The following is a 72,089-nucleotide window of genomic DNA, read 5'->3' as shown; positions in this document are numbered from 1 at the left end:
CACTAGAGGAGCCATTGCCAACATGACCGAGTTTGATGTTATCACAGCTCGAAACTTCTCCCTAGCTGGTGTCCATATAGATAGAAATACCGGGACCATGTCTTGGCGGAGGGGGGCACAGCACCAGCCCGATCCAGACGCACAGGTGGACGAGTTCATGCTCGCACTATTTCCAGAGGAAGCCGCACCGGCTCCACCACCACCACCAGCTAGAGCACGAGGTCACGCTTCCCGCACTATTTCCGACCGTATGACCGGATTAGAGGGAGCTATGGCGAGTCTCCAGCGGGAGAACTCTGCATTTCATCGGGACATACGACGAGAGATTGCCGAGCTACGAGCTGGCGGGGATTCCCGACACACTGAGCTGATGGCGCTTCTCCGATCCTTGGGATCTGGACCACCCCCTTCGTCATCTCAGTAGATCTAGTCATGACTCACTTCTGTAGCTACACTACCTGTAAACTATTTTGAATTTATCTAGTGATATTTCTGTTCGACTTACATTGATAATGTGCTCAATAGACTAGGATCCTTCAAAAATACTTTCAAAATTAATTTCACCAACTTATAGGCTAACCTTGCTTGTTTTCAAACTTTCCATTTTTAGACTTTTGAAAACAGTTTTAGCCTTAGACTAGTTTTACATCCTTAGAAAGCATGTACCCATAGGTTTAGTTCTTGAGCATCTCACCAACACCTTAGGTTTACCTTGCTTGTGGTTGATAAACATAGAAAGGGGTGAGATGCATAGGCCAACTGTCTGGACTAAAGATGCTTATTTCAGTGCATCAGTATAAGTTTGGACGTTAAATACAATTCAAATATTAATCAGATTAAAGTTCATCAGTCAAGTCAAACACTGACTGATTATAATTAACTTAATCTGACTAACCAAGCGAAAGCTACTATCTTCTGATAGTTAGTTAGTATCTAATTGGTTAGACAGCTGGTTAGAGTTAAATATCAAATTCTTGGGGAGAAATAAAACTACTTTAGTTTTCCAAATTGAATTTTAAACTTAATTTTGAAAATCAAAGTTTAAAAACATTTGTTTAAAATTGTGAAATTTTTTTAACTCACAAACTTTTTATCCTTTTTACCTAGTCTTTGAAAACTGAACTTTTCAAGTATTTTAAACCATGGTTTTGAATCAAATACTTTTAAACTTTGAAAATTTGATTTTGGAAAACAAATTTTACAAAAACATTCTAAAAATATGATCTTACTTTTACTAAACTCCTTTGAAAACTAAAAGTAAAGATTTAAACTTAATTTAACTTTACTTTGAAAATTGTCCTGCGTCTAGTTCTTAAAATTTGATTTTACTTAATTTTGACAATTTGATTTGACGGTTAAATTTTACAAAATTTAGTTTACAAACTAAGCTTCTCAAAATCATTTTCCTTGATTTTGAAAATTGAATCTTTTACAAACTTAGTGTTGAAAAATAAATTTCAATTAGTTTTGAAAAATAGATTTTTCAAACTTAGTTTTGGAATTTTGGTTTTGAAAACTTATGTTTAAAAAGCGTTTCAAAGTTGAAACTTGTTTTGAAAATTTAATCTTGAAATTTAGACCTTATACACTTATGTTTGAAAATTAAACTATCTAAACTTAGCAATTTTTTCTAAAAGCTAAAAGCTAATGCTTTAAACAAGTTTTCAAAACTTTATACTCCCCCAAGTCAACTTGATCTTTTCTTGGATTTAAAAACTCAGTTATTCTTCAAGGTGTTATTGTTTTCAGTAACTCTCACTATGATTGTTTACCCTTGTTTTTTGATGAATGCCAAAGGGGGAGGAAGGGTTAGGTGGTTAAGTTAGCTAAACCAATTTGAAAACACAAACTAACTTTAAAACCACACAAATGCATGTTGTTTCGTACATATGCTTTCACTAACTTAACCAGGTTGTCATTCCATCAAAAAGGGGGAGATTGTTGGTGCGGGTAGCACTAACGGTCTAACCCAGGTTTTGATGAATGACAAATAGGTTAAGTTAGTTGTGTTGTTGTCTGACACTTTTATCAAGTGTGCAGGAAAAAGTCCAGCTAGGTCGACGGGCTGACCGGATAGCTGGCGAGAAGTCCAAGAGGGTCGACGGGCTGACCGGACGCTTGGCAAGAAGTCCAGCTAGGTCGACGGGCTGACCGGATAGCTGGCGAGAAGTCCAAGCGGGTCGACGGGCTGACCGGACGCTTGGCAAGAAGTCCAGACGGGTCGACGGGCTGACCGGACGTCTGGCAGGTAAGTGAGGTAAGTCACTGGAGGGTAGTGACTGTGAGGACGCATTCCCGGGAAGGGGGCATTAGGCGTCGATCCGGCTTAGATCCATTTCGGATGTCTAAGTCAAGATCGTGACTAGATTCCGGTCTCGAAAAGACGGAATCTAAGTCATACTCTCTTTATCTATCTATTGAACTTTAACTGTGCTAACCATTTGTTTTACAGGATGTATATTTGCCTCGGACTAACCTTGTTTTGCAGGAAAAAGGAGTCTTTCTGGAACAAGGTGGTCCGGGCGCCCGGAGGGGATCCGGGCGCCCGGAAGGCGAATTTTATCCAGACAACTCGTCGCTACGTGGAGCATCTTGATTTGAGCAGTTACGTCACACTCCAGGCGCCCGGAACAGCATATAAAAGAAGCCCCAGACAGGAGCTTCAGAATCAACTTTGACTGAGAACTCTTCTGCTGATCTTGCTGCTCGACGCTCAAGTGCGACGTCAACAACGCTCCGACAAAAGTGCTCTTCCGGTTTTTTGTTTAATCTTCTCTTTGTCGGTATTGCTTTATTATTACTAGCATCTCCTGTACTTTTTCTGTAATCATATTTCGACTTGCTAGTGATTGCCCAACGAAAGTACTCACGGAGTACGGGCCTTCGAGTAGGAGTCGTCACAGGCTCCGAACGAAGTAAAAAACACCTGTGTCTATTTTATTTTTCCGCTGCGTTTATACTCGTCTTTTTCGAATCGATATTCACCCCCCCTCTATCGAATCTAACGGTCCTACAAAGTGTACGCTTGACACTCTCGAGATCCGGCAACCCTTTTTGGACGAGCGAGATAAGCGAAGGGCTTCGCAACAAGGGTAACACTTCTTATTCATGTAGATCTAAGGTAGATCTAGGTTAGAAACATGTACATGATTTATTTTTATATATCTTCGCAAGGATCCGTGTCAAGATTTCGAGGTTTCCGCAACGCAAAAAGCAGTTTTTGCGGCTCGAAAGTCACAACATTTTGTACTTCTCTAAACTAGTCATCAGATAAAGAGAAATGACTCTCCAACATTGTTCATTGGGCATTTTTCTTCTCATGAAGTGAGTTTAGAGATGCACGGAAATCTGAAAAATCAAATCTAGAGGGACTCGTACCATAGGCAAAAGAATGCCTAGCGGGCTCCGGATGTCCGGAGGGCTGCGGGTATCCAGATGGCGAGGGCTCAAGATGTGGCTCTGTGTCTCCAGATATAGAAGGGGCATTCTTGGGGTATAAATCAGTAATTACCCAATTAGCAGGGTTGCGAATAGAAGTTCGTTTGGGACAAGGAAGAGGTAAAGGAAAACTATTCGTCCTAGGAAATGCAAAACCATTCTCATCCGGACAAATTATTTTCATAGCAATACATGCATCAATATCTATCATGTCATTGCCATGGATAACTTCCAACCCATCTAACTCAAGCTCCAAACTAATATCCATTTGAGTAATCAAACCTCCAAAAATAATTGATCACGAGGATGCCCTCCTGGCTCTCACTAAGGTTTGCAAAAAAATGAAAATCAGAATCGAAATCAACTTTATGTAACATAGCCCACAAAGCGTAAAGCTCAACTTTCTTGATGACTCCATCACTTTCCCCTCTACCAAAAATAGTTTTACTCATAACACGATGTAAGTATCTAAAGACAGGGTTTTGCATGTGAGAAGTTTTAGCTCTAGAGGGCTCATAAGGTTGTTCTAATCCAGTGATCGAACTCCAAAATTGATTCCAAATAAACTTGGAATCAAACCTGCGAGAGCCACCGGTAGACAATCCAAAACAAGTGTTAAAGTTACTAAATGTCCACTGAAACTCTTGATTCATAAGCGTAAAAGTTATCTTGCCAACATAGTCATCCTCATTGGCAAAGTGAACATCTAATGAACTTGAGAACTCCAAAATAGTGCAAGGATATGTAGGTAGATGTGTGTACAAAATGTCATTCCAATCTAGGAACCCAATCATCCAATCTATATAATCTATAATCCCTAGCACATACAAAATGGTTGGGTCCATATAATGTGTGCACACAATCTTTCTATTGACAAGAATCTCAAATCTAGATATATGATCTGAATTTCTAAAAATGATATTAAATTCATTGTCATTACCCTCATCGCATGTCATCCTCTTTCCTTTCCCTTTTGTTGGTTGTTTCCCTTTTTCCCTTTTTGGCTCCTTCCCTCCGCTTGATCCACCACTTCCCTTGCGAAGTCTCTTCAAAATATTGGATATGTTGTCATGATTAAGTGGGGAAAGGTGTTGTTTTTGGTTGGAGAAGTCAGATCTTAAAGAAATAGATCTTGAGAAATAAGATCTTTGGCTAAGGAGTTGGAGATCTTGGATATAGAAGAAGTGAAAAGTCTAGATCTTGAAGAAGTTTGTGGAGAAGAGTTTGAGATCTAGATCTGAGAAGGTTTAGGAGAAAAGTTGAAGAAGAAGGGAGTTTGGGGGAAAAGGATGTTTTGAGAGGGTGGGGGTGTGTGGCCGACACGGCCTTGGTATGGCCGTATATAATAGACACGGCTAAGGCAATTACTCCACACGGGTCGTGTGGATCTACACGGCCACATCCATCCCCTCCTTGGATAAATTTGCACGGTCGTGTCTGGGACACGGCCGCATCCTTTTCTTTATTGGGTTAGTTTGCACGGTCGTGCAGATATGCACGGCCTCAGCCTTCTTCTTTTCAGTTCAGCTCACACGGTCGTGTATGGGACACGACCGAGAGTCTTTCCTCCTCTGGAATCACCACACAGCCGTGTCTGGTGCACGACCGGGCAGTCTCTCTTCTCGGGAGACCTCACACGACCATATCTTGTAGACACAGCCCTAACATCCCCCTTCTCTGTATGGTTTACCTAGTCGTGTATGATACACGTCCAAGCTCTATTTTGCTACCAAAAAGTAATATTGCTCCTTCCTTCTCCAACACTTACATGCCCATGAAAAGGTCATGGCCAGCTCATGGAAGAAAAATTTCAACCTGAAATCAAGGCAAAAAACAAATTTACAGGTACTAATGAAGAATGAAAACTGAAACTGAAAATACTAAAAGAACCCTTGGGTTGCCTCCCAAGAAGCGCTTGTTTAGGGTCTTTAGCTCGACCAATATGATCATTCCTCTCTTTTTCTTGCCCGTGGAGGGCGGATGTATTTCTCATTGTCGTTGGGAGGCCTTCTCCCAACATCTTCCACCAAAGTATACTCCTCATTTGGTGGCCTCCCATGAGGATGGAAATTCCATTCCTCAAGTTTGTAAATGTTTGCCCTACTACAAACATTTTAAAGAGAAGAGACATGGTTAGAGGCATTAGATAAATCATATTCCAACCTTTCCTTACCAATTACCAAAGAAAGTTTATGGCTTTTAACGTCAATAATAGCTCCTGCTGTAGCAAGGAATGACCTTCCCAATATGATAGGAATTTTTGGATCCTCCTCCATGTCAAGTACTACAAAATCAGTGGGAATTATACTCCCACCTACCTCTACTAGCACGTCTTCAATGATACCCATAGGGTACCTGCAGGAATGGTCAACTAGTTGCAATGCTATAGTAGTAAGTTTAAATTTTTTGAGACCTAATTTATTACAAATAGAATAAGGAATGAGGCTAACACTTGCCCCTAAATCACAAAAAGCTTTCTCAATAAATTCAGCTCATATGTTGCAAGGAATATAGAAGCTTCATGGATCCTTCATCTTTGGGGAAATGTTCCTTTCAAAAAGAGCACTACATTCCTCCGTAAGTTCTATGGTCTCTATGTCTCCTCTTCTTCTTGTTAGCTATAGCCCTAGAGCCAATCATTTGATGATTGTATTTTAGACTTATTGTATCATATTCTATATAAATGAAGGCATTTGGATTTTGGTTATTATACTTACTTGTATTGGTACCAAATAAACTAAGTATAATAATGTCCTTGAGTAGATGGTTCTCATCTATATCAATCGGTTAGTTGAACCGATAGTGAGATGATATAGGGAATGCTACTCTTAATCATTCCTAGTCGAGTATTAACATTCAGGGACAATGTTAATGCAATAAGACTAGCATGTAGGTCAACTCGATGGCTTGATCTCACAAGTCATGGATATAGAGATATCAAGTTGACACATGGTTATGCATTAGAGAATGTATACTGAATGATCCGCCATGAGAAAGTATCATTGATCGTTATATGAGCGTCATATACTTTCTCATGTGACTATTAGTATGACTACTAGTCCTTAGACCTGAAGTCACCATGGATCCCTACATAAGGAGTTATGTACTTTGGTTTCGTCAAACGTCACCCGTAACTGGGTGGACTATAAAGGCGATTACTGGGTATATAACAAATTATGCAGAGGGATGTGAGTGATGTAGATGGGATCTATCCCTCCTATATGACGGGAGAGACATCGGTATTCTTGATAGAGTGAGACCACGAAGTGCATGGCCATGCCCAAATCAGTCAATATAGGATATTGAGCTCATTTGATTTAGTGAGTCTACTTGGAGTTCAAGATTTAGATTGGTCAAAGGATGACACAGTCTATGCCTCACATTGACCAATCTAGATGTCTAGGATAGAAGGACACTTGTCATATATTGTGAGTAGTCACAATTAGTAGTCACAAGGTGATGTTGGATCTCAACATTCTTGTAACTTGGGTAGTAATGATGTGTTGCTAGATACCGCTCATTACTTATGCTCCTAAATGGGTTTAGGGGCATTGCCAACGTTACTGTAGGACCGTTAGATTCGATAGAGGGGGGGGGTGAATATCGATTCGAAAAAGACGAGTATAAACGTAGCGAAAAAATAAAATAGACACAGGTGTTTTTTTACTTCGTTCGGAGCCTGTGACGACTCCTACTCGAAGGCCCGTACTCCGTGAGTACTTTCGTTGGGCAATCACTATCAATTCGAATGATGATTACAAATAAGTACAAGAATTGACAGAAATAAAATACCGACAAGAGAAGAAGAGTTAGACTTTAAGAAAGCGCTTTGTCGGAACGTTGTTGACGTCGCACTTGAGCGTCGAGCAGCAAGATCAGCAGAAGAGTTCTCAGTCAAAGTTGATTCTGAAGCTCCTGTCTGGGGCTTCTTTTATATGCTGTTCCGGGCGCCTGGAGTGACGTAACTGCACAAACCATGATGCTCCACGTGGCGACGACTCGGCTGGATGAAATTTGCCTTCCGGGCGCTCGGATCCCTTCCGTGCACCACAAGGTTAGTCCGAGGTAAATATGTATCCTGTAAAACAAATGGTTAGCACAGTTAAAGTTCAACAGATAGATAAAGAGAGTATGACTTAGATTCCGTCTTTCCGAGACCGGAATCTAGTCACGATCTCGAATTAGACATCCGAAATGGATCTAAGCCGGATCGACGCCTAATGTCCCCTTCCCGGGAACGCGTCCTCACAGTCACTCCCCTCCAGTGACTTACCTCACTTACCTGCCAGACGTCCGGTCAGCCCGTCGACCCGTCTGGACTTCTCGCCAAGCGTCCGGTCAGCACGTCGACCCGCTTGGACTTCTCGCCAGCTATTCGATCAGCCCGTCGACCTAGCTGGACTTCTTGCCAAGCGTCCGGTCAGCCCGTCGACCCGCTTGGACTTCTCGCCAGCTATCCGGTCAGCCCGTCGACCTAGCTGGACTTTTCCTGCACACTTGATAAAAGTGTCAGACAACAACACAACTAACTTAACCTATTTGTCATTCATCAAAACCTGGGTTAGACCGTTAGTGCTACCCGCACCAACAATCTCCCCCTTTTTGATGGAATGACAACCTGGTTAAGTTAGTGAAAGCATATGTACGAAACAACATGCATTTGTGTGGTTTTAAAGTTAGTTTGTGTTTTCAAATTGGTTTAGCTAACTTAACCACCTAACCCTTCCTCCCCCTTTGGCATTCATCAAAGAAAACAAGGGTAAACAATCATAGTGAGAGTTACTGAAAACAATAACACCTTGAAAAATAACTGAGTTTTTAAATCCAAGAAAAGATCAAGTTGACTTGGGGGAGTGTAAAGTTTTGAAAACTTGTTTAAAGCATTAGCTAGGTAGATAGCACCTAATGGAAGAAATGGTTAAGTTGATGACATAGATGTTGTCTTTTCTAAAACCTTTTAGGCTTATGGTAGGATTATCTAGGTGTTTGATTGAGCATTCTGTAGATAGAAACTTGACCTTATACCTAGTATCACACAATTGACTTATACTTAGAAGATTATATTTAAAGTTTTCAACAAGTAAGACATTTGTAATTATAAAATCTAATTTTAATTCAATATTACCTATACCAATTACCTTGAGCTTGCCGTTGTTTCCAAAGGCAACTGTTCCTAGGTTTTTGTAAGTGAGTTGAGTGAACTTGGTGTGATCTCCAGTCATATGTTTGGAGCAACTACTGTCCAAAATCCACTTGGTTTCCTACAGTAAGTAGGATTTAAGGTTAGTTTTTTTTTGAGCATGCATTAATTTAAGTTTAAAATTAATTTAAGTTTAAAATTAATTTAAGTTTAAAATTAAAGATTCGAGATTAATTTTTAAGTTTAAAATTAATTCAAGTTTAAAATTAATTTTTGAAAATAATTTTTAAGTTTAAAATTAAAATTTTGAAAATAATTTTTAAGTTTTAAAAAATAATTTTAAGTTTAAAATTAAATTTTTGAAAATAATTTTTAAGTTTAAAATTAAAATTTTGAAAATAATTTTTAAGTTTAAAATTAAAATTTTGAAAATAATTTTAAGTTTAAAATTAAATTTTTGAAAATAATTTTTAAGTTTAAAATTAAAATTTTGAAAATAATTTTTAAGTTTAAAATTAAAATTTTGAAAATAATTTTAAGTTTAAAATTAAATTTTTGAAAATAATTTTTAAGTTTAAAATTAAAATTTTGAAAATAATTTTTAAGTTTTAAGATTAAAATTTTGAAAATAATTTTTAAGTTTAAAATTAAATTTTTGAAAATAATTTTTAAGTTTAAAATTAAAATTTTGAAAATAATTTTTAAGTTTAAAATTAAAATTTTGAAAATAATTTTTAAGTTTAAAATTAAATTTTTGAAAATAATTTTTAAGTTTAAAATTAAAAATTTGAAAATAACTTTTAAGTTTAAAATTAAAATTTTTTAAAATAATTTTCAAGTTTAAAATTAAAATTTTAAAAATAATTTTTAAGTTTTAAGATTAAAATTTTGAAAATAATTTTTAAGTTTAAAATTAAAATTTTGAAAATAATTTTTAAGTTTAAAATTAAATTTTTTAAAATAATTTTTAAGTTTAAAATTAATTTAAGTTTAAAAATAATTTTAAGTTTAAAATTAAATTTTGAAAATAATTTTTAAGTTTAAAATTAAAATTTTTAAAAATAATTTTTAAGTTTAAAATTAAATTTTTGAAAATAATTTTTAAGTTTAAAATTAGTTTAAGTTTAAAAATAATTTTAAGTTTAAAATTAAATTTTGAAAATAATTTTTAAGTTTAAAATTAAAATTTTTGAAAATAATTTTTAAGCCTTATTCATCTCACCCGATCTAAATTATCAATCAGGGAATCCTATGATTTTGTGAGATGAAATTAGATTTTTAATTATGGAGTTTTGGTTTAACGTGTGTTAGATTCAGATTTAGTTTTGGTTTCCACAAATAGGCATTCTTCGGATAAACTTCTAAGCTTGGTGAGTCACATGGACATCATTAGAAGTAACCAACCTTTCGAAGTTTTCTGAATAGTCCTATCCACGGAACTTAGTACTAAATCTTCGTCTAACTGGTTAGGATTCGTTTAAGGGTAGCTTCGGTCAGTTCCACTTGGCCAAATGCACCAGATCGAAGCCATATCTTTCTAGACATGCGATGCCCAAGCTTCCCTAACGTACTATCATCCAAAAACTTCACCAGTACCATGAGTCAAGTTAAACTTGGTCTCTCTTTAACTAATCCTAATTACCCTGCCGGGTTAGTTTGTTTTGGGTTACCCTGTCCGGTAGGTTAGTTTTGGAGGTGCCAGCTATTCTGGAGCCTCCCCCTGAATTATTGGCCATTAATTTAGATTTTAGGTTTGTGTCGATTCTTTTTATAGTTATAATCGACTTGGTGATAATCTAAATTTTGTTGAGTTTTGAATTTTGATTTTAAATTAGATATATATTTTAGTTTTTGATCTGATTTATTCAAGTTTACATAATGTATTTTATCTTTAGGTATATAGAATTGATTAAGTCCTACTTGCGTGGTTAAGCACGCTTTCGGGACCCAAGCTTGTTTAGTTGCTTTGTGTTGGGTTAATAATGATTTAAAGGTTTTGTTTGAGTTTGACTTATATCCAAGTCCGGTTTTATTATAGCATGCCTTTTGGTTATTTAGAATTAAATCTAAATTTTTAGATCTTGTTGTGAATTTTTCCAACATTTCTTTTAACTTATTAATTTCATTTTTTAATGATAAATTCTCCTCCTCAAGTGTTCGATCTTGAGTTGGATTCGAATTTTTTGATTGTTCCTTGAGGTTTTGATTTTCCTCAAGAAGCGATTTATTTTCATTTTCCAATTTAACTAATTTTTTATTTAAACACGAGATAATTCTAAAGAATTTACGATTTAAGTTTAGGTATACCTCTTCGGAACCTTCGGAAACGAGTACGGACTCGTGGCTCGATTCGGGTTCGGACCCGTCTTCCGATTCCTCTGATTCATCTTCCGTTTCAGCTTCACGAGCCATCAGCGCGAGGTGACTTTGGTGCTTTTGCTCTTCACCCTCAGATTCGTCTGAAGAGGAGTCATCCCATGTTGCTTTGAGGGCTTTCTTCTTTGTTGACTATGGTTTGTCAAGTTTCAATCTTGGGCATTCGTTCTTGTAGTGCCCCTTTTTGTTACATCCGAAACATGTAACATTTCTTAAATCGGCTGGCGAACTGATCTTCTGAAGATCCTTTTTGCTGAAGCTTTTCTTTCTCCTGGTGAACATTTTCCTTACCAGGTTCACCAGGTGTTCTTCGTCTTCAGAGTCTTGATCAGAATCTTCTTCGGATTCGGGCTTGTTCTTCTTTTCTTTAGAGGAAACTGCAAATAAAGCTACACCTTTCTCGACCCCGGCGTTAGTTTGCTCATGAAGTTCTAATTCACAAAAGAGTTCATCCAATTTTAATTTAGATAAATTTTTTGAAATTTTGTAGGCATCTACGATTGATGCCCACAAATTGTTTCGTGGAAAAGCATTTAACGCGTACCTGATTAAATCTCGGTTCTCCATTTGGTGGCCTATTGCGTGGAGACCGTTTAGGATATCTTTGACCCTCGCGTGGAGCTAACTTGCCGTTTCTCCTTCCTGCATTTTTATATTAAAAATTTTATTTAACAGCAAATCTCTTTTTGTTACCTTCGCGTCGCTTGTCCCTTCGTGCAACTCGATCAGTTTATCCCAAAGCTCCTTAGCGTTTTGATGCGGTCTGACCCGGTTCAGTTCTTCCCGTGTTAGTCCGCAATGTAGAGTGTTGATGGCTTTGTTTTCAATTGATGCCTTTTTCTTTATATCATTTGTCCAGTCTTCAGGGTCTACTATGTTCCCGGAGTTGTCTACTGGAATTTTGTAAGCCCTTGTGACGCTCATCCATTGGTCGTAGTCTGTCTTCATGTAGACCTCCATTCTCCTCTTCCAGTACGAAAAGTCATCCCCGTTGAATAGGGTAGGACGTACTGTGCTGAAGCCTTCTTGTTGAGACATCTTAACCTGCACACACTAAATTAACTGAAAAAAATCCCAAGACTTCATCTTGGATTAGCAGTGCGGGAGAAATAGAAACTCTAAGTTGGTGTTGCACCAATTTAGATTTTAAATGCAATGAGAAAAAAAATCTTCCAAAAAAAATAAAAAAAATGATTTCACCCCTTGTCTGATTGGTGGTTGCACCAAATCAGAGCGGTACCTGCTCTGATACCACTTGTAGGACCGTTAGATTCGATAGAGGGGGGGGGGGTGAATATCGATTCGAAAAAGACGAGTATAAACGCAGCGGAAAAATAAAATAGACACAGGTATTTTTTTACTTCGTTCGGAGCCTGTGACGACTCCTACTCGAAGGCCCGTACTCCGTGAGTACTTTCGTTGGGCAATCACTATCAATTCGAATGATGATTACAAATAAGTACAAGAATTGACAGAAATAAAATACCGACAAGAGAAGAAGAGTTAGACTTTAAGAAAGCGCTTTGTCGGAACGTTGTTGACGTCGTACTTGAGCGTCGAGCAGCAAGATCAGCAGAAGAGTTCTCAGTCAATGTTGATTCTGAAGCTCCTGTCTGGGGCTTCTTTTATATGCTGTTCCGGGCGCCTGGAACGTGACGTAGCTGCACAAACCATGATGCTCCACGTGGCGACGACTCGGCTGGATGAAATTTGCCTTCCGAGCGCCCGGACCTCCGGGCGCCCGGATCCCCTCCGGGCGCCCGGACCACCTTGTTTCAGAAAGCTCCTTTTTCCTGCAAAACAAGGTTAGTCCGAGGCAAATATGTATCCTGTAAAACAAATGGTTAGCACAGTTAAAGTTCAACAGATAGATAAAGAGAGTATGACTTAGATTCCGTCTTTCCGAGACCGGAATCTAGTCACGATCTCGACTTAGACATCCGAAATGGATCTAAGCCGGATCGACGCCTAATGTCCCCTTCCCGGGAACGCGTCCTCACAGTCACTCCCCTCCAGTGACTTACCTCACTTACCTGCCAGACGTCCGGTCAGCCCGTCGACCCGTCTGGACTTCTCGCCAAGCGTCCGGTCAGCTCGTCGACCCGCTTGGACTTCTCGCCAGCTATCCGGTCAGCCCGTCGACCTAGCTGGACTTCTTGCCAAGCGTCCGGTCAGCCCGTCGACCCGCTTGGACTTCTCGCCAGCTATCCGGTGAGCCCGTCGACCTAGCTGGACTTTTCCTGCACACTTGATAAAAGTGTCAGACAACAACACAACTAACTTAACCTATTTGTCATTCATCAAAACCTGGGTTAGACCGTTAGTGCTACCCGCACCAACAGTTACAAGAACCTATAGGGTCACACACTAAGGGCAATTAGATGGAGACTAGGTTCATTTGATGAACCTAAATGATTAGGTTCATATGATGAACCAAATTGGATTAAGAGTAATCCAAAGAAGGTTAATTGAATTGGACTCAAGTTGGTTCATGTGTTAAGTGAGTCTAATTTGGACTTAGACTCATTTAATTAATTTAATTCATTGAATAGAGATTCATTAAATTAAAATTGGCTTGGACCAATGGTTAGATTAGATCAACCAAGGGATAGAAGTGGTCAAGTTTGACTTGACTTAAGTAGGAAGATGAATAGTCAAGTTTTGACTTGACTTTGACTTGACCAATGCCACATCATCATGGCTTCTTCATTTGGTCAAGTTTGACTTGACCAAATGCCACCTCATGGGAGTTACCAAGAGTTGTGACTCTTGATATTCCGTGGGGGTTACAAGTCTTAATGTGGTCGGCCACTTTTAGTGTGGATGAAAGTTTTATTTTCATTCAAGACTAATTGATTTCATCTTCTTCCTCTTGCTCACAATTCTTCTCTCCCTCTCCTCCTTCTTGCCGAGACTTGCTTGAGTTCTAGCATACTCTAAAGGTTTCTTCTCCATCTCTTGCTTGTGTGGATACACATAGAGAAGTGTCTACTTTGACACTTTCGAGATCCGGCGAACCGAGGACAAGCGGGATTGAGAAGGGCTTCGCTACAAAGGTATAAAGAGGTTTATCCTTATGTAGATCTACTATAGATCAACGTTTAAACTCGTACTCGTATTTTTTGAATGTTTTCTTCGCACGAGATCCAGTGACTAGGGGGTTTCGGGGTTTCCGCGACGCGAAAAAGCAGTTTTCGCGGCCCGAAAAACCCAACACTTCTTTTATTTGACATGATGTCCTTCAAGAATTTGGTAAACTTGGGCATTTGTAAAATTGGATCAATGAGAGGAACTTCAACACATATCTCTTTTACTTTCTCCAAGAATTTGCCAAACTCTTCATCCTTCTTAAGCATAACAAGTCTTTGAGGAAAAGGGACTAGTTGACTTTGTGAGCAATGTGGAAGAGTCTTTTCAACCTTAGCGGTACTCTCTGTAACACCCATAGGATCTCTAGAAATTTTACATGAATTTAAGAATGATTAAATAGGTTTCATGTGGATTCTTCTTTAAAATAATAAAATAAAAAAAACCAAAAAGAGGCATAACCAAGGATTGAACCTTGGACCTCTTAGTAAGTGGTTCCATGTTATAACCAATAGCCCTAGCAGGGGTGTGCTGATATGAAAAGAGGGAAATTATGGTTAAAGGTAAGGAAAGTGAAGGTTCTCTTCACTAAGAAGGAGAAGTCCAAGTTTCCTTCTTCCTCTTACAATGAAAAGAGAGTTTTACTTTCTCCCTTCATTTAGGATGAGTAAAAGAAAAGGGAAGGAAAAAAATTCATTTTTTCTTCTTCCTTTGATTTGGAATAAAAGGAGAAAAGGAAAGAGAAAATTTCATTTTCTTCTCTTCCTCCTCCCTCCTCCTGTCCACCGAAACCAAGCTCCTTCTTTCTCACCATTGCCGAACCAAGCAAAAAGGTTTTCTCTCTAGGAAAAGCTTCACAACCAAGGTTACTTCTCTTAGAGAATTAAGCGAGAGAAGTAAGTATTCCCCCTCTCCTGCAGTACAAGTAGCCTCCTACATTTTCTATGCTTAAAATGTTTTGAAAAGAGACTCACTTGCTATGCTATGTAGGTTGAATAATTAGAGTTAGAAATACCACCTTGAGGTTTCGGCCAAGGTTGAATAATTAGAGTTAGAACCTCACTTATGGTTACCAAAGGACTCACTTGCTATGCTATGTAGGTTGCAAAAGTTTCATTCTTTAAATTGATTAAAGGAAAAATTAAACATGCCTTCATGTTTCGGCCAAGATAAGAAGAATGAGATTAAGAAGCTACCTAGGGTTCCTAAGGTCTTACATGTTATGATTAATGATTATGAGGACTTAGGCAGTTGATTTCATCTCTCCATGTTGTTTGAAAATCTATGATGTATGTTTGTATGTTTCGGCCAAGCATGATTTAGGGCTTGTAAGAAGTATCAAAACCATAATCATGCATGATGTTGGCTCTTATGATATGATATGAATTTCTATGTCACCATGTTAATTGATATGTGCACTTCATGTTATCATGTTATGTTTTTATGAGATGCTATATAATGTGCACTTCATGCTATCATGTTATGTTTTTATGATATGCTATATGTTATGTGCACTTGGTGCCATCATGCTATGTTTATGCAAGGCTTAAGTAAGATGAAAAGCCTAAGAGATGCTTCCCTTAAGTTGGGATCAAGAGCACTCTTCATGATATGACAAGAAAATGAAATGTTATGATATGACAAGAACATGATATGTTATGATATGACATGCTATTTTACTTTGTATGGCTTGTACCAAGGGTGGGCTCCACAAGCACCCCTAGGTCGATGGTCTCTGAAACAGGCCTAATAAAAGGGATGGGCTCCTAAGCGCCCCTAGGTCGATGGTCTATGAAACGGGCCTAGTTCCTAGTAGGTTCAAGATTTGCTACCTTGGATCTATTTAGGATGCGCGCATTTATGTATGTATGTGGTACAAGCCGGGCCCTCATGTTGAGATTATGTTTAAGTATGTATATGATATATGTTTTCGAACGGACATCTTGCATATACTCATTTCATGAAACATGTTTTCAAAAGAACATCTTGCATCTACAAGTTCATGTTATATGGTTTCCTTTATGCTTACTTAAGATGCTCTTGAAAATATGACTATGATGCTTATATGATCATGTTACTACTTTAAGTTTATGCTCTCACATGCTATGATGTGATCTTATGCTCTCACATGATATGATATGACTTTATGTTATGCTCTCACATGATATGATATGACTTTATGTTTATGCTCTCACATGATATGATATGACTTTATGTTTATGCTCTCACATGATATGATATGAATTTATGTTTATGCTCTCACATGATATGATATGACTTTATGTTTATGCTCTCACATGATATGATATAACTTTATGTTTATGCTCTCACATGATATGATATGAATTTATACTTATGCTCTCACATGTTATGTTGTGATTTACCAAATGAACATGTTACCAATTTATGTTCATGCATGATTCATGGTTTTCGTGAGTAGGAAAGGGACTTACTAAGCCTATGGGCTTATAGTCTTTATGTTTCCTTGTACTGCAGATAAAGGAAATGAATGGCTAAACTAAGAGAAGCAGCAGGAAGGGCAAGAGTGTGTGTGGCAGTGGCACGGTGGAAGAAAACTGCTTATTGCTTTTATGTTCTAAGTTTGCATATGAACCATGTGTTGTCTTTATGCTTTGATAGTACTTGAACTAGTATGGATAGTTATGCACTTATGTTCTCCTTGTTTCATGCTAGTATGCTTATGACATCATGAATCATGTTCCAAGTAGTTGATATTAATTAAGTTGTATGAATGAATTAGTATGTCTACATGTTCAATATGATAAGCATGATGATTAATGTAGAAAAAAAACAAATAAATTACTGTTTCCGCTGCCATGATTTTATATGTATGCATGCACGTATGTATGTAAGTAAGTAACCTCGTCCTTCCTTATGTAGTGGGAGGGCGGGGGTTATAGGTTGGTATCATAGCAGGTCTGCCTTTCCACTACACACACACACCAAGCCTACATCCTGCCGCTCCAAGTAAGAATTTCTATGCCTACTCTATTTTTTTTATGTATGATAAGGAATGCTTTAATTTAAGTATGCATGTCTACTCCATATTTTTTTATTATGATAAGTTACAGTTTTAGTTTAAGTATGCATGATGGTAGATTAGGAATAATAATAACTTATGCTAGCCTTGTTGTCATTTCATGAAGATAAGCATGGCTAGAAGACGCAATACTAGAGCTGATGAGATAGTACCTCCACCTGATCTGATGCATGTAGTCACTGAACTTCAGCGTCAGGTCACAGAACAACAGCAAATAATAAATACTCTGATGAATCAGCAAGGGAACCCTGCTACCCCACCAGGGAATCAGAATGCGATGCCAGTCATACCTGCGGCTGCACCAGTGCCACCGGCACCCGTACCACCGGTAGGCCCAGCCCTAGTGGTTCGTCAGGAGGCGTACCTGATTCAGTGGCAGAGGCTGAAGTCGGAAGCTTTCTTCGGTAACTGTGAGCCATGGGGCGCACAAGCCTAGTTCAAGACTGTGGAGAGCATAGTGGAGCTATTGGACTGGCTTGAACACGAGAAACTCAGATGTGCATCATTCTGCCTTACGGGCGATGCCAAAATGTGGTGGGACCGAGTTAAAGCAAAGAGACAAGTAAACCAAATGAGATGAACGAACTTCGAGACTGAATTCTTTGAGGAATTCTTCCACATGCGTGTGACAAACAAGCACTACGACGAATTCACCGAGTTTCGATAGGGTGACCACTCCGTTAATGAAGCTGTGAAGAAATTCCACCGTCTAGCGCGCCTATGCCCAGAGTTGGTCAGCACAGAAAGAGAAAGGGTCAGACTTATGCTGAAGATGCTCAGACCCGAGATAGATCTGAATGTGGTCGGCGGAGTTAATAGACCGCAGACTGCCGAAGAGCTAATCAGCAGTGCCCTGATCACCGAACACTACTTGAAGGCGCTGAACGAGGGCAAAAGTCAACCCCAGCCGGGAGGACAGACACTACAACAAAAACCCACATAGACATCGGTTTTCCACCGGTGTCTATTACATTTTCGACCGATGTCTATGAAGGCGATGTAAAAGGTCTGCCATTTTAGACATCGGGTTAAAACCGGTGTAGTATCACTTAACGACACCGGGTGTAAAACCGATGTAATATTATATGTTAATAACACCAGTTTTGGCAGCGGTATACGACCGATGTAATATTAGTTAATGACATCGATTTTACAGCAGTGGAAAACTGATGTAATATCAGTATTGTTTAACGACATAGATTCGATTTCCGAAACAGTGAAAAATCGATATTATACAGACAAGTCAATATCCATGTAACCAACACATAAATATTATACACATCAAGTCCGTATCCACCAATTGACTAGTTGAGGTACTAATTAGCCTACTACTTAAGTAAGAAACCCTTTTATTCAATTGTTCGGCATCCATCTCTTTGCTTGATTTCTTCTACCTCATGGAGGCCACCTTCTTTATCCTTTCCTTTACGTCAACTGCAGATGCATCTGCCACTTCAGCTTCAATCTCTCCTTTCTCCTGATTCTGATCATGCTCCTCCTGTTCCTTTGATGATTTCTTCTTTCTTGGATTTCTTCTGCTTTAAGATTATGTTCTCGGAAGGAGCACCAACACTTTCTTTCTTCTCCCCTTCACTACTTTGCTCCAATTGCTTCTTGTTTGCATAACAAGGATAAACAAATTCAACACACATTAAATAGTTGCTTCATATGTATGAAGCAACTCAAGTGAATTAAAATTTACTATCTATCAAAAATAAACTAATTAAAATTTACAATGCCCATTTCATTAAAATATACAAGCTATAACAATATCATACCACATATATACAAAACTTCGTTAAATATACTGTGGAAGGCAGCAACAAAACCACACATCTGTGTACGCCATGAAGTTCTCTTGTGGGGATTGAAACTTTAGCAAACTAAATTATCATTCACCTGGATAAAGAAAAAAAAATGAAAGAGAAAGAATGAACTCATATTTTGGTGATCTGTTCGGTAACAGAAAAAGGTATATGAGCCACAATACACGCCTTAGCAAAAGGCATTTTTTGAATCAACTTATCTGAGAAAATAGGGATTTTAAAAAGAAATAGTTTTGGCGAGAATGAATGGTAGAAAATAAAACAACCATACCTTGTGAGGAGGTACTAGGGCTATCAGTTAGTGGCTTAAAATCCTCAAGCTCCATGAAGTTCATCCAAGGCTTGACCCAGACTTTAGCCTCATATTGTTTTTTGGATCCACAATCATTAGCCTCCAGAGTCAGGTAGTACATTTTACCAGCTACAACTTGCTCTTTGGCCTTCAATAACTGTGTAAACTTGAGAAGAGCATTCTGTTGGTGCGGGAAGCATCCGACGATCGAACCTTAGTTTTGATAATGGCAAGGGATTCAAAGTTAAGTTGGTGTGTGATCTAACATGTTTGAATGAATGTTTCAGGAAAGTCCTAGCTGCAGTTAGGCAGGGGAAAAACCCTAAGGGGTGGTAACCTTAGGTCCTAGGGGACGGTAACCCTAGGTGGAGGAAAACCCTAAGGGGCGTAACCTTAGGTCCTAGGGGGCGGTAACCCTAGGTCCTAGGGGGTGGTAACCCTAGGCAGAAAGTCCAGTCGGTCTGGAGGATCGGACTGGCATCAGATAATCTCTCCTGAGGGGAGTAGGTGAGGGCGCGTTCCCCGTAGAGGGAACAGTAGGCGTCGGGTCGACCTAGGGTTTCCGGTTGGGAATCCGAAGTCAGACTCGGACAGTCCGAAGACTGTCAATTCTTCTTTACTATGTTTTATCTTATTTTAACAATGTCTTGCAGGGTATTTTGCTCGGACTAACCTTGTGTTGCAGGTGAGGAACCTACTGGAAAAAGGGGTCCGGGCGCCCGGAGGTCCGGGCGCCCGGGACCAAGTTTTATCCCTGCCGCGACTTCGCCACATGGAGCATCCTGGTTGGTTGGCCACGTCACACTCCAGGCGCCTGGAAGGGATCCAGGCGCCCGGAAGGTCATATAAAAAGTGGGTCGAGGGTGCAGCCAAAGAACAACAACACATTCTAAGCTTTCTTCTATGAAGTGCTACCAACGAGACGACCTTGAAGTTCTTCTGCGCGACGTCGATAACCCGAAACTCAGACTCTTCGATCTTTTGTTGTCTGTATTAGTTTACTAATTGCATTAATTGTAATTCAAATTGTAATCTTTTCGATATATAGTTGTTGCCCATCGAAAGCGGTCAAGGACCGTGGGCCTTCGAGTAGGAGTCGCCATAGGCTCCAAACGAAGTAAAACACCTGCGTCTCTGTGTGTTTGATTTAACTTTCCGCTGTGCTTCTATTTTGTATTTTAAATTGTTAAAATAGCCACGAGCGCTATTCACCCCCCCCCCTCTAGCGCTTTCGATCCATCAATTGGTATCAGAGCGGGGTCATTTTGAATCGGTGCAACCACCATTCAAAATACTTTTTCGTGGTATTTTGTTATTTTCGGAGTCAATTAGAATTTAGCCTCATAGCTATATTCTAATTTTTTTTCCCTCGAATCGGTTTTTCTCGGAATTGGTGCAACACCACCCGAGTTCGTGATCATTTTTTTTTCTACCGCACTACTAAGCCAGGACCAAGCCCTGGGACATTCCTTTTTGGTTCTTTTTCACTTTAGGTAAAACTAAAATGGCCCTTCAAGAAGGCTACAGTACTGCCCGCCCTCCGCTATTCACCGGAGACGACTTCGGGTACTGGAAAGGTCGGATGGAGGCATATCTCCAGACTCACTTTGAAGTCTGGATGATTGTCAAAACCGGATTCGAACTACCATCTGACACCGCCGGTAAACCACTACCGTACGAAGACTGGGATATATCTTTTATCAAGAAAGTGGAAGCTAATGGCAAGGCAACCTGCACCCTCCAGTGTGGCCTATCAAAAGAAGAACTCAACCGTGTCGGCCCCTTCAACAGCGCCAAAGAATTGTGGGAGAAGCTAATTGAACTTCACGAAGGGACATCCGACACCAAAGTAAGTAAGAGAGACTTAATTTTTAATAAATTATTTAACATCAAATTGCAGGAAGGTGAAACAGCTGCATAACTCCATGCCCGGATTCAAGATCTGCTCAATGGTCTACATGCAATTGGACAGAAGGTAGACAACCGGGACATCATAAGGTATTCTCTAAACGCCTTTCCAAGGAACACCTTGTGGGCATCCATGGTAGATGCCTACAAGGTCTCCAAGGACTTATCTACCATTAAATTAGATGAACTGTTTGCAGAATTCGAACTTCACCAACAGACTAATGCACGCCCGACCGAGAAAGGGTTGGCTTTGGTTGTAGGAACAGGGAGATCGCGCGAATCAAGAATCAAGCGGAAAATCGAACCTGAGTCAGAAGAAGAACCAGATTTGGAAGACGACGATGAACTCACAACCGAGATAGTCAACTTAGTTAAGAAGCTCTGCAAAAAGAAGGGCTTCAACAAAAAGAAGCCCAACCAAACTCGAAGGGTAAATTCGAAGTGACCTGCTACGGGTGCAATCAGAAGGGTCACATCAAGGCAAATTGCCCAAACCAGAAGGATCCAAAGAAACCCAAAAGAAAGAAGGCATTGAAGGCAACATGGGACGAGTCCTCTTCCGAGGAATCCGACGACGAAGAACAAGAACAGACGAACTTTCTTGCCTTGCGGCCCGGGACTTCACCAACGGATCCGGAAGTGAGGACGAATCGGAAGCCGAGTCCGAGAGAAGCCACGGATCCGCATCCGTTTCCGAAGGGCTGAAACCCACTGTAAGTAAAAGTCGTTTATATAGTTTAATTAATTATTTAATGCATAAAGTATCTAAGTTCAAGATTCGAATCAAAGCGCTTCTAAAGGAGGTAACACTCCTTAAAGAAACGCCAAACAACGAATCCTTAACTGATCAAGTTCAGACTGGAACCTCAACTCAAGTTCAAAAACTTGAGGAAGAGAATTCCAATCTGAAAAGTCAGGTAAAGGATTTGAAAACTACCCTAGAACGATTTTCCTTAGGATCCAAGAATCTTGACTTGATTCTTGGAACACAAAGGGCAATCTACAATCGAACTGGACTAGGATATAAAAAGAAATATAAATCTTACCTATTCTTAATAAACAAACCAAATAGAAAAGTGGTCCAAGCATGGGTTGCCAAGTCCAACCTGATCAATCAAGTTGGACTTGGACATTATTGGGTCCCTAAGGATCAAATACATTACCTCAATAGACCTTATCGAGGCTATGATCCAGGGGGAGCTAAAACAATTAAAATCCAAAATTAATTATTAACTAAAAATCCAAAATTATTTATTAACTAAAAATTCGAAATTAATCTAAACTCAAAAATTCGAAATTAATCTAAACCTAAAAAATCGAAATTAATCTAAACTAAAAAATTCGAAATTAATCTAAACTCAAAAATTCAAAATTAATCCAAACTCAAAAATTCGAAATTAATCTAAACCTAAAAATTCAAAATTAATCTAAACTCAAAAATTCAAAATTAATCCAAACTCAAAAATTCGAAATTAATCTAAACCTAAAAATTCGAAATTAATCTAAACCTAAAAATTCGAAATTAATCTAAACTCAAAAATTCGAAATTAATCTAAACTCAAAACTAAAAATTCAAAATTAATCTAAACTCAAAAAATCGAAATTAATCTAAACTCAAAAAAAAAATCGAAATTAATCTAAAAACTCAAATTCAAAGTTCGAAATTAATCTAAAAACTCAAATTCAAAGGTCGAAATTAATCTAAAAACTCAAAACAAAAAATTCGAAATTAATCAAAAAACTCAAAATTCAAAGTTCAAAATTAATCTAAAAGTCAAATTCAAAATTCAAAATTAAAATTCAAAATTCAAAATTCAAAATATATCAATAATTCAAATTCAAAATTCGTAATTAAAACTTAAATTTTAAAATTCGAAAATCAAAGAAGGAGGGTCCAGAATAGCTGGCAACTCCGAAATCTATTTACCCGACAGGGTAACCGAACTTAATCTACCCGAAATGGGTAAACAAGAGTAGATTCCCGGATGGGTAAATAAGGATAGATTAAAAAGGGTTAAATTTTAACTTGAAGCACAGTACTGGTGAAGTTTTTGGATGATAGTACGTTTGGAAAACTTGGGCATCGCATGTCTAAGAAGATATGGCTTCGACCTGGTGCATTTGGCCAAGTGGAACTAACCGAAGCTACCCTTAAATGGATCCTAACTAGTTAGACCAAGGTTTAGTATTAAGCTCAATGGGTAGGACTATTTGGGAAACCTCGAAGGCATGGTTACTTTAATGAGCTCCTTGTGATTCACCATAGCCCAGAAGTTTATCCAAAGAACGCTTACTTGTTGAACCCAAAGCTAAACCCGAATCTAACGTAAAGTTAAACAAAACCCTAAAAATTGAACTAATTCATCTCACAAAATAATAGGATCCCCTGATTGAAAACATACATCGGGTGAGATGACTAAGCAAATTAAAATTTAAATATTCCTCCAAATTACTTAACTTAAACATCTTCAAATCAAATTAACTTAAACAATTTCATAATTGAATTAATTTAAAATAATTCTCAATTAAACATGTTTAAAATCAAATTTACTTAAACATCTTTAAGTAAAGAGAACCCGGGCGCCCCGCCTCACACGACCCCGGGCGCCCGGAACACGTCCGGGCGCCCGGACTCCCTTATATATAAGGGGCAGGAGGCGCCCCCTACCCTTGCACCCAAGTCTTCCTTAAAGCTTCTAAGCTTACCTGCGAAGACTTTCAAAATTTAAATTTTCCGCGGTTGATACGGAGTCGTGACTCAACCGAGGTCGTCAGTTCTAAAATTTCTTACAATGGCTCCTCGGTAAAATGTCTATCCCCTCCTAAACTTTATTTCTTATAATTCTTGTTTATTTCTTAGTATAATATTAGTATGAAATTTAGGAAGCATACTAAATCTGGTGCTGGGCCCTCTACACCTAGCATTGACCCTAGGTTTCCCACCGACGAACTTAGGATTAAGTTTATGTCAACAAATTACATGCCCATTAGAACCAAATGTATAGATAGATCGTTCTTTCTACGCTCTTGTATTCCAGTCTCCGAGGCTATAAACCACTAAAGGCTGCGAAACCTAGTTGCGTGCACCAGCCTAGTAAACATAAGTTTATGTGCCAAATTTTACAACAACCTAGTGAAAGTAGACGACTACTCCTATACCACTAGGGCAGCTGGCACGGATATCACATTATCTCCCACCACCATTCGTGAGTTTCTAGGGTTACGAGAGTCACCCTGCACCTTTTTATGCTATCCTCCTATGGAGCTACCTTTTGGAGATCCCTACTCACATATTACCCTCGATACGATCTATTCGTATTTCTTTGAGGACCAGCGTGATCCCACTGAGACCCAGTTTAGGTCACTTAACCTTAGAATTCAGGACTACGCCCTTTATAGAGTTCTAGTACTTTGTATTCTACCGCTGACCACTCACGACATTGTGGTGATGCGTTCATTTCACTCCTTCCTCCTCTATGCCCTGTGTCATAGGTTAGATATAGACATCAGCCTACACCTCTTTTCCACCATTATTAACGCAGCTGGATACGTGACCAGCAGACGAGTACATATGCCTTATTGTCATATTCTGACTGCTTACATGTCCTCCTTACACATTGATGTCACCAGAGGTGACATCCGCTACATGACCGAGTTTGACATCATAGGAGCTAGGAACTTTTCCCTAGCAAATATCCATATAGACGATGAGGGTACCATGTCCTGGCATAGGGGGGCATAGCACCAGCAGGCGGAGGAGGCAGAGCATGATGAGTTCATGTTGGCACTATTTCCTGAGGAGGCTGCTCCTGCCCCACCACCACCTCGAGCACCACACCCAGCTCCCCGCACTCTAGCTGATCGAGTTTCCGGACTAGAGAGGGCGATGTCGAGTCTCCAGCACGAGAGCTCCGAGTTTCATCAGGCCATGCGGCGGGAGGTCTCCGATCTTCGACGAGAGGTCCGACAGGAGGTCTCCGACTTACGATGAGACGTACGGCAGGAGCTCTCCGACCTGCGCCGAGATCTACGAGAGGACGATCGGGCTCGTCACACTGAGCTCCTGACACTACTCCGGTCGCGGGGTTCCGGACCACCTCCCTCATCATCTCAGTAGCTCCGACTGTAGCTCTATTATGACTCTAGTACAGCATGTAGCAGCATGTAGCAGCTCTATTATGACTCTTTTATCTATGTCAACTTTTTACTTCAGACTTGATTGATTATAGCCTAATCTAATAGTTTAGTTTTTAATAACATTTTTAAAACTTCTAGGCAAAACCTTATTTTTTTTTCAAAATCCCTACTTTACTAGACTTTCAAAAGTTGGATTTAGCCTAGGATTTCCCCCTAGAAATCATGTTCCCCCAGGACTCAGCCAGAGCATCTCACAAACACCTAGGTTTACCTTGATTGTGTTTGTAAAACATAGAACGGTGTGAGATGCATAGGGTACAGCCTGGACTCGAGAATGCTTATTTCTGTGCATCAATATGAGTCTGGGTGTTAAATACGTGATTAAAAGTAATCAAATCAAGTCTTCCAGCCTTAGTCAAATCTAACTGGATCAATTGACTTGACTTGACTAACCAAGTGAACACTGTTGCCATCTAGGCAATCAGCAAGTAGCTAAACGGTTAGACAGTTGGTGAAGGAAATAATAAGTTTAAGCATGTCTGTACTTAAGGGATCTGATACCTGATCAAAACAAATCTTTACTCATGCTTGGACTTTAGGGCTCTGATACCTTACCAACACAAAATGGCAAGCTATTAAATAAAGTTATCGCTTCTCCTTTGCCTTAAGTATTCTTGAAATTCATTTCAAAGCAACTTTTTCAAAAACTCTCTCCAAATTTTCAAGTGTCCTCTATTCTGAAAATCATTTTTAGTTATTTAAGCTGAAACCTTTTCGAAAATTCGCCAAGTTAAAAAAAAATTTTGCTTTGAAAATTGTTTTTTCTTCCTTGGAAATTTTCTTTAAAAACCTTAATATTTTTTCCAGAATATTTCTGAAGCTGAAAATTTAGTACAAAAAAAAAAAATTTAAGTTGATATTTTTGTTTGAAAATTTCTGAAGTTGAAAATGTTGGTTAAAATCTCTAAAGTCAAAATTCTTTTGTTTGAAAATTTTTTTTCTGTGAAAATTTTGAAAACTCCTAAAACACACTAAGAGTTCCTCTTTGAAAATCTCTTCAAGCAAAATCAAATTTTGAAAAATATTGCTATTCTAAGTGTTGCTTTTCACTTGCTCCTAGCCTTGGTTAAAATTTTTTCTACTAAATTCGGTCTTGAAAAATTAGGTTTTTACAAAACTAGCTCATTTTTGATATATGGCAAAGGGGGAGAGTAGAGAAATTCAAAGAAAAAATAAAAATAGAAATTCAAATTCAAAGAAAGAGTAGAGAAATTCAAAGAAAATATGTTAAAGGGAGCTTGTATTAAGGGGGTGCTATGTTTATGCTTATCTTGCTTGGATTAAGGGGGAGCTATGTTTATATTTATCTTGCTATCACGCATATCCTGGTTCTCGTGCTTATACATAACCGCATATTTTTTTTACTTAACATTGAATTTCGGTTATCATTATCAAAAAGGGGGAGATTGTTGGTGCGGGAAGCATCCGACGATCGAACCTTAGTTTTGATAATGGCAAAGGATTCAAAGTTAAGTTGGTGTGTGATCTAACATGTTTGAATGAGTGTTTCAGGAAAGTCCTAGCTGCGGTTAGGCAGGGGAAAACCCCTAAGGGGTGGTAACCTTAGGTCCTAGGGGGCGGTAACCCTAGGTGGAGGAAAACCCTAAGGGGCGGTAACCTTAGGTCCTAGGGGGCGGTAACCCTAGGTGGAGAAAAACCCTAGGGGGCGGTAACCCTAGGTCCTAGGGGGTGGTAACCCTAGGCGGAAAGTCCAATCGGTTTAGAGGATCGGACTGGCATCAGGTAATCTCTCCTGAGGGGAGTAGGTGAGGACGCGTTCCCCGTAGAGGGAACAGTAGGCGTCGGGTCGACCTACGGTTTCCGGTTGGGAATCCGAAGTCAGACTCGGACAGTCCGAAGACAGACTCGGACAGACCGAAGACTGTCAATTCTTCTTTACTATGTTTTATCTTATTTTAACAATGTCTTGCAGGGTATTTTGCTCGGACTAACCTTGTGTTGCAGGTGAGGAACCTGTTGGAAAAAGGGGTCCGGGCGCCCGAGACCAAGTTTTATCCCTGCCGCGACTTCGCCACGTGGAGCATCCTGGTTGGTTGGCCACGTCACACTCCAGGCGCCCGGAAGGTCATATAAAAAGAGGGTCGAGGGTGCAGCCAAAGAACAACAACACATTCTAAGCTTTCTTCTGTGAAGTGCTGCCAACGAGACGACCTTGAAGTGCTTCTGCGCGACGTCGACAACCCGAAACTCAGACTCTTCGATCTTTTGTTGTCGGTATTAGTTTACTAATTGCATTAATTGTAATTCAAATTATAATCTTTCCGATATATAGTTGTTTCCCATCGAATGCGGTCAAGGACCGCGGGCCTTCGAGTAGGAGTTGCCATAGGCTCCGAACGAAATAAAACACCTGCGTCTCTGTGTGTTTGATTTAACTTTCCGCTGTGTTTCTATTATGTGTTTTAAATCATTAAAATAGCCACGAGCGCTATTCACCCCACCCCCCCCTCTAGCGCTTTCGATCCATCACATTCTACACAAAATGATATCAATTAGTGGAAAATGTTGAAGAAATAAAATTAGATAAGAAAAGGAAAAAAATGGTTGATTCCAGAAGTCGGCCAATAAAATCAGCAACATCAAATTGCCACATAATTACCCTAGGCTCCTCTTTGTTTCAAATGGTTATAACCTGTTGGAAATCCTTGTCAAAACTATATCATAATCAATACTATCCTTTAGACCTAATTACACTAGGTTCCTCTTGGTTTCATAATTCCTATAACCTGCCTGGAAATCCTTGTCAAAACTATACCATAACCAATTCTATCCCTACAATGATGCTAGTATTTCAGGGGGTGATAATGCAACATGGAATTCAGAGGGGCTTGCAGTAAAACCACGGGTCAATCATAAGCAGATAGTGCCAAATGATTAAGTTTGATCTATATCCCACAAGCTCACTATTGTACATTCTTATCCTGAGAGTAGAAAATTGGAAGATTGTCGTATGCTAGGCTAGTTCATAAAGAACTCAAAACTTCATACATGAACATCAAAGTAAATATCGAAATCTGCATCATAAAGTATTACTATAGACATAGTCAGATAGAAGGAAGAGTACTTGACAATCTGAACTGAATTAAGAATTGAACAATTAGCGAAGGACTCAGGACTTTTTCAAAATTGAGGTAATCAGCCGTTGACACAAGTTTTGAAGGAAACAAAAAACATGTACATGATCTTGAAAACTACCTAAAGTTAGCTGACCTAGCATCAGTGTTAAAGTAAATAGTCATATAAATAAATCATAAATAAAGTTACCAAACTAAAAATTCTCATTGTCAACCCAAATCCTATCACAATCTCCACGAATACAGGGTGGTTCATTGTCATCAGTTTCGTCAATATCCATTGATGACATCCATTTTGTGAAGCATTGGTAATGAATTGAAGGATCTCCCAACTTAGCATCATGTATTCAAAATACTCTCTATTTGTCCTCGACTGCAATGACAATTCTAAGAAATGAAATTAGCGAAAATTGTAAAATGCTGAAAGACCACATACATACACAATAACTTGACTTAGACAAAATATATAATTGTAAGAGAAAATTTAACAACATTCAGACCTTTGGAAGGCAATCTTCATAATAAAGTGCAAACAGGGCTGGAAATATTTTCTTCTTGGCTAGGTCACCAGAGGCTCCAAACACAGTGATGCTAACAGTGGACTCCCGTTCACTTGCGTCAAGACAAGCTTCTCGATTGTATTTCTCAGAATATAAACCAAGGCAGCTACCATTCTCAATATCTTTCTGCAATGGAGCCTTGCTTATAGAGGATGTAGGTGACGTACCAGCTGCAATGAAATCGCCCAAATCTAGCCATGTCAACATTAACGATCAAAAAAGAGAAAAAGAGCCTCCACAGTAAAAATCTGCAAAGTGAGCCAGAGAAAAAGAAGAATGATGCTTCCAGGGGATCGACCGCCAACTCGATAAAGATAATTTTCACTGCTTTTCTTGCTTCGAAGGACCCAGGGCGCCAGATAATAAATAAATAAGACCCATGGAATAAATAACAGATGCACAAGTAAACTAAAGAAATAACCGACCAATTCACAGACAAAACCGAATCATCTAAACCACACAACTAAAAATCGGAGCCAATTTAATATCGTGTAAGGAAGTTTCAATCGATATGCAACACTATTTAAAATAGGACTCAAAAACAACCATTGGAAGTGATGGAAAAACAAAATTTCGGAACCAAACCCTAGATCAATTTCGCAACCAATGAAACAAATCACTCTCAAACAGAAACTAAGGAAATACCTTTCGAAGAAGCTCAAGACAAAGTAAAATGGAGGAACCTGACCTTCCTTTTTACAAACAATGCTTAGATGCCAATACCGCAGGCCAACTCCTCGCGCATAGATGCTTCTCGGCGACGATTTGAGGTGGATCGACGATACAGTAGCATGGTTTAGCAGAATCATGCGAGGGGCCTCGATCTAAGAAGGTGAAGAGGGAGATGGGGTTGAGAGATGGCTGGACGGTCAGCGGCGAGGAGGAAAGTGGTGGTGGAGTCGTGACGGTATACTGTGTTTGGAGGGAAGAATGAAATGTTGTAAATTTTGGCTAAGTATTGGTGGAAAAATTAAAATATTTTATTTTGGTTCATTAACACTGGGTTTTAAAAACCGCTGTTAAAATTGGTGTCTATTAACAAAAAAAAAGGCGCTCATAGACATCGCCTAAAAAACTAATATCTATGAGCTAAAATTTGCACTCATAGACACCGATTTTTGGAAAAACTGGTGTAAAATACTCAAAGACATCGGTTTTTGCTTAAAATCATTGTTGTTCCACTGATGTCTATCAAGGTTTTTGTTGTAGTGAGAAATCTCAAAACACCAAAGCCAACTGAAAAGGAAACAACAGTGGCAAGAGAAAGCAATGGAACGACTCTAAGGGTGGTCTAGGAAGCAAGCAACTTACGTTCCCTCAGTGTACCACATGTGGGAAGAAGCATCCGAGAAAATGTCGTATGGGCACAAATAAGTGCTACAACTGTGGATTGGAAGGACATATGGCCAAAAACTGTCCGACCCAGAGTCAGACACCTCCTCAGCAGTATGTCCAGAACAGAGGTGCTACCCCACAGCTACACATGATGCAAGCTGCGATAGAAGGTCCTCAGATAAGCCAAGGGAGATTGGAGGCTCCGCCAGTTACGACGAATGCCAGAATTTTCTCCCTCACCAAGGAAGATGTGGCGAATGCTTCTACCATTGTCACAGGTCAGATATTTATTTTCAGTCAGCATGCTACTGTATTGTTTGATACTAGGGCAACGCACTTGTTCGTCTCTACCCTGTTCACGAGAAAGATAGACATGCCACCTCAAGCTTTAGATTGCGAATTCTTAACGACCCTACGTTCGGGAGAAGTAATGCCATCTACTCATATATTGTGAGCCGCGCCCATCAGAATCGCAGATAGAGAACTCTACTGTGATCTGATAGTGTTTGACATGCAGGATTATGATATTATATTAGGCATGGATTTCCTGAGCAAGTACGGTGCTTTGATAGAGTGTCGTAAGAGAAAAGTGGTCTTCCGGCCAGAAGCAGAACCGACATTCGAATTTATCGGACAGACAAGGAAAGAAATTAAGAAATTCTTATCAGCCTTAAAGGCACGGAAGATGTTAGACAGCGGATGCACTGGGTTTCTGGCACATGTGGTTGATACAAGCCAAGCGGAGGACCAGAAGCTGGAAGATGTCAGAATTGTATGTAACTACCCAGGAGTATTCCCCAATGAACTACCAGGGTTGGCCCCCGATAGAGAAATTGAATTTGAGATCAAAGTGATTCCTGGTACTAAACCAATCTCTAAAGCACCATACCGTATGGAGCCAGCTGAATTGAAGGAACTTCAGGAACAGCTACGGGAGTTACTTGACAAGGGACTTATCCGCCCTAGTCACTCCCCATGGGGAGCTCCGGCACTGTTTGTGAAAAAGAAAGATGGGTCTATGCGAATGTGCATAGACTACCGAGCGCTAAACAAAGCGACGATCAAGAACCGGTACCCTCTACCACGGATTGATGACCTGTTTGACCAATTGAAGGGTGCCACCCTCTTCTCTAAGATCGACCTGAGGTTTGGTTATCATCAAGTAAAAGTGAAACAGGATGATATACCGAAGACGACTTCCTGAATAAGATATGGACATTTTGAGTTCGTAGTAATGCCTTTCGGAGTGACGAATGCTCTTGCTTTGTTTATGGATCTGATGAATCGGGTATTCTCAGCATTTCTCGACAAATTTGTGATCGTCTTCATCAACGATATCCTCATCTATTCGGGAACCCAAGTAGAGCATGCCGAACACCTGAACATAGTTTTGCGGATTCTTCAGGAGATGCAGCTGTATGCGAAATTTTCCAAATGCGAATTCTGGCTCGATCGAATATCGTTTTTGGGTCATGTTATCTCTAAAGACGGAGTGATGGTAGACCCAATAAAAATTGAAGCTGTGAGTAACTGAAATAGGCCAAAGAATGCCAGTGATATCAGAAGCTTTCTCGGGCTAGCAGGCTATTACCGGAAGTTCGTAGAGGGTTTCTCCATAATTGCAGCCCCTATGACAGCTCTCACTCGGAAAAATAAGAAGTACGAATGGACAGACGATTGCGAGAAGAGTTTCACAGAATTGAAAAGGAGACTGACCAGTGCTCCAATTCTCACTCTTGCGGAAGGTAACGAAGGGTTCGATATATACAGCGACGCTTCCAGATTAGGACTCGGAGCTGTACTCATGCAGAACAGCAAGGTAATTGCCTATGCCTCTAGGCAACTCAAAGAACATGAAAGAAATTACCCCACTCATGATTTAGAGCAAGCAGCCGTGGTATTTGCTCTCAAAATATGGAGGCATTATCTATATGGAGCACAGTGTAAGATTTATACAGATCACCAGAGTCTAAAATATTTCTTCACACAAAAGGACCTAAACATGAGACAACGTAGATGACTTGAGCTAGTCAAGGGCTATGACTGCGAGATCTTCTACCATCAGGGAAAGGTGAACAAAGTGGCTGACGCACTCAGCAGGAAGTCCTAGGCCACCCTAGTTACCCAGAGCTATTTTAAGTTCGAGAATGAACTTTTATGAGGTATGGGGGACTGTAACACCCATAGGATCCCTAGAAATTTTACATGAATTTAAGCATGATTAAATAGGTTTCATGTGGATTCTTCTTTAAAATAATAAAATAAAAAGAACCAAAAAGAGGCATGACCAGGGATTGAACCTTTGACCTCTTAGTAAGTGGTTCCATGTTATAACCAGTAGCCCCAGCAGGGGTGTGCTGATATAAAAAGAGGGAAATTATGGTTAAAGGTAAGGAAAGTGAAGGCTCTCTTCACTAAGAAGGAGAAGTCCAAGTTTCCTTCTTCCTCTTACAATGAAAAGAGAGTTTTACTTTCTCCCTTCATTTAGGAAGAGTAATAGAAAAGGGAAGGAAAAAAATTCATTTTTTCTTCTTCCTTTGATTTGGAATAAAAGGAGAAAAGGAAAGAGAAAATTCCATTTTCGTCTCTTCCTCCTCCCTCCTCCTCTCCACCGAAACCAAGCTCCTTCTTCCTCACCATTGCCGAACCAAGCAAAAAGGTTTTCTCTCTAGGAAAAGCTTCACAACCAAGGTTACTTCTCTTATAGAATTAAGCGAGAGAAGTAAGTATTCCCCCTCACCTGCAGTACAAGTAGCCTCCTACATTTTCTATGCTTAAAATGTTTTGAAAAGAGACTTTGGGTTCGGCCATGATAAGTTTTTGAAAGGAAAATATGTTTGTTTATGCTACTTCATGATACATGATCTATTACATGTTGTTAGTTAAGTTTTCATGTAACACCTGAAAATTCTCAAATCTATTTTAGAAATATTCTATGATTTTTATGGAATTTTAGGATATTTTTATAGAATTTTTAGAGTAGCGGAGGTATCAAAAATAAATAAAAAATGAATACAACTTAAGCGGGAATCGAACCCGAGACCTATCGGATCTTATGACTTTTAGATAGTTTAAGTAACCATGTGGCCCCAGCAGGGGTGTGCTGAAAGGAAAGGGAAACAATTATATTTAAAGTGTAGTTGGGGTGAATTAATCACTTAATATAAATAGGGAATTTAAGTGAGGAATTGTATTTTCTTAAACGAGAAAACTTTTCCCTCAAACCTCACCCGCCGACCCTCTCTCTTTCTCCCTCATCTCTTGGCGCCATCCTTAAGAGAGACCTAGGGTTCCATTCCTAGGGTCGTAGGGACACCTTCCGGCGATGACTCCGGCACGAGGACGCCCTTTTCCACGAGAGGAACACGTAGACGCAAGGAGATCGTCGAAAGGATCGTCTTCTCCGGAGATCTAGCGACTAGAATCGTAAGAAAACTAGCGCAAGAGGTAAGAAACTCCTCACCTGCAGTATAAGTAGTTGTTCGTATGTTTTACACTTTGGTTTAGCCATATGTCGACTTTTCGGCACGTAGGGTGTGAATTAGCGCACACCAAGTGCTCGATGAAATGTTTAGCTCAGTTAAATGCCACCTTAGGTATTTTAATAGCTTAGATAAATACAATAGAAGCATTTTTATAGCATGTACAATCTTGCTTCAGCTTATATGGGACTACGGTCCAATGGGTGGGCTCCCATAGTCGCCTCTAGGTTCAGATAACCTAGCTCTAGGTTCAGATAACCTAGCTCTAGGTTCAGATAACCTAGTAAAAGCAAGGTAAGATAAATCAGTTTATACAATTAGTATTTTACTTTTCAGTGGCACTGTACTGGACTTTAGTTGTCCTTGGGCTGGGCTCCCATAGTCATCCGTAGGTTTAGATAACCTAGTAAATCCTACTAAATTTGGGACTTGCAAACCCGGGTCTAGTTAGGAATGAACGCATAGCAAGTACAGTTGTCGGGCCCAACAGCAGCATGATTATCAGTATTTTCATCTATTTATGATAAATAGTTTTCAAAAACTTCACGAATTAGTTATGTGAATACAGTGCAGTTTTAGCATTAGTTTGATAGTAGTCCAGCTCAACTTTCATTCCAGTTTAGTGTTCTTATGGATTCACATGTTTGTTCTATGCTTAGCTTTGAATGCCATGTATTGTATGTCGTTATGCCATGTTGTAGCCACCGTTTATTAGAAATCTTAGCATAGTTATTAGCATGTATTTCAAATAGCATGTTTTAAAAGCATAAATTGCATCGAATGCATGTTTTGTGAGGTAGATGGTTTCTTACTAAGCTCTCAAGCTTACAGATACTTCTTTTCCTTATACTGCAGATAAAGGTAAAGGAAAGATGGATTAGCGGAGGCTGGAGGACAATGCGATGAAGATGTGTGTGGATGGAACCTGGAACAAAAGATCTTGAAGAACTAGAACATTTAAGAACTTAGCGTTTTGTATCATGTTACTTTTGCTTATTTAGTTATGTAAATGCCATGAACTAGTGAGTTATGCACTATGCCATGCTTAGAATCCTAGTTATTTGATATTAGTATGTTTTTCAGCCATTTTAGAACTTATGCATGTGATTTGTGCACGAAACAATGCTGAAATCAGATTTCTGATACGAAATCAGAAACTCCAATCGATCGGCCGATCGATTGGAGGGCCCTCAATCGATCAGCTGATCGATTGGAGGGCCCTCAATCGATCAGCTGATCGATTGGGGAGCTCGTTCTGTGAACAGTAAGCTTCTGGATCGATCAGCCGATCGATCCGGTTGCGTTCTGTCGCGAACAGAAAGCTCGTGAGTCGATCAGCTGATCGATCGATCATGGATCGATTAGCCGATCGATCGGGAATTAATTCCTAGGAACAGAGAGCTATTGAATCGATCTTTGGATCGATTGGTCAGCCTGGATCGATTAGCCGATCGATCCAGAAATTTGTCCATGCACAGTAGCACGCTGAATCGATCAGTAGATCGATTAGTTAGCCTGGATCGATCAGTTGATCGATCCAAAACCTTGTCCGTGCACAGTAGCACGCTCAATCGATCGATGGATCGATCCGATAGTTGTCAATTGATTGAGTTCAATCTCAATCGATTGGGAAGCTGGGTTTCGACCAGGAAACCTTGTAATTTAACTCCTTGACCATAGGAGATGTAGGATATGCTATGTATACCTTAGATTGCACCCCTTAGCACATGTAGAACAAGGAAATTGTATTAGTTTAGCAAAGTTTTAAATTAGTTCAGTTTTCCGCACAGAATAGCTTAGCACAGCATAATGTGATGGTCCAGCCTCGCAGCCTAGTTAGTAGGAGGCGGGTCGTTACATTTCATGCTACATGTGGTATAAACAAAAACCTAGAATCTTACCTTAGGTTTCGGCCAAGGATGAACATAAGGTTTAGAGCAAGGTTTTAAAACCTAAATATGCTTGTTTATGCTCCTTCATGATACATGATCTATTACATGTTGTTAGTTAAGTTTTCATGCTACATGTGGTATAAACAAAAACCTAGAATCTTACCTTAGGTTTCGGCCAAGGATGAACATAAGGTTTAGAGCAAGGTTTTGAAATCTAAACATGCTTGTTTATGCTCCTTCATGATAACTACAAGAAAAACGTCATTCAACAACACTCAAACGACAACGGTTTTATACCAAACCGTTGTCTTTTTGCCTTTTAACAACGGTTTTAACAAAAACTGTTGTCTTTTAGTAATTTTTTTGGCCTATGACAACGGTTTTTAAAAACCCTTGTCTATTTATGTTTTTTTGGGGATACGACAACGATTTTTAAAGGGTACGACAACAGTTTTTTAAAATTGTTGTCTATGTGCGCTTTTTTGGGATTACGACAACGGTTTTTAAAAATCGTTGTCTATTAAGTGTTGTTGAATACGATTGTTTGTTCTTTCGCCACTTTTTCTCCTTCGTCATTTTTCTGTCTATTAAGTGTTGTTTACGCCTTGTTTTTTTCTGTCTCTTTCCCAAAACCCTACTCTTCGCCGCCTCCTCCTCACCGCCCTCTTCGTCGCCTCCCTCCTCACCACCCACTTCGCCGCCTCCCTCCTCACCACCCTCTTCACCGCCTTCTTCGCCGCCTCCCTCCTCACCGCCCTCTTCGCTACTTCCCTCCTCACCACCCTCTTCGCTGCCTCCTTCCTCGCCACCCTCCTCGTCGCCTCAACTTTCGACCTCGCCACCTCCTCCTCGCGGCCTCTACTTTCAGCCATCTTCACCGCCTTCTCCTCGTCGCCTCGACTTTCAGCCATCTTTATTGCCTCCTTCTCACCAGCACCTCCTCCTCGCCACCTCGACTTTCATCCATCTTCGCTGCCTCCTCACTAGTGTCGCCTCGACTTTCTCTGCTAGTGTTTCTTTAATGCCTCCTCCTCACCATTTACTAAAGAAGATGCCTTCACTGATGTGGTAATTCTTTCTTTTTCTTTGTCAGTAGGTCTAAGTTAAGTTATGAAATGAATGTCTAATGGGTAGCTTAGACAACTATTAGTGCAAAACTTCTTAATGATTTGTTGACTCAAGTGTGCGGATTTTTTTTTCTTCCGTGATTAAACATAAGATTGTTTCCATCTCACATGTTATTAACTTAATTTCTATTCTGATCTTTTTTTCTTTGGTTTTGACCCTTTTTACAGGGTTTTAGTGATGTTCAAATTTCCACACTGAAGTAAAATGAAGCATTGACAAGAGAGAGGGAAAGGGAGATTATACAGGTAACATATTTTGAAATATTTGGATTGCCTAGGTCAGTAAATCCATCTTATTCATTTGTGGGTTGGTGTTATGAGGTTCAACGGCTATGCGTATTAGTATCATCTAAATGTTTCAGGACTTTATGGATAATTTTTGTTAAAGGTTGTAGAATCAGTGAAGGAACTTGTTCAAATCATAATAGATCTCTCAGTCCTTGTCATAGATCAAGTAAGTTTTTCTTTTGATACTTAGTGACCTGGAGTTTATGTGGATACCATGCATCATGTTATGATACATGTGATATTAACAGGGAACCATGTTTGATGGATTGATTACAATGTACATAATGTTGCAAGTTCAGTGGAAGATGGCTTTAAACAGTTAGAGAAGGTTCTCTCTCTTATTGCTTCTTTTTTTTTTGTCTTATGCTTTGTTCTTTGTCATTCTTTAATTGCCTAGATATCTAAAAGATGTGAGTTGGTTATGTTAGTCATAGAAAATATTTAAAACTGACCTCTTTTTTGCTTGTTATTTGCGATTATGAAGTAAATTTTGGTTGATGCCATAAAAGGAATTTGTTTGATGCCCATGAGCCAAATGGAGATGAATAGATAGTGACCCTTTCACTTAAAAAGGTTATGGAACATATACCTTGGTTGGTTCATGCTCTATGCTTTTTATCATGAGCAAATATTTGCTCGTGCATCTCGTTTTATTGTTCTACTCATTTTCACATTCTTGAATCTTGACTTTATATTACACGTTTATAAGTTTTATCAGTTGCCTAACTCTTATGAATTGCCATTTTATTAGTGTTCTTTTTCTCCAAACAATGATGTCTCCAAACAATGATGTCTTCCTGCCGGCCAAACAAAGTTTGGTAAAATTGTGACTGAAAATTGTTAAGGTATGACCACTATTCTAATTGTACCATATTTCTTGAGTTCATTGATCAAGTTATTATAATACTGCACCCCTTCTGGATTAACTGGCCCTCTACCATCTGCAACATGGCACCAATTAGAATCATGTAATGCTTAAACTATTTGGTCAGGAAAATAAATTATTGCAAGGTGAATGCCGACTAGGAATAACTCTGCTCCAGGAGATAGAGAATCTGTAGGCATCCAGGCCCATGTCATGCATCAACTTCACATCTTCCTGACAACAAGAAAAACCAAAATTTTATATGCCTACAGTTCACAGGATTGCATAATTGCCTAAAAAACTCACGATCGACCTTGTACTTGTGATACTGATCAGCTGCTATGTCTCCAGTTCTTTTGTCCTCTATTCTCCCTGAGATTCTGAAGACATTTTAGAGTTTGCAGTCACTAAATTAGTGCTTTTTTCTTGTTAAACGAAATTTAACCTTCGTGTGCAAAGGTGTCCCAGATGCAGGGAGTTCTTCCTCCCTCTGTAGCAGCCCCTTCCATCTTCATGAGATTGAGACCCAAAAGATTACACCATGCAAACTCAAGAAATTAGTTGAACTCTCAAGTTGAGGCAAATTAAGAACTAATGAGACTGCACCATGTAAACCTGTTCCTTCGGCATTATGTTTTATATTACCTCTTCAAATGTACTATTCAAGCTAATGTTTTGGGACACTAGAGAAGATATTAATGTTTGAACCCTATAATACATGCTGCTTGATCACTGGGAAAAATAATGTTTGCATGATTTATAATAGAAGCTTTGTATGCAGTGACATAGAATGAAAATTCTGCTTAATAAGAAATTTAAGAGCCACCATATTGTTTCAAGAGGTTACCATTTATGTTACGTAGATAACGCTTTTTGCACTTCTATTAGATGACTATATCAAATGATTTTTATGGTTATGTAATATTTATGCAGTGAAATTAGAATCACACGTACAGTTTAGTTGCTAATTTGTAATATATATCTTTATTCGAATAGGTGTCCTCAAGAGTATTGGGAAGAATGCCGACAAGCTAAAAAAATGAAGAGACTTTAACAAATTAAGGAGCACTAGGAGCTGCAATCCCTCCTCTTCACCGATATCTAAGTAGAAAATCTTGTGTTATATTGTTCTACCTTTGTTTTAATAGTGTTATCATTTTCTTGGTTGCTTATGAAATTTTGTTGGTTGCTTATGAAATTTCTTCAGAATGTTATAGATATTATTTTTGAATGTTAGAAAATTGTATATAAAATTTTATTTTGAAATTTAGTATTTTGAATGATTTATAATATTGGAAAATTGTGTATTAATTTTTTTTTATTTTTTTTCTAAAAAAGACAACGGGTTTTCACCGTTGTCGTAGATAGTTTAAAACTATTGTTGAAGACCCTGTTATTAAAGATAGACGCTCAAAGATAACGGTGAAAAACTGTTGTCTTTGAAGGAAAAGACAACAGTTTTTTACTGTTGTAAAAATGTTGTCTTTGCCTTCAAAGACAACGGTTAAAAACTGTTGTCTTTGGGCACCCCTTTTAACAACACGGCCTTTAACAACAGTTCAAAATGGGCTACGACAATGGTGAAAAATCGTTGTTGTTAGGCTTTTTTCTTGTAGTGGATACATGATCTATTACATGTTGTTAGTTAAGTTTTCATGCTATATGTTGTATAAACAAAACTTAGAATCTTACCTTAGGTTTTGTCCAAGGATGAACACAAGGTCTAGGGCAAGGTTTTGAAACCTAAACTATACTTGTTTGTGCTTCCTCATGATGTATGATTTTCTATACAATGTTAGATTGAATTTCCATGTCTTAAGTTGCATAAAAACCTAGAAACCTTACCTTTAGGTTTCGGCCAAGGTTGAATTAGAGGCTTAGAGAAAGATGTAGACCTAAAACTATACTTGTTTATGCTTCCTCATGATGTATGATTTTCTATACAATGTTAGATTGAATTTCCATGTCTTAAGTTGCATGAAAACATAGAAACCTTACCTTTAGGTTTTGGCCAAGGTTGAATTAGGGGCTTAGGGAAAGATGTAGACCTAAAACTATACTTGTTTGTGCTTCCTCATGATGTATGATTTTCTATACAATGTTAGAAGTTGCATGAAAACCTAGAAACCTTACCTTTAGGTATTGGCCAAAGTTGAATTAGAGGCTTAGAGAAAGTTGTAGACCTAAATTATACTTGTTATGCTTCCTCATGATGTATGATTTTCTATACAATGTTAGATTGAATTTCCATATCTTAAGTTGCATGAAAACCTAGAAATCTTATCTTTAAGTTTCGGCCAAGGTTGAATTAGAGGCTCAGAGAAAGTTGTAGACCTAAACTATACTTGTTTTATGCTTCCTCATGATGTATGATTTCCTATGCAATGTTAGGTTAAATTTACATGGCTTATGTTGCATGAAAAACCTAGAAATACCACCTTGAGGTTTCGGCCAAGGTTGAATAATTAGAGTTAGAACCTCACTTATGGTTACCAAAGGACTCACTTGCTATGCTATGTAGGTTGCAAAAGTTTCATGCATTGAATTGATTAAAGGAAAATTTAAACATGGCTTCATGTTTCGTCCAAGATAAGAAGAATGAGGTTAAGAAGCTACCTAGGGTTCCTAAGGTCTTGCATGTTATGATTAATGATTATGAGGACTTAGGTAGTTGATTTCACGTCTCCATGTTGTTTGAAAATCTATGATGTATGTTTGTATGTTTCGGCCAAGCATGATTTAGGGCTTGTAAGAAGTTTCAAAACCTTAATCATGCATGATGTTGGCTCTTATGATATGATATGAATTTCTATGTCACCATGTTAATTGATATGTGCACTTCATGTTATCATGTTATGTTTTTATGAGATGCTATATAATGTGCACTTCATGTTATCATGTTATGTTTTTATGATATGCTATATGTTATATGCACTTGGTGCCATCATGCTATGTTTATGCAAGGCTTAAGTAAGATGAAAAGCCTAAGAGATGCTTCCCTTAAGTTGGGATCAAGAGCACTCTTCATGATATGACAAGAAAATGAAATGTTATGATATGACAAGAACAAGATATGTTATGATATGACATGATATGACATGCTATTTTACTTTGTATGGCTTGTACCAAGGGTGGGCTCCACAAGCGCCCCTAGGTCGATGGTCTATGAAACGGGCCTAGTAAAAGGGATGAGCTCCTAAGCGCCCCTAGGTCGATGGTCTATGAAACGAGCCTAGTTCCTAGTAGGTTCAAGATTTGCTACCTTGGATCTACTTAGGATGCGCGCATTTATGTATGTATGTGGTACAAGCCGGGCCCTCATGTTGAGATTATGTTTAAGTATGTATATGATATATGTTTTCAAAAGGACATCTTGCATATACTCATTTCATGATACATGTTTTCAAAAGAACATCTTGCATCTACAAGTTCATGTTATATGGTTTCCTTTATGCTTTCTTAAGATGCTCTTGAAAATATGACTATGATGCTTATATGATCATGTTACTACTTTAAGTTTATGCTCTCACATGCTATGATATGAATTTATGTTTATGCTCTCACATGATATGATATGACTCTATGTTTATGCTCTCACATGATATGATATGAATTTATGCTTATGCTCTCACATGTTATGTTGTGATTTACCAAATGAGCATGTTACCACTTTATGTTCATGCATGATTCATGGTTTTTGTGAGTAGGAAAGGGACTTACTAAGCCTATGGACTTATAGTTTTTATGTTTCCTTGTACTGAAGAAAAAGGAAAGGAATGGCTAAACTAAGAGGAGCAGCAGGAAGGGCAAGAGTGTGTGTGGCAGTGGCACGGTGGAAGAAAACTACTTATTGCTTTTATGTTCTAAGTTTGCGTATGAACCATGTGTTGTCTTTATGCTTTGATAGTACTTGAACTAGTATGGATAGTTATGCACTTATGTTCTCCATGTTTCATGCTAGTATGCTTATGACATCATGAATCATGTTCCAAGTAGTTGATATTAATTAAGTTGTATGCATGAATTAGTATGTCTACATGTTCAATATGATAAGCATGATGATTAGTGTAGAAAAAAAACAAATAAATAACTGTTTCCGTTGCCATGATTTTATATGTATGCATGCACGTATGTATGTAAGTAAGTAACCCCGTCCCTCCTAAAGCAGTGGGAGGGGGGGCGTTACACTCTCCTCTTCTTCTCGAACCTAAATAGGTTCTTGTTTTAAATGAGAGAGCTCTTCTTCAAAGTTCATCCCTTTTTGAGCAATCACCTGGGGATCTCCCAAGGTCCGTCCGCTCCTAAGTTCAATTCGATTGCAGTGCTCCATAGGATTAACGTCAGGTTTACAGGAAGTAGTCCTGGTGCTCTGAAAGATGAAGAAGCTAACTGGGAAATTTGACTATCGTGAATCTTTTGATGTTTTTCAGAATTATCCATTCTCTGAGTAAGCTTCAAAATATCTTACTTCATTTCATTCTGATTTGAGATAATTTCTTCAAACATCTTTTTAATTTTAGACATTAGAAAGCCTTGAAAAGATTATTGTTGTTGAAAATTCTACTGCCCGGACTGAAAATTAGGTCTTGCCCCCATAGGTGGTCCTTGCTCTTGATTATTTCTATAAGAACAATTCGGATGACTTTTCCACCCGGGGTTATATGTATTTGAGTACGGGTTGTTCTACCTCTGATTGAAACTCATGATTGCATCACATTGCTCCAATTGATTGATTTGTGCAGAGATAGCTCCCAAAGGACATGAGTCACTAGAGTGATCAGTACTCCCACATACTTCACAAGTAGATACAATGGCATTGACCATATTTGATTTAGTCCCCATGCTTTCTAATTTCTTTGTATGAGCATCCAGTTTTGTAGCGATTAAAGTGACTACATCAACATCGAACTTTCCTGACACTTTTGTTGGGTTTACACAAGAATAACCACCACTTCTCTCATTTGCCCAATGATGATGATTTTGTGCTACACTTTCAATTATTTCCTCAACTTCATCAAGGCTTTTATTCATCAGTGCCCCTCCAACAGCTGAATCTAGGGACACCTTGGTGTGATAATTAATGGCATTATAGAATGTGTGAAACACTAACCACTTCTCTAAACCATGATGTGGGCATTGTTTGAGCATATTATTATATCTATCCCAAGCTTCAAATAAAGATTCTGAGTTAGCTTGTTTGAAACTTGCAATAAGATTCCTCATATGAGCCATTTTACTAGGTGGATAGAATTTGTCCAATAATTGTTGCTCGCACTATTCCCATGTGGTGATGCTATTTGGAGCTAAAGAGTTTAAGCATTTCTTAGCTCTGTCTCTTAAAGAAAACCCAAATAATAATAAACGTACTGCTTCAGAAGGAACACCATTTATTTTCATTGTGCCGCATATCTCATAGAAGACCTCCAAGTGTTGATTTGGGTCCTCATGCGGTCCTCCACCAAACTGATTCTGCTGCACCATAGAAATAATAGCCGGTTTGATCTCAAAATTATTTGCTTCAACAGAAGGTCTTGAAATGCTAGATCGAACCCCTCTAGCATAAGGTGCCGCATAATCCTTTAATGGTCTACTTTCCATGCTAGAATGTTCTTATTCTTCTTGATGTCTTTGTGAAGTTCTTCTTTTATGAAATGTTCTGTCTATTTCAGGGTCTAGAGAAGAAGTTCTCCTGCAAAGTTAGATCTTCGCATACACAAGAACAAGATTGTAAGATATATTTGTTAAAGAAAAGAATAAAGAAAGAGAAAAGTCAGATTAAAATAAAAACAGAGAAAGATTAGATTAGAATGCTAGAAATCTAGAATGAAAAATTAGAATTAGAATTAGAATTGCAACAAAATAAATTGTCAAGAAGTAGAAAGATATGCAAGATGAAAATAGAATTCTAAAGATTAGTTACAACTATGCTAATGAAAATAAAAGTTAATGTTTAGTCTTACTCAATTGATAATCTCTAATGTTATAGTGCAGTCCCCGGCAACGGCGCCAAAAACTTATTAACGTTCCGTAAGTTTATGGATACGTCGTCAGTAATAAAGAATGATACCGTATCCACAGGGACTGGTTATAACCACTAAAGATATCTCAACACGAATTAGCTAAACAACTAATCAATTGATTTATAAAAGATGGGTGCAACTATAGAAAGTAAAACCTAGAAGTAAAAGCATAAAAATAGGGATAAGGGCTATGATAAAGGATGTTCTAGGAGTGTTGGTTTCTTTGTAATATTATTCAATGTAAATGATCTACCAAATCTTATTCCTCAATTATCCATCATTTGTAGAAGGTTGTCGATTCTCTCTTGCAATACACAATCGGCCTAGGACTAAAATCTATATCTAAATACGATCAATTAGGAAGGATCCCCATGATGTCCTTACATGGGCTTGCCTATCACGTGCGTCCCTCAGATAATCAACATAGAAATGCATTACTTCTCAACCCATATTAAGATATAAAAGATTAATGCATACAATCTATCATACCCCCTTGAATGTCCTTATTTCCCCTTCAAGATTTTCCCTCAATCGTCCTTACACAGGCTTGTCTGTCACATACGCCCCTCGGATAATCGAATGAAGGATTACCTCGACAAGATCCACAAGACACTCAAACATTCAATCAAATATGGTAATTAAGTCCAATCACAACAATCCACACAAGATCAAATCGATACAAAATAAAACAACATCATAGAAATAGAAAATTGACAAATCTATAAGAGTTTACATCAAATCATATTACAAATACTCGCCCCATCCTAGAACAAGGAGATATAATCCATAGAACAAGAAAAGAAACCCAAAGATAGGAAGATTACAAGTATCTTGATCCCAAAATCTAAGAACGGATAGGGAAGAAAAGCTTATCTATGATGAAGAATGGTCTTCAGATCCAATCCTTGTTCCCGGAGTCGATTCATTGAAGATCTGCCCTTAGATCGTCGAAAAATCCCTCCAAGAAGATGAGGAATCGCCCAAATTTTGTCCTCTCCCAAAATGAAGAACTCCCCTTTCAAATCGTTAAAGAAACCCTTATATAGAGCAGAATTTTTGGGCACCACACGGCCCCGAGACCAAGCCGTGTGTGAGACACGACCTAGTTTATTCTCCTTACTGCCTATCTCACACGGCAGTGTGGTGCTCTGCCACTGCCCTCCTTGCACGGCCGTGTAGATCTACATGACCTGTGCTGCCTCCAATTCTGGAACTCATGCACAGCCGTATCTGGGACACGACCAAGGCTTGTTTGGCTTCTAGAAAAATTGTACGGTCGTATACTTCTTTAGCTCTGGAAGGCTTCAAAGTTGGCACGACCGTGTGATGCCCACACGGTCGTGACCTCTTCCTTTTCTGTAGGGGCTACACGGGTGATCATCACCACGTGGCCTGGACATTGCCCTGCTCGGCCAATACTGCATGGGTGAGGATCACCACACGACCTACGTCACTCTCCCCAACATGGCCATGTGACACTCCAAAAGGGTGTCTTCCTCCTTTCGTTAACTTGCATATTTATCCTTGATCATAAATTCTTCTCCAAATATGACTCCTATGTATAGAAAATGCACAAAAGTAGATCTCCGAACAAAAAGAGTAAATATGCTAAATGTAAAGCTGGAAGTACAAAAATGCATAGATAAAGCATGCGCAAAATATGTGAATGTGCGTCAAAACATGCTAAACAAGTGTATACAATCTACACACATCAATCTACAAAAAGGAAAAGAGGGACATACGGGAAGGTAGAAACCTTCAAAGCAAGGTTTGTTGCGAAGGGGTATAATCAGAAAGAGGGAATCGATTATGAGGAAACCTTTTCGCTAGTAGCTATGCTTAAATCTATCCAGATACTCTTATCTATTGCTGCTCATATAAATTATGAGGTTTGGAAAATGGATGTCAAGACAGCTTTCCATAACGAAAGTCTTGAAGAAAATATCCATATGAAGCAACCAGAGGCACTACAACAAAAACTGCAAACGACAACACCCCTACGACAACGGTTTTAAGAGAAAGCGTTGCGTATTTACTGAAAGACAACGGTTTTTGCCAAAACCGTTGTCTTTGAACTCCCCATTAAATATAAAAGACAACGGTTTTGGGAAAACTGTTGTCATTGAGAGATTTCAATTTGAATCAACAACACTTTTTACAACGGTTTTCTAAAACCGTTGTCTTTATGTGCTTTTTTAGGGGCTACGACAATAGTTTTAATAAAACCGTTGTCTTTGGCTTTATTCGTTTCATCATTTCCCCTCACAGTTTTGCTTTCCCTCTCTGCAAAATCTTTGCGCGCCGTATTTTCCCCTTAGCGTTCCTGAACCCTAAGCCATTTTTCTTTCCTCTCCTCGACTATCTCTTCACGCCATGACACCAAATGGAGCACTTGCGCGAGATTTGCAAGTGCCTCAAAACCCTAGTCGACTTCCTCCTCTGCCATTACGACAGCCTTCCGAAGCACGACCCCAAGCCATGGGATCCTCCCTTCGACCTGTCGCAGCCGAAGCTTGATCCGCCTCTCGTCGTCGCCGTCACCGTCTTCCTCTTCGTTGTTACTGCTCTCTCGTCTCGCTACCACCATGGTGAGTTATTCGTCAGTTTGTTCCTGTATAGGAAGGGCGGAGATCGAGGCACCGAACAACTAACTGTGTTTTCTGCCAAAGTTTCTAGGTTTTGCTGGATCTAAATCTATTCATCAGTTTGTTCCTGTGTAGGAAGGGCGGAGATCAAGGCACCGAACAACTAACTTCATTTTCTGCCAAAGTTTCTAGGTTTTGCTGGATCTAAATCTGAAGAATGTTTAGCTGTTGTAGATCGGTTCCAGAGGATTGGGGCGAACCCGAGGAGTTCTACCCTATCAGGCCAGATTAACGGGATGAGGTTCTCGCTTCTCGTTTCAAGCCCACTATTAGTTTCTCTTCTCCCTCGATTTTTTTCCCCCCTGTATGTTGCATCATTTATTTAGGTGAAAACAAGAGAAGGAAAGAAATTAAATCAAATGATTGATTTCTCTTATTTAGTCGGAAGATAACTGAGAAGAAGAGGAAGAATGCAATTCCATTCCTTAACCACTTCCTTCCATCCTGCTGTTTAGGTGAAACAAACAACGATTGTATGATGAAGTTTTTTTACCCCTTCATTCCTTTCCTTCTTTAGCATGCAACAAAATAGGGAGCCCCATGTCGAGCACATCAAAATGCATGTTTAGTTGCGTTAGTGTACTATTTTAAAGGATCTAGGTCTTCAAGATGAGCATTCTAATGCATGTGTCATCTTTCTTTGAATGTTTATGCTTTTAATCAAGTGTTAAAGGTTGCTCTTCTATCAATTCAGCCCAGAAAAATGCTTAGTGGAAGACGGTGGCGTTCTTCGTTCTCAGAAGAGGGGCATTTGGACATTACAAGAGTTCTTAGGAGGATACAAAGAGGGGTGAGTGATTTGTTGCACATATTACTGTTAGTGAACATCAGCGTAATTTATTTTATATCATTGTGTTAGGGAGTTCATCCGACAATAAAAGGAGAAGCTTGGGAGTTTCTACTTGGTTGTTATGACCCCAAAAGTACCTTCGACGAGCGCACACAATTAAGAGAGAGTCGAAGGTAACAATACTACCAAATATTCCCATTTTGTTTATCTTCTCAAAGCCAATATGAAAGTATTATTTTAATCAAAAGTTATGTTCTAAGTGATGCAACAACCATTTCTGTATAGTAAACTTATTATATATTAGTTCAGTTGACTTTTAATTGATACATTATATTTATATTTAGAAATAATTAAACTAGCGGGTGACAAAATTAAATACTATAAGATTAAATCTCAACATACTATAACGTGTGCCAAATTGTGCCAAAACAAAACCTTAACTTCTTGGAAGAGGAAGTTACAAAGAGTTTATTATATTCAATGTTTTATTTTTCAATTTGGTGTCTGCAAGGGAAGAAGAAATGCAGGGAGGATGCAGGGGAGGAAAAAATTCATGAGACACTTCCAGAGTACTGGATAATATAATTATCTTGGTAGCCACACAAAACAACTCCTTCAAAGACAGGAAGGGAGCTCAAATAAAAGACCTGTCCAGACAAGCATCCAGAAAAATCGATGGTGAAACACCGGCTAGCTACTACATAGACAAGAAGGAACTTTGGGAAATTCAACAACTTAGCCGTATTTGGGAAATTCAACAACTTAGCCGTATTTTGTAGTTCAGCCGTACAATTTTAGTCTAGTGCAAGGCCTTGGTCTTGACTTCACATATGGTATTGCTATATGTTCTTGTGCTTTACAACTTTGGGTTGGGAGGTTCCTGATTTCGAATAGAAAAGCTAATGGTGGAGAAATTATTACAGCTTTGTTTGCTGTAATTTTGAGTAGCCTGTAAGTAAGCTTTGTTATGAAATCTACATTCATCTCCAGTATATCTTTTCATTTTCTCTCTAGGATATCTTTTGTTCTCATTAAGTCTATCATTTTCAGGGGACTTAATCAAGTGGCTATCAATTTCTATTCATTTGAGCAAGGGAGAATTGCTGCTTACAAACTTTTTGAGATGATAAGCTGTTCAAATTCTTCTCTTAATCAGGATGGAAGTACCTTAGCTACAATGCAAGGAAATATTGAGTTCAGGAATGTTTACTTCAACTATCTTTCACGTCCAGAAATTCTCATACTGAGTAGTTTTTACCAAAATGTACCTGCTAGAAAAATTGTGGCCCTTGTTGGTAGGAATGATTCTAGAAAAAGTAGTATAATTCCTCTTATGGAGCGTTTCTATGATCTTACCTTAGGTTCGTCTTCTTTGACTACATTTTCCTATCATACACTAATGTACATTTCATTGATGCTTGACAGTTTTGTCTTGATTTCTTGATGCAGGTGAAGTTCTATTGGATGGGGAGATATAAAACATCTGAAGTTGGAATGGTTGAGAAGCCAAATTGGACTAGTTACCCAGGAACCAACTTTGTTAAGTTTGAGCATCAAGGATAATATAGCTTATGGAAGATCTGCTACATCTAATCAGATTGAAGAAGCTGCTAAAACAATTCATGCACATGATTTCATAACTTCTCTTGAAATGGGATACGAAACTCAGGTTGATCTTGCACATGTTTAATTTTGAGCTTGTCTTTTAATTATGTTTAATTTTGGGTGAGTCTCATTTGATATTCTATTTTGCATTACACTTATTGAACATGATGCAATATAGATTGGTAGGACTGGTTTAACATTGACTAAAGAACAGAAAATAAAAATCTCAATAGCTCGTGTTGTGCTTTCAAATCCTTCTATTCTTCTACTGGATGAGGTCACAAGTGGACTTGATTTTGAGGCCGAAAAGGTTGTTCAAGAGGCTCTGGATATTCTAATGTTGGGGAGATCCACTATTATAATAGCTAGACGCCTTAGTCTTATTCTGCTCTATATTTGACTCTAGAAGTTCTTTCAAATTTTCATTTGCAAATACATGACAGTTCTTTCCTTTAAATACATTTGCAAATTTGCTAGATTTTGTTACATTTACATGCCTTTTCTTCAGCCATTTAGTTTGCACTTGATAGTGTTAAAAGTCTACAGGTTCTAAGCATGTTTTGCATCTGTGTTACAGAGATTCCTATTGATCTGTTCCAAATTGAGCACTATATGGTAGTTACATTTTAGAAATACTTAGATTATGCTTTATGATGCACTGAATCCCAGGTGTTTTGACTCATGATATCCTAGAAGAGTTAACATTAATTTTTTCTCTTTGTGAGATGCACTTCCTTACATCATTTCATGGATATGCAGGTTTCAAGTTGTTCTTCTATAGTATCAAATGGACTACAAGAAGTTCCTACAATTCATTAAAGAGAAGAATAAGAGAATTCTGGATCATAAAGAGGCCTCCTTGAAATGGAAGCAGAAGCTTAAAGCTTGGTTGTTTGTTAATTTCCTTGTGTAGTTAATTTTTGAAATTTGAAGATAACATTTTCATGAATTGAATATAGTAAATATTTTGTTTTGTATTGGTGGTTTGTTTATATTAAATAAAGATTGGTTGTTTGTTATTATCATGTTACAACATGAACATTAAAGACAACGGCTAGAAATATTGTAAAAAGTACGTAACCACAATGGTTTTTTTTAGATATAAAAAGTGATAAAAGACAACAGTTTTATCTGTTGTAAAACATATTAAAATTATCTACCACAACGGTTTTAAAATTAATCTGTTATAAAAAGAGTCAACCACAACGGTTTATTTCTATTGTTGAAATTATCTACCACAACGGTTTTAAAACGTTATCGTATCCTTCGTAAACAAATTTTGAGTATATAAACAACAACGGATAAAAACCATTGTCAAATGTCTACAAAGACAACGGATTCAAAACCGTTGTCGTAGGGCAATACATTCTACAACGCCCTCAGTTACAACGGTTTTTTGACCCTACGACAACGGATAATATCCGTTGTCGTTTGCAGTTTTTGTTGTAGTGAGGGTTTATTGCAAAGGGCAAAGAGCATCTAGAATGTAAGCTCAATCGGTCTATTAATGTACTGAAGCAAGCTTCAAGGTCTTAGAACATCCAGTTTAATAAAGTGATCCAGTCTTATGAATTTATTCAGTGTTAGGATGAGTCTTGTGTATACAAGAAGTATGATGAAAACGTGGTGGTATTTCTTGTACTATACGTAGATGCTATTTTCTTAGTTGGCAACTATATCAAAGTGTTATCAGAAGTAAGGATAAGGTTGACCAAGCAATTCGATATGAAGGACTTGGGAGAATGCAAGCATATTCTTGGAATCAAAGTAATAAGGGATCGCAAGAAAAAATATTGTGCTTATCCCAAGCTTCATATATCGATACTATCCTAGCTCATTTTAGCATGCAAGACAACAAGAAAGGTTTTCTACCTTTTAGCATGGAGTATCTTTATCTAAAGAGATGTCTCCTAAGACATCAAAAGAGATAGAAGAAATGAAGGCAGTTCCTTATGCTTCAGCTGTAGGAAGCCTAATGTATGCTATGCACGAGACCAGATATCTGTTTTACCGTGGGCATGGTTAGTAGATGTCAAAGTAATCCAGGACAGGGACATTGGACTGTCATAAAGCATATATTAAAGTACCTAAAAAGGACTAGAGATTATATGCTAGCTTACAAGGCAAATGATTTGCTCCCTGTGGGTTACACGGATTCAAACTTCCAATCTGATAGGGACAATAGCAAACAAACCTCGGGGTTTTTGTGTTTACTTTAGGAGGTGAAGCCATAACTATGGAGGAGTGTTAAGCATAGGTGCTTTTTCGGACTCCACTATGGAAGCTGAGTATATGACAGCCTCTGAGCAGTCATAGAAGTTATATGGCTCAGAAACTTCATGATGGACTTAGATATGATTCCTGGTTTGCCCAAAAATTATTACAATTTATTGTGATAATAGTGGTGCAGTAGCAAACTCGAAGAAACCATGACTCCATAAGGCAAGTAAACACATCGAGCGCAAGTACCACCTAATACGAGACATCGTATAAACGAGGACAAGTTGTTGTCGCCTAGATTGCTTCAGATGATAACCTGGAAGATCCTTTCACTAAGGCCCTTAAGGCAAGAGCTTTTGATGGGCATGCAGAGGGGTTGGGAATCAAATGTATGGCAGGGTATATGGCAGCATAGTCTTTTAGTATAAGTGGGAGATTGCTGGAATGTATACTAAAAGCCTAGCTTTTTATATAAACATTTATTTAGAAATAAGAATCACATTGGTCAAATGTCTATATTTATGCTAAGTATAGTTGTCCATTTAATTTATATTGTAGATAACATGGTGTGAGGAGACACACAGAAGATCATGTTATCAGATCCTTATAAATTATAAATAGTAGCTCACAACCAAGATAGAATGGATAAACCATTGGAGTGATTGTAGTGTAATTTGGTATTAGTTTATCTAGACTATAAAATTACACTAGTACACTATGAGTGTATTAAGCAGGATCATTTGAGGTAGTTTCTTTTTATACTAACTATATATGAGAACAAACCCTCTATTATTATAGAAGTGCATGCTCTTAATCGTGATATAATAACAAACACTTATATTTAATATTTATTTCTTTAATTTATCAAATGGTGAGATTTATCTCGATAAATCAATAGGCCCGATAAGTTGGGAAATGATATCATTTATAAGGTGTGTTGTTGATTATAGAATGAAACTGTGTCATAGTAATCTAGGGTGATGATGCCCCCTTGAGGAGCTCATAAGGATTGTCATGTAAACCCTGTAGGTGGACTTAGTCCGACATGACAATGAAGTTGAGTGATACTATTCTTGGAGCTAGATATTAATTAAGTGAGTTGTCAGTAACTCATTTAATTAGTGGACATTCTATATCTTAAACACAGGGAGATTAATGCACTCATAATAAGAAGGAGTCCATAATGTAATTTGGGGTTGGTGCGATAGTTCAATAATAACTCTTTAGTGGTATGAGTTATTATTGATGAACTTTAGTTGGGTGTTCGGGATGAACACGGGAACCTCAAGTTCATCGAGAGACCAAAACCAATTTCTCCTCTCGGTCCCTATCATAGTCTCTATAAAACCTTGTATCCACTAAGTTCACTTCTTATCCAAGTAATGGGTCGGACACAACCTTGCTTAGAGTAAGGGGGTCAGCCAAGCATAGGCTTGGAGCCCAAGTAGTGGTCGGCCAAACCATGCTTGGTGTCCAAGCATGGGGCCGACCACTTAGGATTAAAGGGAGATTTTATTTTTTTTTATTAAAATCTTTCCTTTTGTAGTCATTCATGAAAGGGATTTAAAAGAGAAATTTTATTTTATAGTCATCCTCATGGTTTTAAAAAAGAGAGTTTTAGATTTTAAAATCTTTCCTTTTATAGCTATCTACAAAAGATTTAAAAGAGATTTTAATTTTGTTAAAATCTTTCTTTATTTGTAGTTATCTATAATGTTTAAAAGACAGATTTTAATTTTTGATAAAACTTTCCTTTTTTGTAACCATGATTTAAAAGGAGAAGTTTTAATTAATATTTCATTTTTTGTAGTTGTCTACATGATTTAAAAGAGAGAATAATTTTAAAACTTTCCTTTATTTCCATATACAATAGGAAATTTTAAAAGAGAGATTTTAATTATTTTTAAAATTTCCTCTTTTAAAGAGAGGCCACAAATAAGGAAGTTTTAATTATGTTTAAAACTTTCATTTTTGTAAACATAATGGTTTAAAAGGAAGCTTTAATTTTTTGTGTAAAAAATTTTCCTTTTTAGACTCCATGATGTGGTCGGCCATAGGAAGAAGAAAAGGAAGTTTTAATTAGACTTTCCTTTTTTCCCAAGATCAAGGATTATAAAAGAGAGAGAGAGGGTGTCTCATGAGATAATACAACCTAGGCTTTCTCCTCTCTTCCTTGTGTGGCCGGCACCCTTATTGTTCCTTTAAGGGCCGACGGAACACAAGCCTTGATTCTTTGGTGGCCGAATCTCTTCCATCCTCTTCTCTTTTGTTTTCTTCCTTTGAGGCCGGCGGTTCTTCAAGCTTCATCATCTTGGTGGCCGGTTGCTTGGAGAAGAAGAAGAAGAGAAGAAAATTTCCTATTTTGGCATCCCTTGATGGCTCAAGAGTCTTGGAGAAGAAGAAGTGGTCCCGGTGGAATTCATCTTGGTAGATCGTCGCCCATACGACGTCCAAGAGGATGTGAGGAATACAATAGAAGATCAAGAGGTCTTTAGCTACAAAGAAAGGTATAACTAGTTGTATTATTCCTCATCATACTAGTTTTCTTTGTATAAATTTTGAAATAACAAACACAAGAGGCAATTGGTTTTAGGCAATTGATTTTATATTTCGATTTTGTGTTTCTTTTATTTTTTCATCTTGTGATTCGATTGTTCTTAGTGGTTAAACCTAGGGTTACTATAAGGGGATTAAATATTGAATTTCTTTGAAAGGCTTTGTCTAGGAAGTGGTGGATGATCTCATAACCAAGAAGGCCTAGTGCCTCGCCATGTTTAACCTAGAAGCCGATCTTTGAAATAAATATTTAATCAACTTTGTAACATGGGTTGATTTGGATTAATAATGTTAAGCATCATTTGCGATCTAAGTCTAAACCTCTAATAAAAGATAAGTTGAACTTGGAATCAATAATGTTAAATTCTGTTTGCGATTCCAAGTTTAATTTCTAAAGAACACAATAGGTTGTTAGGAAAGGTTCAAGACTTGTACAGAATTTTTGTACAGGGGAACCAGTATGATATTCCGAGTAGTAACCAACAATTTGTATCAAAGCAAGGTTTTAGCCTCTGTGTGTTTGGTTTTTAGTTTAATTATGCACATACCATACATAATTTAGCCATGATAATAGTTGGATGTATAAATAGATTAACTCTGTGGTTGCATGCATCCTAGATTCAACTATTATTGCCATGTTGTGTTTATGTGTGATTGAACCCTCGGACATGTCGAGGGCATTTTATGTGTGTGCATGATTGTAATATTAAATACAGCAGGATCTGTATTAGTTATTAGGATTTTACATTTTGTTCGATCTAGATTATATGTACATTCCTTCGTGGAATATAGGATCAATAAATATAAAATTTTATTCTTGTCGCGGATCGTATCCTTGCGAGGCGTGGGTCTATTTGAGGACTAGAGGCACAGTGGCAAAAGAAGCAAGATAGATGCTACAACTAGACCCGATGGTGGTGGCTAAAGATGGCAGCGACTAGGGATGATGGCACACGGAGGACAACTATGGATAAGTGCCATAATAGTTGGATAATTATTTTTCTTATTTATTGCCTTTTAGGTTGTGTGTGCTTGTGTTTGTGTGCTTGTATGCATGTTAAAATTCCTCGTTCTAAATAACTAAGTGGGAGAGAAATTTAATTAAATTCCTCGGTCTCCATTACTGGTTTGTAAGTGATGCATTCAAACTTACGCGTTGGCTCTGAGTGCCTTCCTCCACATCGGATGAGTTTGTTTGCAGATCACTAGATCAAACTTCCTTAATGGATAATTATAGGAAATTATTTAGGATGTGTGTGATCTTCTCCAACTGAAGGGGCGCAATTCTATTTAGTGGACTTAGTATCAAGTAATGGTATACACTTAGGTACATTTAATAGTATCCTCCCCATCGGAGTCACTGGTATTATTTGAGTGACCGATGAAAAACCAACTATTAATTTATCATAAAGCTAGGAAAAAACCCCTCTTACAAATGTTTGAATTTGTATACGTCCACACTTTCGTGGCATACAAAATTCATGGTGTTTGAGGTAATTTTATTTGTCATAAAGTTAGGTTAACAAAATAAAATTAATGGGTAAAACCTCCTCTTACAAATAATTGAATTTGTATATGACCACACTATCGTGGTATACAAAATTCATGATATTTGAGGTAATTTAAGGTTGACAAGATAATTAATGGGTAGGACCCTCCTCTTACAAATATTTGAATTTGTATACGTCCACACTAACGTGGCATACAAAATTCACGGTGTTTGAGGTGTTGGTGAATATAAATGATATTATTTTGAGGAATCAATATTATTTTAAATTCTAAAGTTTTGACCAAATATTTGATCGAATGCAGACCAACTAGTAATTTTATTTTCATAAAGATAGGTTGACAAGAAAATAAAATTAATGGATAAAATCTCCTCTTACAAATGTTTGAATTTGTATACATCCACACTAACGTGGCATACAAAATTCACGGGGATTTTGAAGTGTTGGTCTTGACTAAATATTTTTATGATTCTTAGGAATTCAAATGTTTTTCAATCCCCTAGATGTTAGAGAATACACTTACTAGTCCCAATTATAGTAATTGAAAATAAAACTTAGACACTAAGGTGGACTGTCCTCTCAGAAATGAGAACAATAAAGGTGTATTTTGTTCATTAGTTGTTGAAACATGTTTATTGGTGTTATCTACCGGTACCTGGTGTGTAGATACGGGAGTCACTGATCATGTCTGCAATTCATTGCAGGGGTTCCAGGAAACCCGATAACTATATGGGCACTACTGCAAATGTAGCAGCTGTTGCAGTGGGAGATGTTTATCCTTTGATAGGAATAAAACATTAATTGTCTTTACATACCAAGTTTTAGAAAAAAAACTTGAATTCAGTTTCTAAAACTATTTTAGGATGGATATTCTGTCTCTTTTGATGACAAAGTTGTTATCAAGAAAAATAGGGAAGCTATCTGTTTTGGTATGTTGGATGGCAATACTCCCACGATGCAACAAATGGAAATTAATAACACATCTTCTAATTCTAATAAGAGAAAGTAACCTTCGAAAATAAACCAATCATATCTTTGGCATCTAAGGCTAGGACATATTAACTTGAGTAGGATTCAAAGATTAATAACCGATGGACTTTTGGGTTCATTGGTGGTGGAAAATTTTCCAACCTGCGAGTCTTACTTGGAAGGAAAAATGACCAAGAAGTCTTTTAATACTAAGGGGTATAGAGCCAAAGATGTGTTGGAATTATTCTGATTTGTGGGGACCTATGGCTATCCGGGCAAGAGGTGGCATCGAATATTTCATCTCTTTTGGAGACAACTATTCGAGATACGGGTACATTTACTTGATACACCGCAAGTCTGAGTGCTTTGATAAGTTCAAAGAGTACAAGGCTGATGTAGAAAAACGTCATGGTAAAAGTATCAAGACGCTACGGTTTGATTGTAGTGGCGAGTACCTCTTAGGAGAGTTTAGAAGTTACTTATCAGAGGTCGGGATTCAATCCCAACTGTCTGCACTTGGTATACCCCAATAGAATGGTGTGGCAGAACGAAGGTATAGGACTCTTATGGAAATAGTTAGATCAATGATGAGTTATTCAGAATTACCAAAAATTTATTTTGGGGATATACTCTAGAAATGACAATGAACATAGTACCTTCTAAGTCAGTACCCTCTACTCCCATAGAATTGTGTAATGGGCGTAAGCCTAGTTTGAAGCATATTCGGATTTGGGGTAGTCCGGCACATGTGCTAAAGGGAGACACTGATAAGTTGGAATCACGTACAGAAATTCGCTTGTTTGTGGGTTATCCTAAAGGAACGAAAGGTTGTTTATTTTATAGTCCTAAAGATCAGAAGGTCATTGTTAGCACCAATGCCCGATTTTTAGAAGAGGACTATGTAATGAACCACAAACCCATGAGTAAAATTATTCTTAAGGAAATAATAAAGGACACATCAAATCTAGTACCAATAGTAGAAGATAAGATACCACAAGAAACTGCAACACGTGTCACAAATGATGCACAATTACAGACAGTGTCTCGTCGTAGTGGGAGGGTTGATAGGCAACCTGAAAGATTTATGTTTTGGGAGAGTCTTTGGACTTGATCCCTGGTGAACATGAACCTGATCCCCAGACATATGACGAAGCACTCCAAGATAAAGATGCAACATCTTAGCAAAGAGCAATGAATTCATAAATAGAATCTAAGTATTCTAATAAAATTTGGGAGCTAGTAGAACCATCAAATAGTGTAAAAGCTATTGGATCTACAAAAAGGAAAAGAGGGGTAGACGGGAAGGTAGAAACCTTCAAAGCAAGGATTGTTGCGAAGGGGTATACTCAGAAAGAGGGAATCGATTATGAGGAAACCTTTTCGCTAGTAGCAATGCTTAAGTCTATCCGGATACTATTATCTATTGCTGCTCATATGGATTATGAGGTTTGGCAAATGGATGCCAAGACAACTTTTCTTAACGGAAGTCTTGAATAAAATATCCATATGAAGCAACCAGAGGGGTTTATTGCAAAGGGCAAAGAGCATTTAGTATGTAAGCTCAATCGGTCTATTTATGGACTGAAGCAAGCTTCAAGGTCTTGGAACATCCGGTTTAATAAAGTGATCCAGTATTATGGATTTATTCAGTGTCCGAATGAGTCTTATGTATACAAGAAGTGGGATGAAAATGTGGTGGTATTTCTTGTACTATACGCAGATGACATTTTATTAGTTGCCAACATTATCAAAATGTTATCAGAAGTAAGGGTATGATTCTCCAAGCAATTCGATATGAAGGACTTGGGAGAATGCGGACATATTCTTGGGATCAAAGTAATAAGGGATTGCAAGAAAAGAATGTTGTACGTATCCTAAGCTTTATATATCGATATTATCCTAGCTCTTTTTAGCATGCAAGACTCCAAGAAAGGTTTTGTACCTTTTGAGCATGAAGTATCTTTATCTAAAGAGATGTCTCCTAAGACATCAAAAGAGATAGAAGAAATGAAGACAGTTCCTTATGCTTCAGCTGTAGGAAGCCTAATGTATGCAATGCATGAAACTGAATATCTGTTTTGCCGTGGGCATGGTTAGCAGATGTCAAAGTAATCTAGGAAAGGGACATTGGACTACCGAAAAGCATATATTAAAGTACCTAACAAGGACTAGAGATTATATGCTAGTTACAAGGCAGATGATTTGCTCCCTGTGGGTTACACGGATTCAAACTTCCAATCTGATAGGGACAATAGTAAGTAAACTTGGGGGGTTTTGTGTTTACATTAGGAGGTGGAGCCATAACTATGGAGGAGTGTTAAGCATAGGTGCTTTTACATACTCCACTATGGAAGCGGAGTATATGACAACCTCTGAGGCAGCCATAGAAGCTATATGGCTCAAAAAATTTATGATGGACTTAGATATGATTCCTGATTTGTCCAAAAATTATTACAATTTATTGTGATAAGAGTGGTACAATAGCAAACTCGAAGAAACCATGAGTCTATAAGGCAAGTAAACACATTAAGCGCAAGTACCACCTAATACGAGACATCGTATAAATGAGGACAAATTGTTGTCGCCTAGATTGCATCAGATGATTACCTGGAAGATCCTTTCACTAAGGCCCTTAAGGTAAGAACTTTTGATGGGCATGTTGAGGGGTTGGGAATCAGATATATGGCAGGGTATATGGTAGCATAGTCTTTTAGTATAAGTGGGAGATTATTGGAATTTATACTAAAAGCCTAGCTTTTTTTATAAACATTTATTTAGAAATAAGAATCACATTGGTCAAATGTCTATATTTATGATAAGTGTAGTTGTCCATTTAATTTATATTGTAGATAATATGGTGTGAGGAGACACATAGAAGATCATGTTATCAAATCCTTATAAATTATAAATAGTAGCACACAACCAAGATGGAATGGACAAACCATTAGAGTGGTTGTAGTGTAATTTGGTATTAGTTAATCTAGACTATAAAATTACACTAGTACACTATGAGTGTATTGAGCAGGATCATTTGAGGTAGTTTCTTTTTATACTAACTATATAAGAGAACAAAACCTCTATAATTATGGATGTGCGTGCTCTTAATCATGATATAATAACAAGCACGTATATTTAATATTTATTTCTTTAATTTATCAAAGGGTGTGATTTAAATCGTTAAATCAATAGGTCTGATAAGTTGCGAAATGATTGTTAGCTAGAGCCCTAGAGCCAATCATTTGATGATTGTATTTTGGACTTATTGTATCATATTCTATATTAATAAAGTCATTTGGATTTTGGTTATTATACTTACTTATATTGGTGCCAAATAAACTAAGTATAATAACGTCCTTGAGTAGAAGGTTCTTACCTATATCAATCGGTTAGCTGAACCGATAGTGAGATGATATAGGGAACACTACTCTTAATCATTTCTAGTCGAGTATTAACATTCAGGGACAATGTTAATGCAATAAGACTAGCATGTAGGTCAACTCGATGACTTGATCTCCCAAGTCATGGATATAGAGATATCAAGTTGACACACGGGTACACATTAGAGAATGTATACTGAATGACCCGCCATGAGAAAGTATCATGGATCGTTATATGAGTGTCATATACTTTCTCATGTGACTATTAGTATGACTACTAGTCCTTAGACCTGAAGTCACCATGGTTCCCTACATAAGGAGTTATGTACTTTGGTTTCGTCAAACGTCACCCGTAACTGGGTGGACTATAAAGGCGACTACTGGGTATGTAACAAATTATGCGGAGGGATGTGAGTGATGTAGATGGGATCTATCCCTCCTATATGACAGGAGAGACATCGGTATTCCTGATAGAGTGAGACCACGAAGTGCATGGCCATGCCCAAATGAGTCAATATGAGATATTGAGCTCATTTGATTTAGTGAGTCTACTTGGAGTTTAGGATTTAGATTGATAAGAGGATGACATGGTCTATGCCTCATATTGATCAATCTAGATGTCTAGGATAGATGGACACTTGTCATATATTGTGAGGAGTCACAATTAATAGTCACAAGGTGATGTTGGATCTCAACATTTCTTGTAACTTGGGTAGCAATGATGTATTGCTAGATGCCGCTCATTGCTTATGTTTTTAAAGGAGTTTAGAAACATTGCCAACGTTACAAGAACCTATTGGGTCACACACAAAGAACAAGTGGATGGAGATTAGGTTCATATGATGAACCAATTGGATTCGGATTGATTTAAATTAGACTTATTGAGTTAGACTCAATTAGATTCAATTGTTGAATGAGTCTAATTTAATTTTGATTCATTAAGTCAATTTATATTAATGAATTGAGATTCATTAGATTGAAATTGGCTTGAATCAAAGAATGAATTCAACTCAACATGGAAGAGATTTGGTCAATTTTGACTTGACCAAAATGGGAAGTTGAAACATCAAGTTTGACTTGATGAATTGCCACTTCATGGAGGATGACTCATCCAACATGGCAGCCACATCATCTCCTAGTTGTCAAGGAGGTTACAATCCTCCATTTAATGTGGCCGGCCACATTAAATGAGGGGGTTGCCCATGTGTGGCCGGCCACATAATGAAAGGTGTTTTCATTTTTTGTGGCAATTGATTAGGTGGTAATTATTCCATCTTCTTCCTAGCTTCTTCCACCTCCTTTGCTGTGGTTGCCGTGAGATTTCATGGAGGGAGAAGGTGTATGAGTTGTGTTCCAAGAAAAGGGTGAAGTGAAGGTCACAAAGGAGGGTACCTAGAGGATTATGTGAGATCCCTTTTCTTTCTCTCCTTTCTCCCCTTTTTAAATCCTACCCGAGAGCCCTAGAGAGTGCTAGCACACTTGGGTGCTCTCTTCTACATCCTTGAGTGTTAGAGAACACCTCTTGTTTGTGTGGATATCACTAGAGAGTTGTCTACGTTGACAACTTTGAGATCCGGCGTACCGTTGGACGAGCGGGATTTGCGAGGGCATGCTTCGAAGGTAAAATGTTTTTCCTTTGTAGATCTACTATAGATCGTAGTTTGAAACTCGTACTCGTGTTTTCGAAATTTTTCTTCGCACGAGATCCAGTGGCATGGGTGATTCGAGGTTTCCGCGACGCGAAAAAGCAGTTTTCGCGGCCCGAAAAACCCAACAGTGGTATTAGAGCCACGTGCGAAGCGAGTACGAGTTTAGATTCGTATTTTTATGAAAAATATGCATACTCTAACATTCTGTGAATTTCCTAATTTTTATGATTTTATGGGTATTTTTCTCGTAGAAGCGAAGCACAAGTGTTTTTACACTTGTAGGCTTCGACTATAGAGAAGAATTTTCCGAAACGGCAATGTTTCGACCCAAATCGTTCTGGGACAGCAGACTTAGGAACTATAGGATCGCTTAGGAGCAACTCGTGATGGTTAGATCGCGGGTAGGGGTACTGCCCCTGACCCCGCAAGGGGATTTGCTCCGCGATTGCGCCCGTAATCGCTAATCGGGACCGCCAGGAAAATTTTACTCATAAAATCTGTAAAATTATGAAAAATTACAGAAAATTATGAAAAGTATATAATTTTGAATTATATATTAATTTTTGTGATAGTCATGGCCCAAAGACCCAATTTGATTGGACAATTTGTGTTGTAATTCATAATACGGCCTGCGCGCCGTGATGTGATGTGCGTGTTGTATTTTATTTTTTTTGTTTATTTTTCGCAACCTGCACGTCGTGCCTTTCTTTTATTCTGGTTGTAAATTAGATTTAGACTCGAATGTAACTTGAGTTTCAAAATTGTAATGTACAAAATTGGAGCTGTGGAAGGTCCACTCGAGACGGAGTTACGAGGAAGGCGCGAGCAACACAAGGTGGTCAAAAGGAAGGCGCTTGAGAAGTTGACCTTAGGTTGACCATCCGATCTTCTCATTGGCTTGAGAAGATCGTAGTAGGGCCATGACTAATCACAAAACTTAGTTAATTACTTGTGTATATGATGCATGTTTAATTAAGTAATTAATTAGTGCCTAGCGATTAAGATTAGATCTAAATCGTTCACAAGATGCACCCTTACGATTAGATTAGATCTACATCGTGTACAAGATGCACTCTATCGATTAGATTAGATCTATTTCGTGTATATGATACAACATCATTTAGATTAGATCTAAATCACGACAACTCAAAATGCCTACCATGCCATGATACCTACCACTACCTCGATCGCATGATGTTGTTGAATCTGCCAAAGCAGAGCAACACATACTATCTTGGTAGGGTACGGAGGGATAATCTTGGTCCAGCCTATCAACGCATGGGCGAGTACAAACTCAATTAGATTGAGTATTCCTAGTTTACTCGGTTGGATCGAGTACAACTATAAGCATTCTTCCAATGGTTGAAAAGGTAGGACAAAATCACGTTTATATTAATTCTCGGGCGTATTAGCCAAAGCTAACTCGAGTTTTAATATAAATGCGGATTTCATCCTATAAACAAGAGTTGCATAGAGATGTAATTGGTAATCGTTACCTACCGATCATACTAAATCTTGGGCGTATTAGCCAAAGCTAACTCAAGGGTTAGTATGATGTGGATCTTGTCCCACATGAATTATAGAATTCAGTGGGAGCATCATTGAGTTAAAGGCCTAATTAAATGATTAAGAATATGATACTTATTTCTGCATTTATTTCTGTTGTAGAATTTCCATGACGTCAAACACGAACAACTTCTCTCTGCGTTCTGTCCTTAAGAAGGACAAGCTCAACGGAGCAAATTTCCTAGATTGGTACAGGAACCTGAGAATAGTTCTGACCCAATAACGTAAACTGTACGTTCTGGAGCAGCCCATTCCGGAGGCTCCTCCTGCCACTGCCACGCGAGCAGACCGAGATGCTTACAAGAAGCATCAAGATGATGCATTAGATGTGTCCTGTCTTATGCTCGCGACCATGAACTCTGAGCTTCAGAAGCAACATGAGTTGATGAGCGCTTACGATATGGTTGAACATCTTTGTCACCTATATCAAGGACAAGCAAGGCACTGGAAGAGGAACTCTAAAGAATACCTGGAAGATCTTAAGAAGAAGAGAAATAAGATTTCTACTTCAGGTATACATGTTATAGAAGTCAACCTCTCTATTTCTTCATCGTGGGTATTAGATACCGGATGTGCTTCGCACATTTGTACTAATGTACAAGTTCTGAGGAATAGCAAGGCATTAACGAAGGGTGAGATAGACCTATGAGTAGGCAATGGAGCACGGGTTGCTGCTATTGCTATAGGAACTTACCATCTATATCTTCCCTCTGGGCTTGTACTAGAATTAGATGATTGTTGTTATGTGCCTGCCTTGACTAAGAACATAATTTCAGTTTCTTGTTTGGACAAGAAAAGATTTTCGTTTATAATAAAGAACAAATGTTGTTCCGTCTATTTAAACGATATGTTCTATTGTAGTGCACCTCTGATAAACGGACTCTATATTCTTGACCTTGAGAGCCCTATCTATAACATAAATACCAAGAGGTTCAAGTCAAAGGACATGAACCAAACCTACCTCTGGCACTGTCGCTTAGGTCATATAAATGACAAGCGCTTATCCCAGCTCCATAAGGTTGGTTTGCTAGACTCATTTGATTTAGAATCATATGAGATATACGAGTCATGCCTACGAGGCAAGATGACCAAGACTACCTTTAGTGGGCACAGCGAGAGAGCAACTGATTTGTTAGGACTCATACATAGTGATGTATGTGGCCCTTTCAATGTTGCTGCTAGAGGCGGTTATAGATACTTCATCACATTTACTGATAACTTCAGTAGATATGGTTATGTGTACTTGATGACACATAAGTCTGAATCCTTTGAAAAGTTCAAAGAATTCAAGAATGAAGTACAGAACCAGCTTGGCAAGAGTATTAAGATACTTCGATCAGATCGAGGTAGAGAATACCTTAGCCATGAGTTTCGTGACTACCTAGCTGAGTGTGGGATTCTATCCCAACTCACTCCTCCTGGAACAACATAGTGGAATGGTGTATCCGAAAGGAGGAATCGTACCCTATTAGATATGGTGCGAACTATGATGAGTCACACTGATCTTCCTACAATTTTTGGAGCTATGCTCTAGACACGGCAGCTTTTATACTTAACCGAGTTCCATCCAAGGTCGTGATAAAGATTCCATATAGGATATGGACTGTGAGAGATGCCTATGTGTCTTTCATGAGGATTTGGGGTTGTGAGGCTTACGTTCGACGTCAAGTCTCAGACAAATTAGGACCTAAATCCGACAAGTGCTATTTCATTGGATATCCCAAGGAAATTAAGGGATATTTCTTCTACATTCCCAGTCAGCACAAGGTAGTTGTGGCAAAGACTAGGGTCTTTCTAGAAAGGGACTTTGTTTCTAGAAAGACTAGTGGGAGCGCGTTCGATCTTGAAGATGTTCAAGATGCGAGCAATAGCACTGATGCCTCGATGGAAGTTGAACTGGAACCACAAAGTGTTGTGGATGATGTTGTTCCACAAGGAGTTGAGGAACAACAACCAGTTCAAGTAGACATACCTCTTCGCAGGTCTAATAGGGTACGTCGTCAGCTTGAGAGATACTCATTTCTCTTGTCTGACCATGATGACGTTATGCTCATAGAGGCTGAGCCTACCACCTATCAGGAAGCTGTGATGAGACCAGATTCCGAGAAATGGCTAGAAGCCATGAGATCCGAAATAGAATCTATGTACACCAACCAAGTATGGACTTTGGTTGATTCACCTGAAGGGGTAAAACCCATTGGGTGTAAGTGGGTCTTTAAGAGAAAGACTGACATGGATGGACTTATCTATAAGGGTCGCTTGGTAGCTAAAGGTTTCAAGCAGATTCATGGTATTGACTATGATGAAACCTTTTCTCTAGTAGCGATGTTTAAGTCCATTCAGATCATGCTTGCTATTACAGCCTACCATGACTATGAGATATGGCAGATGGATGTCAAAACCGCGTTTCTGAATGGAAACCTACTTGAGGATGTGTACATGACACAACCTGAGGGTTTTGTAGATCCAAAGCATACTAGCAGAGTATGCAAGCTGCATAGATCCATTTATGGACTAAAGCAAGCTTCTCGGAGCTGGAATCTTCGATTCGATGATGCAATCAAACAGTTTGGTTTCATCAAGAACGAAGATGAGACTTGTGTCTACAAGAAGGTTGTAGGGAATATAGTTGTCTTCCTTATATTGTATGTGGATGACATACTACTCATTGGGAAGGACATCCCTATGCTTCAGTCTGTCAAGACCTGGCTAGGGAGTTGCTTCTCAATGAAGGACTTAGGTAAGCCATCCCACATTCTAGGGATACAGATCTATAGAGATAGATCTAAGAGATTGCTTGGCCTAAGTCAGAGTATATATATTGACAAGGTACTCCTTCGGTTTGCCATGCAGAACTCCAAGAAGGGATTTCTACAGATGTCACATGGCGTGAGTCTTTCGAAGACTCAAGGTCCCTCTTCTAGAGAGAAGAGAGACCACATGGATAAGATCCCTTATGCCTCAGCCATAGGATCGATCATGTACGCGATGCTATGTACTCGACCTGATGTCTCGTATGCTTTGAGCATGACGAGCAGATACTAGTCAGATCCAGGTGAAAGTCACTGGATAGCGGTCAAGAATATTCTTAAGTACTTAAGAAGGACTAAAGAATATTTCTTGATATATGGAGGCAATGATGAGCTAGCTGTAAAGGGTTACAGTGATGCTAGCTTCCAGACCGACCAGGATGACTATAGATCGCAGTTGGGGTTCGTATTTTGCATTAATGGTGGTGCTGTGAGCTGGAAGAGTTCGAAGCAGGACACAGTAGCTGATTCTACGATAGAGGCCAAGTATATTGTGTTGGGTTTTTCGGGCCGCAAAAACCGCTTTTCGCGTCGCAGAAACCCCGAATCACCCAAAGCCGTAGATCCGTGGAAGGAAAACCGAACGAAAATTACGAGTACGAGTTTCAAAAACTTTAGATCTACTCCTAGATCTATATGTTAAGAAGTATACCTTGAAGCGTGCCCTTTCACGTTCCCGCTCGTCCAAGGAATTGCCGGATCTCTAGACCGTCAAGCGTCGGTCCTCTAGAAGTATCCACACGGACACGTAGGTGGAGAAAACCTCACAAAAAGGTGTGCTAGCACCTTGGTAAGATTCGGCCAAGCAACGAGGAGAGGGAGAGGGAGAGCTTGAGAGGAAGAAGGAAGAAGATACCCACTTGAATGAAAAATGAATTTCACATTCAAACCCAAAGTGGCCGGCCACTCTCCATTGTGAAACTTCCAAATTAATTGCATTAATTGCAATTAATATGAAGCCATTAAAGAGAATGGCTTTGTAACTTCCATGAGGTGGCACCCATGATGATGTGGAGTAACATCATTGGTCCACTTCAATGCCAACTCACCAATGAGGCGGCATAAAGTCAAGTCAAACTTGACTTTTAATCTTCCTCTCAAGTCAAGTCAAACTTGACCAAATCTCTTCCATGGTTGATCGAATCCAACCATTTGATTCAAGCCAACTTAATATAATGAATCTAATTCATTTAATTAAATTGATTCAATGAGTCAAAATCTAAATTAGACTCATTGAACACATGAATCAACTTGAGTCGAACTCAAGTTAGCCCAATTAGGATTACTCTTAATCCAATTTGATTCATCAAATGAATCTAATCCTCTTGTTTCATCATATGAACCTAATCTCCATCTAATTGTCCTAAGTGTGTGACCCTATAGGTTCTTGTAATGTTGGCAATGCCCTAAACCCATTTAGGAGCATAAGTAATGAGCGGTATCTAGCAACACATCATTACTACCCAAGTTACAAGAATGTCGAGATCCGACATCACCTTGTGACTACTAATTGTGACTCCACACAAAATGTGACATTGTCCTTCTATCCTAGACATCTAGATTGATCAATGTGGGGCATAGACCATGTCATCCTCTAATCAATCTAAATCTTGAACTCTAAGTAGACTCACTCAATCAAATGAGCTCAACATCTAATGTTGACTCATTTGGGCATGGCCATGCACTTAGTGGTCTCACTATATCAAGAATAGCGATGTCGCTCCTGTCATATGGGAGGGATAGATCCCATCTACATCACTCACATCCCTCTGCATAATTCGTTATGTACGCAGTAATCGCCTTTATAGTCCACCCAGTTACGGGTGACGTTTGACGAAACCAAAGTACATAACTCCTTATGTAGGGATCTATGGTGATTTCAGGTCTAAGGACTAATAGTCATACTAATAGCCACATGAGAAAGTATATGACACTCATATAACGATCCATGATACTTTCTCATGGCGGGTCATTCAGTATACATTCTCCAATGTATACATATGTGTCAGCTTGATATCTCTATATCCATGACTTATGAGATCAAGTCATCGAACTGACCTACATGCTAGTCTTATTGCATTAACATTGTCCCTGAATGTTAATACTCGACTAGAAATGATTTAGATTAGCGTTCCCTATATCATCTCACTATCGATTCAACTAATCAATTGATATAGGTATGAACCTTCTACTCAAGGACGCTATTATACTTAGTCTATTTGGCACTAATACAAATAAGTATAATAACCAAACAAATACCTTTATTAATATACAAGAATATGCTACAATGAGTCCATACAATCATCATATGATTGGCTCTAGGGCCATGGATGAAACTCGGTTGAGAATGAAAGCTGCCGTGTCTAGAGCATATCCCCATAGATATGTCGGAAGATCTGTGTGACTCATCATAGACCGTACCATATCTAATAAGGTACGATTCCTCTTTTCGGACACACCATTCCACTGTGGTGTTCCAGGAGGAGTGAGTTGGGATAGAATCCCACACTCAGCTAAATAGTCACGAAACTCATGTCTTAAGTATTCACCACCTCGATCTGATCGAAGTATATTAATACTCTTGCCAAGCTGGTTCTGTACTTCATTCTTAAATTCTTTGAACTTTTCAAAGGATTCGGACTTATGTGTCATCAAGTACACATAACCGTATCTACTGAAGTCATCAGTAAACGTGATGAAGTACCTATAACCGCCTCTAGCAGCGACATTGAAAGGGCCACATACATCACTATGTATGAGTCCTAACAAATCAGTCGCTCTTTCGCTGTGCCCACTAAAGGGAGTCTTGGTCATCTTGCCTCGTAGGCATGACTTGCATATCTCATATGATTCAAAATCAAATGAGTCCAGCAAACCATCCTTATGGAGCTGGGATAAGCGCTTGTCATTTATATGACCTAAGCGACAGTGCCAGAGATAAGTTTGGTTCATGTCATTTGACTTGAACCTCTTGGTACTAATGTTATAGATAGGGCTCTCAAGGTCTAGAATATAGAGTCCGTTTATTAGTGGTGCACTACAATAGAACATATCTTTTAAATAAACAGAACAACATTTATCTTTTATTATAATAGAGTATCATTTCTTGTCTAAACAAGAAACTGAAACTATGTTCTTAGTAAGAGCAGGCACATAACAACAATCATCTAAATCTAGTACAAGCCCAGAGGGCAGAGATAGCTGATAAGTTCCTACAGCAACAGCAGCAACCCGTGCTCCATTGCCTACTCGTAGGTCCACCTCGCCCTTTGCCAATGCTCTGCTATTTCTCAGCGCCTGCACATCAGTACAAATGTGAGAAGCACATCCAGTATCTAATACCCATGATGTAGAAATAAATAGATTGACTTCTATAACATATATACCTGAAGTGGAAGTCTCACTTCGCTTCTTCTTCAGATCCTCCAAGTATACCTTGCAGTGCCCGGTCTGACCGCAATGGAAGCAGGTAGCATCCTTGGCGACCCCTCCTTTAGGCTTCAGTGCCTTGCCTTTGTCCTTGGTTTGAGACTTTCCCTTACCTTTGGGCTTGCCCTTGTGCTTCTGGACCATCATAATGGGCTTAACGTTCTTAAGGTTAATCTAAGCAGTTCGTAACATACTAAGTAGCTCGGGCAGTGGCTTGTCAATCTCGTTCATGTTATAGTTGAGAACGAATTGACTATAGCTATCCGGCAAGGACTGCAAGATAAAGTCAGTGGCCAGCTCTTGGCCAAGTGGGAACCCCAATCTTTGTAGGTTCTCTATGTACCCAATCATCTTGAGTACATAAGGACCTACAGGAGCCCCGTCTGACATCTTGCACTGAAACAGTGCCTTAGAGATCTCAAATCTCTCATGCCTCGCTTGTCCATGATATAGTTGGCGAAGATGCTCAACCATATCGTAAGCGCCCATCAACTCATGTTGCTTCTGAAGCTCTGAGTTCATGGTCGCGAGCATTAGACAGGACACATCTAATGCGTCGTCTTGATTCTTCTTGTAAGCATCTTTGTCGGCTCGCGGGGCATTTGCAGGAGGAGCCTCCGGAATGGGCTGCTCCAGAACGTACAGTTTACGTTCTTGGGTGAGAACTATTCTCATGTTCCTGTACCAGTCCAGGAAATTCATTCCGTTGAGCTTGTCCTTCTCAAGGACAGATCGCAGGGAGAAGGAATTCGTGTTCGACATCATGGTTATCTACAACAGAAAATTTGCAGAAATAAATATCATATTCTTTTAAAATCATTTAATTAGGCCTTTAACTAAATGATGCTCCCACTGAATACTATAATTCTTGTGGGACAAGATCCACATCATACTAACCCTTGAGTTAGCTTTGGCTAATACGCCCAAGGCTTAGTATGATCGGTAGGTAACGATTACCAATTACATCTCTATGCAACTCTTGTTTATAGGATCAAGATCCATATTTATATTAAAACTCGAGTTAGCTTTGGCTAATACGCCCGAGAGTTAATATAAACGTGATTTTGTCCTACCTTTCCAACTATTGGAAGAATGCCTATAGTTGACTCGATCCAACCGAGTAACTAGGAATACTCAATCTAATTGAGTTTGTATTCACCCATGCGTTGATAGGCGGGACCAAGATTGTCCCTCCGTACCCTACCAAGATAATATGTATTGCTCTGCTTTGGCAGATTCAACAATACATGTGATCGAGGTAGTGATAGGTATCAAGGCACGGTTAGGCATTTAGAGTTGGTTCGATCTAGATCTAATCTAATCGAGAAGGATGCATCTTGTGCACGACTTAGATCTAATCTAATCGCAAGGGTGCATCATGTGCACGACTTAGATCTAATCTAATCGTTAAGGCACTAATTAATTAATTAATTATTAAACATGCATCAAATACATAACAATTAATTAATTAATCTATTTGTGATTTAGTCATGGCCCTACTACGATCTTCTCAAGCCAATGAGAAGATCGAATGGTCAACCTAGGGTCAACAGCTTCTCCAAGCTCCTCCCTTTGACCACCTTGTGTTGCTCGTGCCCGCCTCGGAACTCCGTCTCGTGTGGACCCTCCACCGCTCCAATTTGTACATTACAATTTGAAACTCGAGTTACATTCGAGTCTAAATCTAATTTACAACCAGAATAAGAGAAAGGCACGACGCGCAGGCCGTGAAAAAAATAAAAATACAGCACACACAATCATATGACGGCACGTAGGCCGTATTATGAATTACAACACAAATCCAATCTTATTGGGTATTTTGGGCCATGACTATCACAAATTAATATATAATTCAAAATTATATATTCTTCATAATTTTTCTGTAATTTTAAAAATAATTTTTACAATTTTTATGAGTAAAATTTCCCGGCGGTCCCGTTTAGCGGTTTCGGGCGCAATCGCGGAACGGATCCCCTTGCGGGGCCCAGGGGCAGCGCCCCTACCCGCGATCTCACCATCGCGAGGGTTCCTTTGCGATCCAACAGGGCCTAAACCCGCTGTCCCAAAACGATTTGGGTCGAGACATTGCCGTTTCGGAAAAATCTTCCCGGCGGGTTCGTTTTTTGCGATTTCGGGTGCAATCGCGGAGCAATGCCCCTACCCACGATCTAACCATCATGAGTTGCTCCTTTGTGATCTAATGGAACCCGACCCTGCTTTCCCAAATGGATTTGGGGTTAAAACGAAGTCGTTTAAAAGAAAACTTTCCGGTAGCCGAAGGCTACAAGTGCCGAGACACTTGTACTTCGCTTCTACGGAAAAATTACTCATAAAAACTCTAAAAACTCAATTTTTACAGAAAATCACAGAAGGTATATTTTTCATAAAAATACAAACGAACTCGTACAAGTCTTTGCACGTGGCTCTGATACCACTGTTGGGTTCTTCGCTTTTTCGCGTCGCAGAAACCCCGAGTCACCCAAAGCCATGGATCTCGTGCAAAGATTCGTAAACAAAATTATCGAAAAACCTTTTTCTTGTACGAGTTTGTAAAAACTTTAGATCTACACTAAAGTTAAGATCATTACCCTTGTAGCGAAGCCCTTCGCGTTCCCGCTTGTCCAAGATGTCGCCGGATCTCTAGTTGTCAAAGTAGACAACCTCTATATGTATCCACACGGACACAAGTAGAAGGAGATGACCAAAACACAAGGTGTGCTAGCACCAATGGGGTGTTCGGCCAAGGAATGGGAGAAGGAGAAGAGAGAGCACCCAAGGGAGAAGAAGAGTGAATGAAATCAATGAGAGGAAATTCAAACAACCCCTTAGCCATCAAGTGGCCGGCCACTCTAGGAAGTGTAACCCCCACATTAATTCCAATTAATGTGGAGACCATTAAGAGTTGTAACCCCCATGAGGTGGCACTCTAGGATGATGTGGATCAACACTATTGGTCCACATCTTGCCCCTTCACTA

General features: G+C 38.7%; 1 non-coding gene across 1 annotated transcript; it reads left to right on the top strand.

Annotated features, from left to right (window-relative positions):
• The first annotated feature begins 43,088 nt into the window (after positions 1-43,088).
• On the top strand, positions 43,089-43,194 carry LOC122028368. The gene has a single exon (XR_006124762.1). It is a non-coding gene; the product is annotated as a small nucleolar RNA R71 (small nucleolar RNA).
• Positions 43,195-72,089: the final 28,895 nt, after the last annotated feature.

The sequence above is a fragment of the Zingiber officinale genome, chromosome 10A, assembly GCF_018446385.1.
Source record: "Zingiber officinale cultivar Zhangliang chromosome 10A, Zo_v1.1, whole genome shotgun sequence".
Lineage (NCBI taxonomy): Eukaryota > Viridiplantae > Streptophyta > Magnoliopsida > Zingiberales > Zingiberaceae > Zingiber > Zingiber officinale.
This window is presented reverse-complemented; position numbering and strand designations above follow the sequence as displayed.